A 72,089-nucleotide genomic window follows, 5' to 3' on the forward strand; every position below is an offset into this window, starting at 1 on the left:
ATTTTTTTTTTGAAAAAAAATAAAAATAAAAACAAAAAGTTAAAAGATAAAACTAATTGCTTTAAAATTGGAATATGCAAACAACCAAGTACGAAAAGCAAAGTCCTCGGCAACGGCGCCAAAAACTTGTTAACTCATTGACAAATGTACCAATTTGTCTTAAGTAGTAAAGTACTCAGAAGTCTGAGTGTCGAATCCACAAGAACTTTGTTTGTATTTAGATTGATGTAAACCCAATTTTCAAGCAAGAGATAAGAAATTTAAAATAAAAGATAAAGAAAGATAGGAGATAAGATAAAGATTTAAAAGAAAAGATAAAAGATCACTCAACCCTGATCCCTCATTATGAATAGCATAATTTATCTATTCTTTCTCCCAAATCCCTTTGCAAAGATTGATTAATAAATTGCATTAAGTATGAAGATGTATGCAGAGGCACAACAAGGTCACTATATCCCTAGCAATAAATTGTTGAGATTCCCTTTCCCAGTTCTTTAGAAATTACCATTTCCCAATGTATAACCCCTAAAACTAATGCATGGACGATTAGGCCATACAATAACAATAAAGCACAGGAAAGAAATAATAAAAATTGGCATTACATTAAATAGATAATAAGAAAGAGTTACATCACTAGAGTTGGTCTGCGAGGCTCCCAATAATGGTGGTTTAGTCCCTCATTATCATAAGAGGCTTTACACTTTAGGGATTGATGTGGATAAAAGAAGAGGGATCGATAGAAGAGGAAAATGGGATAATGGACATAGAAAGAGGATTTCCCCTATTAGAGATACTCAGGCTTAGTATGTATTCATTAGAAAGCTCTGAGTCTCCGGGGTGTTGTTGTTCCGGTGTGTAGGTTGTGTTTTTCCCTTCTACTTCCTACTCCATTTATAAGCCTAAGGTATCTTAATTTTCATGCGACTTCGCGCTTAGCGCGGGCTTTCACACTAAGCGTGCCTTTGGGCTTCTCTGTGGGCCTTCTTTGTGCTAAGCGTGAGCTGGCCGCTAAGCGAGGAGATGCGCTGGGCTTGACTTGTGTGCTACGCAAGATGCTCCAATCTTCAACTTTTTTTTCAAGTTTTTGCATCAATTTTCCTCCAAAGCATTTGAAATCTTTTTCTTTTAACTTCTGCTAATAAAAAACTGCAAAGATATTAATTTCTTTATTATTTCATTAAAAACAACGGTAAAGTAAATAAATTGTAATTATTCTTAGCCAAAATTGACCATCAAATTAACTCAAATTTCGCAATTATCATGGGTCAATGCAAGTTGTTACATATTTGTTATGTTTGTTTTGATATCTGTAAGTTGGTTTCTAATGGTCAGATTTTGTTGTTGCATAAGAGGGTCTATGCCTATATTTATATTTTTCCTCCTCTCTAGAAAATACACAAGCAGAATGAACAATTTGTTTTCTTTCTCTCTAAATTTTGTTTTTTCCTTTCTTATAAAAAAATATCTTTTTGAGATCAAGAGCATGGTGTTCAAAAGGTTCAGGGATCCTTTCGCTGCACACGATTGGAACCAACGGGTTGCTGTATCTTGGGAGAGGAGCACAATCAGGTTTTCCTACTAGTACAGTGGGGGCGTTTTCTCTCTAAGGATAGCTTTGCGTGCTTCAACCCAGGCTAACAAAATTTCTCCCTTGAATTATTTTCTTTTATGCTTATTGTATGATATAGTGCATTGTTGATTCATGTTCTAAAGTTATTTTGCTACTGTTTTTTTGTTATTTAGTTTAAGACTTTGCATTTTCTTCTCATTTATTTTATTTTAATTTCCTAACATTAATTTGTATCAATACCATGATTAGTAAAAAAATTCCAAATGCATCTTTTAAATCCGATTGAAATGAATATACGAGTGGTTCGATTTTCATCGCACAATTTTGAATTGCTGACTTTGTGAATGCATATAAATGTCAATCTCACAAACAATTTGAATCCATTTTGGTCCAAATAATGACACATGAGTTGTAGCACCATATTAATTATTCCCCAGCTGCACACTTCAAACCAACCACATCCTCATGTTTCCTTTTTGGCTCAATAGTTCTTGTGACCATTTTGTTTCTTTTTTTTTTTCCTAGAACTTGTCATCAACCAATGCATAACTCGTTCTTTGTTAATGACCTTTTAAATCGGCCTCAAATTTATAATTGGCAACAACCTGATATGATTATGAAGTTAATTTCTATAGCTTTTTCATTAGATACATGGTTTATATTTATTAATGCTTTAAGGCAGTTAGCAAAATCATTGAACTAAGGAAATACCAAACCTTGGAAAAATTCATGACACAAAATTTCAACTCTGCATATCAAGCTCTGACGCTCATCCTTTGCTCTTGACCTTAGGGGGATCTTTTCTCCTCATTCATAACTGTAGAAGCAAAGACTTTGCCTTTGATGTTTTGATGATGCCATATGATCGTGATGTTTTGATACTTTATGAAAATGTGCTTCTCAATTTTAATTGAAGACAAAAATCCAAGAATACAAGATACAACATCAAGAAGATCTCTAGTTATTTAGGAAGGGAATTTCAAATTGAAATAGCAAAAGGTTTGGCCAAGAAATTTAAGCTAAAATGTCTTTTTCAAGAGATTTACTCTCTGGTAATCGATTACCAGAGGATGTAATCGATTACCAGTGGCCAAAATGATTTATAACAGCCATTACAAGTTTGAATTTAAATTTTACACTGTGTAATTGATTACACATGGATGGTAATCGATTACCAGAAGTTACTAAACGTTTTAATTTAAATTTTAAAGCCTGTAATCGATTACACAAGTCTTGTAATCGATTACCAGAGGAGATTTTCAGAAAATAATTTCCAAGAGTCACATCTATTCATATGGTTTATGTATGGCCATCAAAGGTCTATTTATATGTGACTTGGAAACACGAATTAAAAGAGAGTTTTCATTGCCCAAAAAGTTTTATCCTCTCAAAAGATTAAGAGAGTTTTTCTGAACTGAAATGTCTTATCCTCTCAAAAAGATTCCTTGGTCAAACACTTGCATATTCAATAAGGAATTTTGATTGATCTTCATTGTACAATCTATCTCTTTCAAGAGAGATTTCTTCTTCTCTTCTTACTTCTGAAATGGGATTAAGAGACCGAGGGTCTCTTGTTGTAAAGGATTCCTGAACACAAGGGAAGGGTTGTCCCTGTGTGGTTCAGACTTTGTAAAAAGAGTTTTACAAAGAGAGTGGAAAATCTCAAGTGAGTTGCTTGAGGACTGGACATAGGCACGGGAAGTGGCTGAACCAGTATAAATTAAGTTTGCATTTCTCTCTTCCCTTAAACTTCTTTTATTTATTGCTATTAATCTTTTGCTTTAAAGAAGTTTATTTTGAATTGTCTTTTGAGTAATTCATGTTAAGGGTGCATTGTTTATCCAAAAAGAGAGAGTGAAATTTTAATTGGGGAATAGTCTTTGTAACTTAATTCAACCCCCCCCCCCCCTTCTTAAGATAACAGAGCCCACTTGTCCAACAATAACCTGTAAGATTATTTAATTTAATAATGTCTCATATAATAATGAAATAAATTTAATGAAAAGATGTCTAATATGATAGTTATTAGACTTGAAATTATATTAAAGTTATTGTGAGTTATTTTTAAATTATTAAAATAAGTCCCTATCTTCTCACTTCATTAAGGTTAATTTTGGTATTAAAGAAAAATGAATTTGAAAAAGGATGTTATGGAGGGTTTCTATCCATCAGAGAGACCAACTAAAGGAAATCAAAGAAAGGAGAAACACTAGTAATAATTTTTTAACAACATTATGGATGCAGGTAAGTGTTTTAAACTTTCTGATAAAAATTATAGAGTATAATAAACACTACTACGAAAAAAAACTTTTTACATTGATTATTTTGTGTATTTTACGTCGGTTATTAACCGTCGTCGTAGCCAACATCGTAGAAAGTCACTTTCTATGACGGTTTCATGTATAACTGTCTTAGAAAAAATATATCATTCTAAGACGGTTCTTAACTAGAAATTGTCTTAGAAGAGTACCTTTTTAAGATGGGTCTTAGTTAAAAACCATCTTAGAAGGCTGTACTTTCTAAGACGACTTTTCAGATAACCGTCTTAGAATTCTTTTTTTAAAAGAAAAATTAAAATATATTGAGGATTCTAAGACGGTTTTTTTAACCGTCTTAAAATGTGCTTTAAAAAAATCATATACATTAATGTTCGAGATGAATTATGAAATTGACCAACTAGTGCCACCAAAGGTATGCGCATTGGAAATAACGTACTCAAGATATATTTTGTTGTCGGTGGTCTTGTACAGCCAGTACATCCATGTGGCTACCATCAACAACTCATCCATATATATTACATTATTTTGATGTAAATGAATAAGATATCAAGTAATTTTGAATTAGTCTAAAATTTTGGATCAATCTAATGATGAGTTTAGGATAAAATTATGTATAAAAAGCTATTGAATAGTGTAGGAGATAGAAAATAATGGATCACTGCCAAAGAACCAGACATCAACACCACTCTAATGCAAGATACTAGGGGTGGGTAAACGGGTCCAAGTCCATGGACTGGCTCGTGGGGCCCGTGGTCCGCACGAGTTATGGACCAATTTTTTTAAACGGTTCATGGTTATGTCATATTTTTGGGTCCGTGCCACTTAACCCACGAACTATGCAGGTTTGGCCCGCGGGGTCTGTGGGTTGCCCGCAGCTGCATTAGGTGTGACCCTGACCCAATTATATTAGGTTTGATTTTCTCTTTTTTACTTTAAACTTTTATGTTAAAATAACAGATAAAGAAATATATTAGATAAGATAAAAATTTAAAGATAAAAATAAAAGATTTAAATTAAAAAATGATAAAGATAAAAAAGGATAAGATAAGAAAAATAAAAGATCAAGATAAAAAAAGATAAGTGATAACATGCTAAAAATCTTCCTTTTTGATATTTTCTCGATCTTCTTTTCTTTTAATCTATCCTTCTCATATCTGCAATCCATAAATAATAAAAATATCAATTTTTATCATTTAAGTTAAAAATAATTGTTAAATAAATATTTTTAAAGATATTTCAATATATTTTTATTATAAAAAATAGCTCACATCATATTTAGCATTTATCATTGTAGCAGGCTAAGAACACATTTTCTTCGCACGCGCACAAGTCATACGACTCTTTCTCTTACAAGAAAAACAAAACGCGATTCACACTCACACAGTCACGTGACACACCGCAGCAGCACAGCTTCAGCCCACCACCGCGCCACCATGCAAAGTACATCTCTTCTCTCTCTAGAATTTGTTTTTATCCTATTTTTGTTGGGGCTGATTCATTGTTGTTGTACTCTTAAATGTGGAGATGGAGAAGGCTTAAGCTATTTCAAATATGGAATCATTTGTTGTTAGAGATGTTTAAATTTCATATTTTAGATTTATTGCTTGGATTTTCTTTTGTTAAGACATTATTTATTTTATTGATGTAATTGACTAACTATTGAGATTTTATTTACATCTGTATTGAACTTAATTTGATTGTATTGTATTTTTTATTAAAATTGAAATTCTTTTAAAACTAGGCCCGCGGACTGACCCGTTTGACCCGCGGGATCCGTGGGGCGGGGGCGGACCAATTTATTTGGTCCGTGTAAGAAGCAAGGTGGACTGACCTGATCCGCTGCCAATGCGGACTTATGCGGACAGATCTTACGCGGACGGGCTGACCTGCTTACCCATCCCTACAAGATATTGTAGCTTCCTATAGCATAACAGAGTCCCTACTATAAAGAACCATCGGCCATCAAAACACTACAATCAAAATGTAAGAAAAACTTATGTGGCACAATAAGCCAAAGTTGCAACGGCCAAAAGAAGACTGCAGATCACAATAACTGCAGGATCATCACGTGCCTATTGATTCTTCTTCGATTCTAATATCAAATAAGAACAAGAAGAAAATTAATTAAATAATTTTTTGAAATCACCAAATTAAATTTCCTAATTTGATAAATCAAAGGCATTAATTATATAACTAAACCCTACACTATTTTACCATGAAAAGTTGGCATCATTATGTATCACTAAATTAAGTTGATTTGCAAATTGCAAGCCTAATAATAGGCATGCATCATTTACGTATAAGCATGCATTACTTTCATGATTGGGCAACTTCTAATAAAAATGTGTTCGAATTTAATATTTATGATGATAGTCATAGAGAGCTTAGCTACATTATACTTAATATATAGCTGGTGCGTGGTGGCTTTTATCTTTTCTTTTTTATGTAATATCTTTTTCTTTTTTTAATCAAATGTGGTATATTGCAATTCTTTAGGCACAATATGGTGATCACTAGTACTCGTGCTTTTCCTCTAATGACATAAAATGTTTAGGACAAAAAAGTTATCTGTTTGGACTAATTTTTTTTTTCTATTTGAAAAGACAAGAACCACTCTTTTTTTTAAAAAAAATAAAAAATAAATCACCCAAAAATTAAAAGTGAGTATTGGGAATGGTTTTCGGCCCGCATTCAGCGAAAGTGAGAAATAAATTATAGTGTTTCTATAATTGAATAATTTATTATCTATTTAGTTCCGACAATCACCATTAATGGTATAAGACAGAGTGACAATGATAAACTTTTATATATATATATATACACACATAAGCACATAAACTTATCCGAGATTGCATCAATACTACAAATTGGTCATTCAACATCATTAAATCTACATCGGTTATTGGAGACCGATGTAGTAAAACATGCAGTGACATTTTCGTTATTTAATCCAACTTTTTGCGGTTTTATAAAACCGCCTTTGTTTTGAATGTTTCAAAAGCGGTTTTATAAAAATCGTCTTTGTTTGTAACATGATTACTGCGGTTTTAGTTAGCACCCGTCTTTAAATTCATCATATTTTGATCTTTTTATTTTTTCATTTTCTAACGTTGAACGACTTTTCATTTTCACTCCTTAGGTTTCAGGAGGGTTTCTTTCGTTCCTTTCTCTCTGCTACAACTATGGCGAAACCTGGGTAAGGTCGTGGCTCCCCCTCCGATTCCGTTTCCGGCTCCTCCTCTGGTTCCTCTTCCCCCCTCCGACTCCCGTTCCTCGTGTCGCTCGCGCTCCTTTTCTCGGTCCTGTTCTCCCTCATGCTCCAAATCCTCTTCCCCCTCCTGCTCCTCTTCCTCTCCAAGCTCCCGCAACCTCAGCTGTCCCCCGTAGAGGACCCACTGTAAGGGGGTTTTGGAGCGCCGCCAGAACCACCGCGTTCTGTGGATCTCGGTTGCGACAAAGAGGAGGATGCCAGGGAAGATCGTGGCGGAGATGAGGGACATGGAGAGGCTGTGGATGGTGGGGAATGGCCCAAGAGGGATTTGACGATGGCGAAAGAGGAGAGAAAGAGAGAAGTGGAAGAGGATTGAGAGGAAGAGGTAGGAGGCGATTGAGGTGAAGAGGAAGGACCACGTGGGGATATTTTGGGGATATTAGCATGAAGTTGTCTAAGTTTCTTGGCACATATGATTTTGACAGCTTGCCTTTTGACTGGGGAGAAAATTACAAGCTTCCAAATATTTCTTAGGTATTTTTCCTGCACAATTGGCTGTTATAAGTTATATTTATTACAATATTTTTCCTAGATCAAGGCTTCTTACAAGCTGATTTGTGTTATGTCTATGGCTAGATCATGCCTTTGCTTTGTATGCTATTATACCTGATGTCTAGTCTTCATTTCACTGAGGATATGGTTCTGGCTGAATGAAGTCTAATGTATGCTCTTCCATTTTCATCATTTTTGTGGCTGCTAATACAGAAAGATCTTGTTATATATGAGATGAATGTCTGGGAATTTACAAGTGATGAATCTAGTGGTTTGGATAGCAACATTCATGGCAGCTACCTCGGTATGATTGAAAAGGTAATGTTTATGTTATAATTAAGACAAATATGATGCATCACTTTGATTCATGAGTACAAATTTCTTAAAGTTACATTTACTTGTGTTTATGAAATGGATTGAAGAAAGTTTTTCTTTGGGTCCAACAGTAGTTCAACCATTAAAATATGGACAAATGAGACAAAGATGTTATATTGACAAAGATGGGGATTTGAATATTGGAATGATGCAAATTTCTTAATGTCCTGTTGAAGTTCTGTAGCAGTTTCAAACCCTTGATGGAATAATATATTGACTTTTTACAAAAGTAATGGAAGGTATCTCCTTCCCTCACCACTAGAAGGGAACTGATTTCGATGAGTTCCAGTTAGTAAGGAAGTTTCAGTCTCTTGAATCGTACTTTGGCAGGGATATAGCTCTCAAATCTGAAGGATAGGAATAGGAAAGATTTTCCAAAGAGATTTATATTGGGTTTGTCAAATCTTTCTTTGGTATCTATAACAATACATGACATTGACACAACAAATCTTAATACACTGTGTATGCGAAATATATGCATGTTAAAAATGACTGGGATCCTAGAATGGTTTTAAACCTTCTATAGAACATGAGAAAAAGTCATTTTCTTCATATTGCGCTCAGAATTGTGATGAGACTCAGTCACAGCTAGCAAATTTCAGTCTGTTGAGTGGCACATGTTATTTTTGTGTTCAATTTGTTCTATGGTAAATGCAAAGTTCGTAAATGTAGTAGTTCTTAGATACTGTGTTACTGCCATATATTTAAAAGAAGCTTCGTATGTTCTTGTTGGTTACTTGGAAATGATATTCTTGCAGTAATCTTGTTACATACAACTAGAAGAAAGAAAGTCTTAATACTAGGAAGCTTTTCCCACAAAATTATGTTACCATTTGGTATCACAGAAAAGGAGGTTGTATGCAATTCTTTAGTGGCTACACACCGTCTTCAATTTTATGAAATATACCTGTTTATTTATTACTATGTGCTTCATACTTACTATTTGTTGTCTTTATTTAAACTTATTTTGTTGCTTGCCTATTAGATTCCACACCTTCTAGAGCTTGGTATCAATGCAGTAGAGTTGCTGCCTGTCTTTGAGTTTGATGAGTTGGATTTCCAGAGGCGTCCAAATCCCAGAGCTTGGTAATATTACTACTGATAGGGTGATCCCATTTGGTAGTTTGCCTTCTTTTTTTCTCTCATAAATGTCAGAATTTATGACAAGGTTCAGTTTTAGTAGCTTTGAACTTTGTTTTAAAATTGAAACTCATTGGTTCCTAGCCACATAATTCCATTGCACTTAAGTTGCAACATTCTAAAGATAAATAGGATATTATCTCTGTCATAAATTAGCAGGAGAATTCTAGTTGTGCAACAAATATGGAAAAAATTTACACATTCAAAATACAATAGTTAAAGGTAACCATTAAATATACATGCTTTGGGATACAGATATTCCGTTCAATTGATTCAAATTCTGTCAAGGGGTTTCCAAAGGAGCCAAAAGATGCATCTAGCATGGTGAGTGAAAGATTTTTATGTTTCTAAGTTTTCGTACACATGCTAGATTTCAATTCATCATACTTGAACCATCTTAGGTGTGATGATGGGATATTTAAACATTAATGTGTTTTTGCAGAATCTTGTATGTGGGAAGAATGTGCTGATTGACATGAGCATACATACAGCATATGTAAAGGCCATTCGTGCTGCACAACATTACATTTATATAGAGAATCAATATTTCATTGGGTCTTCATATAATTGGAGTCAACATAAAGACCTTGGTATGGAACTCCTCTTTCTGAACACATGTTGCTTTTTGCTTCAAGAATTCCTTCTTTTAGTGTGCTGAAGATTTTGTAGAACATAAATAGATTATCCCAATATCCCGGTATATCAGCTTTTGTATGGATAAAGCATCCAATGCTAAAATATCTCCTTTCAATGTTAAAATTGCATGTTTTTGCAGGTGCTAATAATTTAATTCCTATGGAAATTGCACTGAAGATTGCTGCAAAGATAAGGGCAAACGAGAGACTTGCAGTGTACATTGTCATTCCAATGTGGCGCCAGAGGGTGTTCCAACTGGTGCTGCCACTCAAAGAATTCTATTTTGGCAGGTATGCTACAACTCACAAGATAAAGGCCAACTTTCAAATTATGCCACTTGAATCCTGCTAATAAATTGCGATTTTGAATGCCCAGTTTACCTGTTGATTTGTCTACTCATCAGAATATAAGAAATTACTTAAACTTGTGTGAAGCTGGAACAACTTATGAGTGGGTTCTAGTTATCTGAATTCTGGCCCCAGAATATACACTAAAAGTATCGTGTCTTCCTCACTTCTCTGACCATTTTAGTCAAAGATGTAATATTGCTTCCAAAAAGAACACAAGCATAATTTTCTTTTTTATAGTTTCATACTTCTTACCATGAATTTTATCTTAACAAAATTCAGCATAAAACAATGCAAATGATGTATGAGACAATTTACAAGGCTTTGGTTGAAGTTGGTCTCGAAGCAGCATTCTCTCCACAAGACTATTTGATCTTTTTCTGTCTTGGCAATAGGGAGGCCATAGATATGTATGAGAATATCACTGTCTGGAACTCCTCCGCCAGCAAATAGTCCACAGGTATGGATTCTATTCTCTCCATCCCCTCTTCCCTTTTCAGTTTCATTTTTCTGCTTCCATAGTGCCATGAAACAGTGAGTTCTTACAAAGTTATAGATATCTGGAACCAATGAATAAAAAAAGAGTTGTGATGTGAACCTTACGGGGCGGATCGTTTGATACAGGCTACGAAGATTTGGATGACGCCACTTCTGGTGAAGGAAGATAAGTCAGGGTAAACGCCACTTCCGGTGAAGGAAGATAAGTCTGGGTAGACGCCACTTCCGGTGAAGGAAGATAAGTCTGGGTAGACGCCACAAGGATTACCTTGATAAGTCTGATATTGGTTCAACAAGGAACCCAGAGAGAAACTCTCACCCAATTTTATGAAAATGCCAAAAGTTTTTTTATTCAAAACAAAAACCCATACTTATAGTGTAGCTGAACAAAAAGATAAAAATAGACATGGGCCTTCTAAATAGTTTGGGCCAAAATTACAATAAATAAAAATTATAACTAAAAAATATATTTAACTTGGGCCTTCAGCAACAATTAATAGTCTTGATAGTGTCTCTGCCTCTGGGCCTTCATCCTTCTCCACTTGGGCCTTCATCCTTCTCCACTCGGGGGCTTTGTCCTTCTCCACTTGGGCCTTCGTCCTTCTCCACTTGGGCCTTTAGACTGTATTTGGCCTGTTTCATGATTCTCATCATTCCCTCCTTCTTGGAAAACATTTGTCCTCAAATGTCCAGGATCATCACCGGGTTCAAGTATCTCTATCCAAATGTCTTAATTTTCTTCTTAACATGTGAAATGTGTGTTTTACAAGTAAAACAAATATTCTAGCAGTCATTATAAGCATCTTAATCGTCTGTTTTGTGGCATGCAATCTCCCTTTAGTGAATGCAATTGTAAACTTGTGTGCTAGTGCTCTTTATCCAGGCCAGAACCAATCGACGTTTCATGGTTTATGTTCGTTCAAAAGGCATGATAGTTGATGATGAATATGTTATATTGGGGTCTGCAAACATCAACCAGCGCTCTATGGAAGGAACAAGGGACATCGAGATTGCAATGGGTGCCTACCAACCTCATCATACCTGGCAAGAAGGCAGTATTATCCTAGTGGGCAGGTAATCATTTTTTTAAGTTAGTAGTACTTAGTGACTTCTCACATTTACTTTAAGCCTTTATGACAACCGTTGATTCAAAAAATGAATAGTTGAAGTTGTGATAAATTACATGTATAACAAATTAAAATTCCACACTCTAGTTTCTAAAATGCACGTTTCACTTTAGAGGAGTTAAATACAAGCAACCAGCCAACGAGGCCTTTATGATCATCAGGCCACAAAACCACCAACTTGGCTTTATTTTGGTTTCTCTAGTTCTCTAATTCCCTCGAATACCAATATGCATTTGTCAATGTAACTTTACTTTAATAATATGTTTTTGGTATAGTGAAAGAATATGGGTTGTGAATAACTACAATAGTGTTCTGGACTGTTATTTGTACATTTTTGTAATACTAATACATTTCCTGACCTATACCATGCAGATCCATGGATATAGGATGTCACTTTGGGCTGAACATACGGTGCTATTGAAGAGTGCTTCTTACAACCAGAGAGCCTTGAATGCATTAGAAGGGTTAGAACAATGGGTGAGCTGAACTGGAATCAATTTGCATCAAATGATGTAACAGAGATGACAAGGCATCAGCTCAAATGATGCCCAAGTACCCGGTAGAAGTCGATCGAAAGGGTAAGGTAAGATCCCTTCATTTACCTTTTTCTTGAATGTAAATTACAAACAATTTTGAAAGGCAATATATATAGTTGAAGAAACACTAAGTCCTGTGTACATTAATAAAAGCTTTTTCATTCTTTTTTCCTTTCTTGTATACATACAAAACCAGATGCTACTCTGTCAAAAGAAAAAAAAATACAATTGCTACACATTATCACTCACTCCTGGTCTATCAGGCTAAATTACTACCGGGAACACCATGTTATGCAAAGTTGTAATTTAGAGAGCTACTAAGTTTGGTATGAAATCAAATCATGATCTGGATTGTGTTCCATTTTCTGATTTCAGCAATTATATGTGGATCTGTTATTTTATTTATCTCTTAACAGTTACTTTTTTTTCTCTCTCAACGGATGTTTTTACATTATTTAATTCATTTACCTTTTTCTTGATCAATTGCATAATTTCACAAAACTATAATATGAATTCCACTTAGTTTCTAATAACTAGACATCGATGTTTCTGTTTGAAAGGGATAAAGTGAGAGACTTGATTAGAGACTTGACTTTATTTAAACTTATTTTGTTGCTTGCCTATTAGATTCCACACCTTCTAGAGCTTGGTATCAATGCAGTAGAGTTGCTGTCTGTCTTTGAGTTTGATGAGTTGGATTTCCAGAGGCGTCCAAATCCCAGAGATCACATGGTAAACTAGAAAAGTATTATGATGCACTTCAAATTCAGATCAATGAGATAATCTTGAAATGGAAAAGATGTTGCAATTTGGAGTGATAGTTTTTATATTTCAGTTTTATTTTAGACAGTTTTTAATTTTCGCAGGTAACTTTATATCTCGATTAATTAATTTTCCCGGGTAATTATCCTTGTATTTATCTGTGATCATTTTCATCCTTAGCCTCACACTTAGTGTTAGTGCAGTTTTATTAGGTAAGTATCATCTTTTGGAGTACCGCTTTGTGGACATTCTCTTTGATATTTTTTATTTTTCCCAGGTTATTACTTACTAGTAGTACCCATGGTAAATGTTGGGGTTGGCTAGTGTTTACCAACATGTCATATTTTATTAAATATAAATACTAAAATAGCTTGTAAAAAATATGATATTAATTACTAGTTATCAAAATATATTGTTGCTCACAAAAAAAAGGTTAGCTAGTGAAAAATTGATTGGATTTGTAAAAATATATTGTTACTCACAAAAAAAAGGTTAGCTAGTGAAAATATATTTGTAAAAATTGATTGGATTTGTAAAAAAAGATTATCAAAATATATTGTTACTCACACTTAGTGTTAGTGCAGTTTTATTAGGTAAGTATTTTCATTTGGATGGCTTATTTTTTATTTTATTTTTTTCCAACTTACAGGGGGAGTAGGTATTGCACACATGATTCAAAAGATTGAAAATAAAGAGTACATGGGATTTGGAGACCTTTGCACGTACAGAAAATAAACGTTAGAGAAATTTATATACATTGATGCTAGCTTGATATATATATATATATATATCAGATTTCATCTTTTCTTGTATTGTAGTTGTTTGTGGTTCCTTTTTTTTGGAAATTTATATAAGGATGTGATTTTCTGATTTTTGGAAATTTTGATATGCTGACATCGATGGTCTTCCTTCTTTCAGGCTTCCATTCATTAAAGCATACAAGTTTGTGGCTTTCAAACAATTATTTGGGGAGTTATGTGTCTAAGGTGAGAATATTTGGATGCATCAATCATTCATAATCTTTATTCTCATGTTTCTAATGCTTGTAGAACAAAGCTAAGGATAACGATTCTGATCATAATGTGGATTGTTGGGAATGTGAAACTTATTACTACCAAAGAAGCGTGGGACCAATATTTGGAAGAAGCAATGGCAAAATGAAAGGCCTAAAATATATTTTATTTCTTGAAATCTCTATTCTGATTTGGCATGGAAAAAATGCATCGTAAACCATTTTTTTTCATTATAAGATTTTTTTCTTGAAATCTCTATTCTGATTTGAAGTACTATAAAAGGTCTCATTAGCACAACAGCTTCCCTAGCTCACCAAAGAACCAAACCAAAGCATGCCATCATCCATGGCTTTCCTTTCACATCCTTATTTCTTTGCAGCTTTATCTGCACCTTTGACTCTTTTGGTGGTCCAAATTCTGTTCAGAAAACTGAACAAAAGGCATAATAGAAAGAAGTACCACCCTGTTGCTGACACCATCTTCAATCAGATGCTAAACTTCAACAGGCTGCACCATTATATGACTGATCTTGCTGCCAAGCACAAGGCTTACAGGCTGCTCAACCCTTTCAGATATGAGGTTTACACCACTGAGCCAACTAATGTTGAGTATATACTCAAAACCAATTTTGAGAATTATGGAAAGGTAGGTACTTTAATCATAGCTAGATGAATTGTTATTGGTAAGTTGACTGTATTTTTTTAAGGATGAATAGATTATTATGCACATGAATAATTCTAAATTTTCCTACCAAATCTTTGTACTGATCTTCTTATTTATGGGTATCTTTAAATAAATTTCTCAATAAATAATTGTAGGTGCAGAAAAAAGGCGTAAAATATAATTAAACTTTTATCTTAAGTTAAAATTAGTTTATCTATAAAATACTTTACATAAGTTCTGTTATTGCATTCCTATTTTGTCCATGTGTGTTTCTGAGGATGATATGGATGCAAAAGTTTAAGGGTCTGTTTCATTTGTTAGAGTAGTTTAAATGAAAGTCGAGAGTTGCCACCTGCCACCTACCTCCTTAATGGGTTAGGTTCAAGGAATTGAAGAGCTTCTAGAATTTCTGATGTTGTAAAATCTGTTGTGCTGATTGGTTACTATTTTCCTGATGCCATATTTGAAAAATTAGAGCAACCAATTAGAATTATTGAAGGTTTTTATGATTTATCTTGTACTGTTCTACTTCGGCAGTAACCATGGTATCAAAAAAGTACTTATCGAGAAAAAAACTAAGGTAAAAAATATAGCAGAAACTTGCCTTAGAGCAAGGTCAGTGTTAGTTGTTTAATAAGTTGCCTATGCTAAAGATACTCTTAGGTGGTATGGGCATGTGTGGAGATGGCATGTAGAAGCCTTAGTAAGGAGAGTAGGTAGAGGCAGAGGCAGATTGAGAAAACTATAGGCTAAAGCATTAAGAGAAAACTCAGAAGAATATTCCAAAAGTGGTAAGGTAGAACTAATAAAAAAAAACATTGAAACAAAATTAAATTAAACAAAAACTTAAAATAAAAATATAATTATGGACAAGTCAAATCTTAACATATATTTGTTAGAAATTTAATTATTTTTTTCAATTATATTGTAACATATATTATAAATTTTGTAGTTTAATTATATACAGCGTAAGTAACATCATATCTATTTCATGGTGATGAGAATTCTTTACAAATCACATTTGAACTAATTCTTATTTGATCTAATTTTGCACTTTTTTTTGTTAGATCTAATTCTTGTTAGTCCATTTAATAGTCCTGCAAAATGTGTTATTTTTCATCTAAACATGTGACCTTTTTTTTAACACTGCAGGTGCTGGATTTGGATCTAAGAGAAAATATATGTTTCGGAAAGTGACCATCCAGCTCAAGCTTGTGGAGGGTGACTCTGCTGGAACTGGACCATTTCTATGTAAGTGAAAATTTTATCTTTTATTTTAAAGAACAAATTTGCTCATGATGCTCTTTTGATGTTTTAGTATGATGCTTGTGATAATTACTATTTACTAGCTATAGTGCTTAGTTAACAATGAACATAATTTACGGTGTACATATTCAGCTCAATGCATTGAGCTTTTCTCAAGTGCAGACAACCCGATTTGCATCAATGAATTGAATATTACCAGTTTAGGCATCATGGAGATTCCTATTTGCTTAGGTGGCTCCATTTCATCCACTGGCTCCACTTTATATGTGCTCATGTTTTCCTGATTTGATTTGTCCCCTCTGCCACATTGCCACTCCAATTTCTTATTATTCAATTCTCCTCCTTTAGCATTTTTAAGTTAAATCAGTTTTTCTTTCTTGACTTGATGTTTTAATTTTTTATTCAAAATTTTAAATTATGATTTTTAAAATTATTTAAAATTGATTTAATTTTATCCTTTTTTGTCTAAATTAAATTAATCATATTAAAAAATATATTTATAATCATTTAAAATAAGACGATGTTAAATTTTCATCAAATATGATTTCTCCATGATGATGATTTAATTTAGATAATAAAATTAAATTGAATTAATTAAATAGATGGTGCGTAATAAATGATGATTGCTCCTTAATTAGTCTCTACTGTGTGAGCTTTTTGCCTTCCCCGCTCCCAAATATCTCTCTTTCACATAAGCAATCATTGAGGCACACATAAAAGTACAACATAGGTGGCCATATGTGTGAATAAATTGCCAAATTCCAAATAGAGATTTCTCTCCCTAGACAATCTTTTGTTTGCCACCTTTTCTTCTGATATTCTAATTCTATTTATTTGTACAAATTAAAATCCTTCGTGTGTAAAATCTCCACCTTCTCAATTCTTGATGGAAATTTGGCATCACATGTTGTATGACATAATTTTGTATCCTAGTCCTAAGTTAATTAATTGCAATGAATACATATTTTGTTTACATATTATACTTTTCTTTGCAATATTTATGCATACTGTATAAGTTGTTTCAATTTTCCAATTTTACATGCTGTTGCAGCATGGAGTTCCTTTATAGAACAGGTGGTGATGGTCCTCTTGTTGCTTTTGGTGCATCTGATGGTGTCATTAGAGTTCTATCAATGATGACATGGAAGGTGGGGACCTAAAAAATTAATATTAATCTAGTTTAAATTATTAGCATATCATGTGATACTTTAGTTACTTGCAGCTTGTGCGAAGGTACACTGGAGGTCATAAGGGGTCTATCTCTTGCTTGATGTCATTCATGGCTGCTTCTGGTGAGGTAAGTCTTGATTCCCCATTGAAGAACTTATTCTACTTTATTGTATTTTACTTGCATTAATTTTTAGAAACTTAGTTAGGATTCTCTGGCACCCCCAATCAAGATAATTTATTGAGAAATTACAATTGCTAGTTGATATGTGACATGTATGTGCAGGTTTTTCGCATGACTGATTATCTCTATATATTGCTTTTATAATTGGAAGTTGCTTTTGTACTTTGGTATGGCAGTTCATTTGTGTGGGGTATGTTTGGATTTCAGGCTCTTCTGGTTTCGGGTGCTAGTGATGGATTGCTCATAATTTGGAGTGCTGACCACGGACAGGATTCACGTGAACTTGTACCCAAGCTGAGTTTAAAAGTACCACTCTTTTCCTCATTCTAACTCCTATTTGTCAATTGCTTATTATGGCTGCAAAACAGGGATAAGCCATTGTTAGTTGTGGCTTAATTATAGTTCCTATTTCCTTTTTGTTGTTCAAGCAATTGCATTTTACATTGGAAGGTGAGAATACAATTGAAAGGAAGGATATGAGATGAATAACATATTATTATAATAGAAAGGAACATCTAAAATTTGGGTACAAGGCGAAATGCAAACTTACATTGGCAAATAATGTATCTTCCCCCCCACCCCCCTTTTCTCTTTTTCTACCTTATTATTCTTTTCTGTATGACTCATGAATGATTCCGTGCATGGACATTTCATTGGTTAATGATAGCACTTAATGCATCTATCTAGGCACATGATGGAGGGGTTGTGGCAGTTGAGTTGTCAAAGGTGATGGGAGGTGCTCCTCAGCTAATCACAATTGGTGCTGATAAGACATTAGCCATATGGGACACCGTCTCCTTTAAGGTGTGGTAGTGGGGCTAATGCCTGGCTATTTTAAATTTTTGTGAAAATTCTCCTGGTAACTAGAAAGACTTAGCATGAAAAAGCTTTTGATTCTCAGGAGCTGCGGCGTATAAAGCCAGTTCCTAAATTGGCTTGCCACAGTGTGGCTTCTTGGTGCCATCCTCGAGCTCCAAACCTTGATATTCTCCAAACCTTTTTTTTTCTTCTAATTTCTGAATTGGCGTAGTATTTTTTGTTCCATGTATGACTTCTTGTTGAAGCTATCCAACTTGGAATGATATGAATATATTTCAAAGCATTCAAATAGTTTATATCAATATTTTTGAATGGAGGCAAGGATAGATCAAAATTGAGTGTAACAAAATCTGTGGAAAGCTTTACTTCAATCATGTTATCAGTTTATGTATGTTGTATAATATGCTTATATACCTCAGGCAAATAAGTCCTCTTTAACAAAGAAGAAACTGAATTTCAAGCCCAGCCCTCATTACTCCCTGTCCAATTTCCCATTCTTTTTGTTTACTCTACCTGGTAATGAGTTTGGTCAAACTTAATTTTGCCTCTGATTTTTTGGGCAGGTGTATTGTATGGTTGCACATACTTTGCAGCCTCATCTTGTAGCTGTTGGAACCAACATTGGTGTTATTATCTGTGAGTTTGATGCTAGATCTCTTCCACCTGTTGCTCCTCTACCAACCCCATCAGACAGTAAAGAGCATTCTGCCATATTTGTAATTGAAAGGGAATTAAAGCTATTAAATTTTCGGTTAAACAATTCTGCAAATCCATCTCTTGGAAATAACAGCTCCTTGTCAGAAACAGGAAGACCCAAGGGAGATTTTTTTGAACCATTACCTATCAAGCAGGGGAAGAAGCACATAAGTACTCCTGTTCCACATGATTCGCATTCAGTTCTTTCTGTCAGCAGTTCAGGAAAGTAAGTTGCCTCTGACTTTTGCTACAACTTGGTTGATTTTTTTTTCTTGTAAAGAAATTTTGTAATTTAAAAGTAACTAATATTTTGTTCTTCAATATAATTTTGTGGCTTTGGGTTTTTCTATAGAATATAAGATGAATAAAATTCTAACTTTTGGCATTCCATATATATCAGTGATACTCAAAATAAATACGATCTTTTCTGTGTTTGTGGTTTTTATTCCCAGATCTTTTTTTGGTTATGCTTCCTCTTCTTCTATCATTTAGTTTCTTAAATTGGAGTGCGTTTTCTGTTGCTTTCTTACTGCATCGTATGTTTACAGGTATCTAGCAATTGTTTGGCCAGATATTCCTTATTTCTCTGTCTACAAGGTTAGTGATTGGTCAATTGTTGACTCTGGAAGTGCAAGACTTCTCGCTTGGGATACTTGTCGTGACAGATTTGCTATATTGGAATTAGCATTACCGCCTAGAATTCCTATAGTTCCCAAGGGTAGTTCATCAAAAAGAGCGAAAGAAGCTGTTGCGGCACAAGTAGCAGCCGCAGCTACTGCTGCTGCTTCCACAACTTCCTATACATTTTTTGGCTTTGTCACTAGTGGACTCTTTTAGTATTTAATTATGATAAATTTTGTTTAGCTGGGTTATTTACTTGTGAGCATTCTTTAACACTGTTTAATTGCCTAAAAGGATTATAAAACTGTATTATGTATACACATAGTTAATAGTAATAGAGTTTCCAGTTTTTTGACATGACTTTCTTAAGAGCAGGACCCAGCCAGCTACTAACTATGGGAGTAAATGAGGGGAAACAAAAGAAGGATGATCTTATCTGGACCATTTATCTGTTTGTTAATCATGAAACAGGAAAATGTATTGTCATGCTTTATTCCTATCTTCTGCAATATTAATTATTCAAACCTTGTTTTCGTCTATCAACTGGTTGATGGGTCGATAGTGCATTATAACTTGGGCTTTTCACACCATCTATTGCAGATTAATGCTTCTACAGTAGGTACTTTCCTTGACCCTGCAAAATCTTTATAGAAGTTGTTAAATAACATTTCAATAAAACTGTTTCTTGATGTTCTTGATTTTTCACATTAGTCTTACACGCAGTTTGTGATTTTTCTATTACTGGCTCAAATATGTGTATTTTTACATTTAGTAAACCACAATCATGCACTTTAACATCACACCAATATTTGAAGGGGAAATTATAAATTTCGCAAAAATAATAATAAAAAATCATTATTCTACATCGGTTGAGTGATAAACGATGTAGAAACCCTTCAAATTCTACATCGTTGACTTATAACCGATGTAGAAACCTTGTCATTCCTACTCATTCTACATCGGTTCAGTAATGAACGATGTAGAAATCCTTCAAATTCTACATCGGTTGACTTATAACTGATGTAGAAACCTTGCCATTATTACCCATTCTACATCGGTTGATTGATAACTGATGTAGAAACCCTACCATTCAACATCGGTTTCAACCTTAGAACCGATGTAGAAAGCTCACATTCTACATCAGTTGAGCTACACAACCGATGTAGAAAGGTCGTCCTTCAAAGACGGTCCTCCAACCGATGTCGGTATTCAACGATACTGTGTTACCACCACGCGTCGTAACCGATGTAGAAAGACCATTAGAATCGATGTAGAAGGCCTTTTTTTTAGTAGTACATACCTGTCTCAGTTCCAAAAATGTATAATCTAGCCACAAACTCATTGTGCAATTACTAATGCATTAAATCATTGATGTGCATTAAAGCAAGTGTAATTTATTTTGCATATCACCAACCTGACAAGTTCTAAGCCACCTTTTTGAGAAGTCAATCCCTGACTAACACCATTAGCTCCTCTGGAATTTATCCCAGCCACTGTCTGCAACCAAACTTAATTACTTGATAAGGAAAACTTGGAAAGGAAAACCAGCAAGCAGAGAGAAAGCAATATACCTGTGGAATGTTAGTTTCATTGTATACCTGAACAAAAACAAGCTTAGTAAATGCTTCTTTCGAATTAGTGATGCTCATAAAATTAAGAACTTCATATCATTGTATACCTGAACAAAAGAAAGGTTGATCCATCTCAAGCTTCCATCTAACCCTTGTAGTAGTCATAGAAGTCAAGAAGATTGTTAGTTATGAATGCAGAAAAGAGAAATGAGAAATTGATAGAAACAAACAAAGGAAGAAATGGAATGTTAGTTTCATTAATGTAAAAGGATAGCTTGTTTTCAATAGAAGATATTTCATTAAAGTTCTATTATTTTAACAATAAATAATTAATTTATTAAAATGAACTCAATCATAAATTGTTAATTAAGTATGATATAAATTTGTCAAGTTTTTCACAAATTGACCAATTTTATATTAATTACTTCAAAAATGATATTTATGACAATTTATAATTAAATATTATTAGTTAAAATATTCTACTTAGTGTATCGAAATTAAAATTTTAAATAATTGATATATATTGCGTATAATTATTTCTACTTCTCACTTTTTTTTATCTTTTTATATAGCACACCTCTCAAAATTGTTATCTAAAATTAAAAGGGAGGAAAGAAGTTAGACCATTTAATTACAAAAGACATTTTTTATAGACCGATAAGTTTGATGACTTTTAGGGAATAATTGATTTTAATGATTTTTTCTCATCCGGTAACTATACGTGAATAATCTAGTTGAATTTTTAATTAAATCTTGACTAATTTTCTAGCAACGCAATTTTTTTTACTAGACTTGATATATAACTAGAACATACATGTCGATTTGGTCCATTTGGTATGGATCTTAGCACTGCATATGTTTCCAACTATACAGTTAGACGTACATAAACTCAAAGATAACACAACACTGCATATGTTTCCAAACATGACCATATAATTGATGAAAATGAAAATCAACATTTGCCATACATCAAACTGCTAAAAATGCCAATTATCTACAGTAAAAAATTCAGTAAGAATCAACAGTGCTGCCAACTTTTTATCTTAACAAAAACAAACAAGAAATGGATTTAATAATTACGATGATTTTGAAAATCTTAATTACAAAGATCTGGGGTATAATATATAAAACTTGCTAAAAGGGTTATTACACAAGGTGCCAAAATGAATCAAATGATTCAAACCTAATAAACTAGTCCGAGTAGAAATATGGGCTGACGGAGTCAGGAAAAATAAAGACTTAGTAATTTTCATTTGGCCCAGTCTGGCACGAATTAGACTATGACCCAAATGAGGACAGGCAAACCCAAATGCCTAAGCCCCAAATTCAAGTGTCAAGTAAGAAAAAATACCTGGTAATTTGGGAAGTCACTGTCTATTGCTGCTTCAAACTGAGCAAGAAATGTATGAAGTCCATTACTACTAGTCAGAATTGGAAGTTTAAAAATTATGTGCACATAACAACAGAAAAGGTAATTTAAGGCTGGACTTAATTCGGCCAAGAAAATGTTCCAAGTCTGGAAGCCTGCGAAGATGTTGAGCAATATGTGGCATAATCTCTGGGTTAGCCATTAGATCATCCACTACATCAAGCCTTTGATAGTTAATACTTAATACTAAGCTGAATGTATGATAAAATCATTGATCTATCATGTACCTTGGTTTAAATGTATAATTAGATAATTTATTGTTGTTATTATACAACACACCATGGACTTGGTAACAATTAAGTAGTTAATATCCCTAGAAACTAGAAAGTAGTTATGCCTAAGAAACTTAAAACAGATGCTATGGATTGAAATCCTAAACATCTGATCATGGAATAGAGTGAGACTTAATATATGTTAGTATTTTCATTTCATAGCTAGAACATAGGTAGACTAAAAATGGGGTAGCATTGTTCCAAGATTATTATAATAATAATATAAAGAAAAGCTCTGGAAAAAAACACAAACTATATGATTCATTGTGTAAAAATATTTTAGACCATTCTTTTAAATTACCATAAAGCTTATATATAACTAGAAGTCTAAATCTGACTGCATATGCAGTTTGTGTTGTGGTTCTAAGAACATATCATGGAAAGGAAGAGATGGTAGGAAAGATTATAGGCTAGAAACTGAAAAGAAATACTCTAGTTGAAAAAAATACCTTTCAATTTAATGAAGGAGCGAGAAGAGCTAGATGGGGTAATGGCAACATCTGAATTGGTTGAACTTTGTGACTTTTCCTGCTCGGGGATGCTAGAATTAACCTTAAGGCTGAATACTGAGCAGTAGAAGAAAATGCCAAACTATAGATCTCAGCAGCATTCGCACCACTTCTCACCTAAATGTGACACCCAATAAACTTATACCAGAAAACCAAAATTGTTTGAAATAGCCACACAGTAAAAACTAAAGCATCAAATAAGAGAAAATAAACTAATATACGCATTTACTACCTAACCCTACTCATAGCTTTAGCAATTCATGCAATAATTTTGAAATTATAGACATCATTTAAATTCCCAAACCAAACAAACACCAACGTTAAATTACATACTTCCTGAAGAAGCGTGGCATGATTGGTGTGAAAAATCCAATCGAAATGAAGAAGAATACCAGGGAAGAGAGAGAGAGACTCAATACTCATTGTTTTCTCTCTTCTTTTTTTGAAAATGGTGGATTTTAGAGATCTGAGAAGAAAGGGCTGCCCAGGAGAAGGGTCCTTTGCAGTGAAGAAAGAGAGTGTGTAAGGTTTGGATTGGTTCGAGCTGCTCATAGTTGGAGCCCAAGAAGAAGGGGCTGGTCGGGGATTGGATGCGGAGCCTCTCCTTCTCACCCTTCGTTGGATTGGGGCTTAGGGTTTCCTCCCTATGACAGAGAGTCACATGTCTTTTAAATAAGTCAGTGTTTTCAAAGACGATTCTTTATGAAATGATGTAGTAATGTGTTTTTAAATACGGTTTTTTCAAACTCGTCTTTGAAAAATTACACTTAATTACAAAAATGCCATTGCCCGTTTTTTTAAGATGGTTTTTATATGACCGTCCTAGATCAGCTGCCATTGTAAACTTTTATTTTAGTAGTGAAATGTGAAAATAATGTTATTCAAGATTCTATAGTGTAAGTTCCAGTATGATAAATCCTAAAAAATTACACGAGAATAAAATTATGCTAACATAACCTTGTGGGTAGCTATACTTAATCTAACAGATAGTTACCACACCTAGTAAAATAGTTGGTTACCATAGATAATGGGGGATTAAGATAATCTTCAATGGCTTTTATAAACACACATGCATATAGGAGTAACTAGGTATGTTTATCTCTCTATCTACAATTTCTTGATTCCAAGATTAACTTATGTATAAGAGTGTCTTTGTAGGTATCTCACCTACCTCATCTAATAGACTCTAGAAACTCTGATATATCAAGAAATTGCAAGACCAAACGAGAACACTAACCATGAGGGGGTAGTTCCTAGTTTGTAAGAAGCAAACAAAGCATATAGACTATATAACAACGCTATTGGATGCATGGAGTTATAGTACCATAATATCCACAACTAATAACTATGTTTTTTTTTTTCAAAATTATCGAGTGAAGAGAATTTTTAGAATATCCTCTAGTTAACTAGCACTTAATATCAAAAGAAAGGTTGATTTTATTTAGTAAACATTAAATTTAACTACTACATTCAATTGATCATGGCGGCGGGGACGCTATTGGTGGCGATGGCGGCAGTGGCCACGGTGGAGAGTGATAGAGCATTTTTAGTTTCTTATTTTCCTATTATTCTTAGCTTATTTGACCTTTCTTTGACTCTTATTTTCTCACCTTAACCCAGTTTTGGTCTTAGGCAAATAGTTGAGTTTAATTGATAATTGTTGCTTATTTTTGGACTGGGTGCTTACTTGACTTATCCGCCTTGTGGAGGACTTATAGGAAGCTACAAAACTTCAAATGGAGCATATGAGTAGTCCTTGGAAAGAAAAGGGAAATAGCTACAATTTTGTCATAGATGAGCTTGGACCAATTTTTCCATTTTGAGCTTAGATGTCATAGCCTCTGCACTTGGATTTTTGGCCTTTGCATTGTGTAATTAGCTTAATTAGAGAGATTAATTGGGCCTAATTAGGGACCATCCATTACTTTTGATTAGTTAGAGTATATATTAGTTTACTTAGTGTATTTTCATAGTTAGTTAGTTAGTTAGTTAGAGTCATCTTGTACAAAACAAATTTTTAGAAACTTCTAGTGTAAGTTTTAGATCAAACTCTTCTCTCTCTTTTTCTCTCATTGGTTCTTCACATTTCTTCATCTCTTCAACTCTATTTTTCTCTTCTCTTGTTAAATTTTCCGTTCTTCCATTGGTGACAATTATGGAAGGCTAAACAATTAATCAATCCAAGGATCCATCAAGCAATGATGAATTTGAGTTTTGGTTAAGTATTTCGAATTTTGTTATGAATGTCCATCCCCTTCTCCAATTCTATTTTTGTATTCGTGATTCTGAATGTGTTTAAGATTGAAAATGAATTATGTAATTGATTAATTTCCTAATTTGAATCCTAATTACAAATTAATTGAATGATACTTCAATTTGATTTGTGATTTCAATTTAATTAGGGATTAGTTCGATTGAATTACCTTTAATTAGATTGACTGAATCTTCATAATAGGATCATCATCTTTAGAAAACTGTGATAATTCTAATTGCTTGGATTTGGTGAATTGTATTGATGCTCCTTAAATCTGCTTGGTAAACCTATTAATTTTTGTGATTCTGTTTCTGATTTTTGATTGTTTGCAAACTGCTTGATGAAATCCCTTGCTTTGAATAATAAGTGAATTGAATTTCGAACCTAATTGGATTGTGTCTCTAAGTCGACAAACATTACATTGAAATATAAATTTTTTTTCAGGTACGTAATTGACCAAAAGTGAATTTTAGGTAATAACTTGAGAATGGCCTATTTTTCAAGTATGATAAACATATTTAAGCCTTAAAGAATTTTAGAATTGTTAAACTTATGTTTATCGTAGCTTATAGATGATATTTATGTATTGAAATCATTATTTGATGTAATTTGGTATACTCGTTTCATGTACTTTTAAACTTTAAGTTTTTTTTTATTTAATAGTATATATATATATATATATATATATATATATATATATATATATATATATATATATATCCCATCAATTGTCACAAATCACAAGTCCACATGAATCCCATAAATTTATAATTTGTTAATCTTTATTTATTTAATTTCATTAATGTTTGAAAGTCTGGTGGATCACGTAGATTAGTAAAAATGCTCTCTAAATGACATGTTATGCACATTGAGTTAAGGGTCCGTTTGTTTTTACCAATATTTTTCTCATTTAACATACCAAATCGAAATAGACCCGGTTGATCCCGATCTTGTACCTGCTATATGTGATTTCTCTATATAAGACTCAATTGGTTTTTGCATGCTTCAAAACCTCCTTGCAGCTTAATTTTTTGTGGTGTATGATAATTTTGTATGCGAAGGAACTTTTGTTGTTATTTTCGGATCAAGGAATTTATATTGAACTTGTTAGGGGGAAGGAATGATCATTATACATGGGTTTTGATGTAGCTACATATGGAACTTGTAGGCCTTCGATCTTTTTCATCAATGGAGTCCTTTGCTTCCTGAAGATGAATGACAACAGAATGGAGAAAAAAGAAAGATGATCAGAGACGCTACTTCAAGGAGAAGATGAGTCAAGCAGAAGCTCACCACCATAGGAAGCCATGGATTAGACCTTGAAGGTAGGAGAAAATGAGTGGAGGGAGAGGGAGAGAAGGAGCACGAAATTTTATGCCTCAAATGAGGTCTGAACTTTGAAGTTTAATTCTCAAATGATCAAAGTTCAAAAAATGCACACACATGGCCTTTATTTATAGGCTAAGTGTCAGACAAAATTGGAGAGAAATTTGAATTTCTATTCAAATTTCACTTGAATTTGAAATTGAATTTGTGGAGCCAAATTTTGGAGCCAAAATTTCACAAATTTTGATTAGTGAATTTTTGCTATGGTTCAGTCCATTAATCCAAGATCAAGTCCAAGATTCTCCACTAAGTGTGCTTAGGTGTCATGAGGCATGTAAAGCATTAAGGACATGCACAAAGTGTGACTATATGATGTGACAATGGGGTGTAGCAAGCAAATGTTCACCTCCTCCTCTAAAATTTAATTGGATTGGGCTTCTCCCAATTCAATTAAATTTATTTCTCAACACACACACCAAATATTCACTTAATGTATGTGAAATTACAAAACTACCCTTAATACAAAAACTAGTCTAGGTTCCTTAAAATATAAGGGCTGAAAAGTCCTACATTTCTAGGGTACCCTACCTACATTATGGAGCCCTAAATGCAAGGTAAAAAAAATAATGAAATCCTAATCTAATATGTACAGAGATAAGTGGGCTCATACTAAGCCCATGGGCCCAAAATCTACCCTAAGGCCCATGAGAACCCTAGGGCCTTCTCCTACTTCTTTGGCTCAATCTTCTTGGAGTCTTCAATCCATTGCCCTTGGGGGGTAGGATTGCATCATTCCCTCCCCCTTGAAAAGGATTTGACCTCAAATCTAGAGGTTCTTGAAACTCGGAGCTTCTTCCCTCAACATTTGTAAAAAGAATAATAACATGTATATTAGTGGTGTTTGGCATGTTGGAGTAGGGTAAGGTCTGAAAACCCCTTTCATGGGCATTTTCCCATAAGGGAACATGGTTCCTCACCAACTCAATGAGTGGTGCTACAATTATAGAAAAATATGGGACAAACCTTTTGTAAAAGTTTGCTAAGTCATGGAGGCCCCAAATTTTCCTTATACTTGGTTGGGTGGGCCACTCAGGAATCACCTTTATTCTCTTAGGGTTTGTGGGAAGCCCTTTGATCGAGGCCATACCCGAATCAAATAAACATTAAAAATGCAGTATCTAGGAAGTGATCCTAGGTCGTCTCCCAACGAGCAACGGTCAACCAAACGTTCATAACAGATAGTAATAAAACAGTAACGAATTGGGGAGGGGGGTTGTTTGTTTTTGTAAATTAAACAGGGAGCAAATTTTAATTAAAAAAAATGTCAGAATTAAAACACGTTGTTTCCCCTTGATTCACAAGCAAGTCTCTTATCCTAGGTTACGAGAATTTATCCTTTATCAGTTCAACCACTTAATCGAACCCTAAATTAAATTACCAAGCGAAATTTAACATAAGGCATTCATTATGTGATTAAGCAACACATACACCAATTAATCATGAACGATCATTAAGCATGAACATAAATTAAGCGCAGAGACAATTAATCAAGCACTAAGCATGCATGGATCAATAGCAACGAATACAAAATAATTGGTGAAGAGGAGAAACTGATCATAATTTAATAGTAATAATAGAACCTCAAAGAGAGCAGTGCTTGATCCTCAAGAGAAAACAACGCTGGAGACTTAGCCTTCCATTAATCCGTAGAAAACAAAGAAAACTAGAATTATTCTTCCAAAACAAAAAAGAGACTAAAACGAATTGAGAGTAGCAGTCTAAAACTAAAACGAAAAAAGAAGAGAAGACTAAAACTAAAAACCAAAAAGGAGAGAGAGAGAGCTAAAACTAGAACCTTTGTGCTGTTATATAGTTCTCAGCCCCAAAGATTACAAATCTGTTTTAAGTCCAAGCCCATAAATAAAATAAAATCTAGATAAGATAAGATAAGATCTAGATGAAATAATATCTAGCTAAGATAAAATCTAGATATGATAAGATAAAATCTAGATGAAATAATATCTTGAAGAGATCAAATCTAGATATGATAAGATAAAAACTAGATGAAATAATATCTAGATAAGATAAGATTTGGTAGAATAAAATTGTCTGCTCTCTTCAAGTCCAAGCCAAATTCTGGATTCAAGCCCAATTGCTTATAATTCTCCTGAAATTAAATTAAAAACACAAAATTAGTCCAGTAGGCCCAATTGATAAAACTGCATAATTAAATTGTCAATTAAGGCTAATCAGTAATTAAAATGGTGACAAAAAGAGTTAAGAAATAGGAGAAAATGATGAGACATCAAATCCCCTCACACTTAGCCTTTTGCACTCCTGGGAAAAATCAAAAAGCAAAGCAAGGGACAAATCCAGAGACATTAAAGAGAAACAACAGACACAACAACAATTACATAATTCTCAATGAATCTCAAGGAATGAAAAGAATGGGTAACATCCAACACGTAAAGAGTTAAAGAATCAAGGCCGTCATCAAAATCATCCAAGCATCTTAAACATGGCAAGATAGTCAATCAACTCAAGAATGAAAAGTGATAAAGCCTCACAAGATATGCACTCCATCTCTCAAGTATCTAGGCTACTGTTTACTCTCAGAGCACCCATGAAAACAAACACCACATAGACTTGGCAAGACTCTAAAACTGACAACCACATCACAAACACATGCACATGAGGATCAAAAGGTCTTTTAAGGTTGTAATGGGGCCAAGGACAAGGTAGATGAAAGTATGGGATAGTAGCTAAAACCCAAAGGAATAGAGGAGCAATGGGGAATAAGTGGGAAATAAGAAAAAGTAGTAAACCCCAAAACCAAAATTAAAAAGTAAACCCAAAACAAAATCAACCAAGTCCTTAAACCAATCCAAATCTTCAAACCAAGACCTCATTTATTCAACTTCATTCTTTTTCTATTCTTTTTTTTATTTTTTTTAACGTGAACAGTAACAATTGAAAGCATTTGAAAAATAAAGCAACAATTAGGCAATATATATATATATATATATATATATATATATATATATATATATTCATCAAGCATGGCCAACAAAAACATATCATCCAATGAAACATACCCCCCCCCTCACACTTATTCCCAAAACAATTCCAAAGCTCCAAAATTCCTTAAGGGTAGGTTGAAATCATGGTTTTTTTAAGGCTTGTAATGAGCTTCAAAACAAAGAAAAGGGAACATAGTCTCAAAGGGGCTATCAAAGGAATTAATTTAAGGTAGGCTCATTTGGCTAGAGGCTTATAAGAACAAAATGCCTAAATCATCTCCCAAGATGCATGTGAAGCAAGGAGTATCAACAAGAGTCAAGCCAAGGCTATTGTGCAAGCAATCAATGGGGCAAAACACACCGAATAAAATAGATGATGATGGCTTAAATTCTCACCAAGGGTAAATCTATCACTTTCAATTCGAACTTTCAAAACTAACTTGACATGTAGAGAAAAACAAGGATTTCAATTCACAAAATGCCAACAATCTCCTATTTCAAAAATAATTACCCATTACCTGTACATAACCTATAATTCAAAGAAGAACATGCAATGTTGTACACAAACATAAAACCAAAATAAAAAAATTAACCTAGAAAACATAACAAACTTAAACTAGAAAACCTAATAAAATTAAACTAGAATACCCAACAAAATTAAAGAAAAATGTCCCCCCCCCCTCACACTTAAACAACACATTGTCCTCAATGTAGCACAATCATAAGATCAAGAACAATCAAAACAATCAATAAATTTGGACAAGTGCAATAAAAGTAAAGATGGAGACAAAAAAAGAAAACTCCCTAAGTCATGGCAGAAGAGAAGTAAGCTGAAGTAAGGAGATCTTTTGAGCAAGGACAACCCCCAATGCGTAATTGGATGCATTGCACATTAGCTCAAATGGGGCTGTCCAATCAGGTGCCAGAATGATAAGGGTGGTAGTCACCGCACGCTTGAGGAAATCAAAAGCCTCCTTGCACCGGTCATCAAAATCAAACTCCACCTCCTTCTGCAGCAGATTGGATAGTGGAAGGGTCACTTTGCTAAAATCTTTGATAAAGTGCCTATAAAACCCTGCATGACCAAGAAAAGAACGAACTCTCACACGCAAAAGGGGTAAGGCAATTGTGAAATAACATTTATTTTTGCAGGGTCTACCTCTATGCCCTTAGTGGAAATGATATGCCCGAAAACTATACCTTGTTCTACCATGAAGTGACATTTTTCAAAATTCAGCACAAGGTTAGTTTCAATTCATATACTAAGAACTCTATCCAGACTATCCAAACATGTATCAAAAGAGGATCCATAAATAGTAAAATCATCCATAAACACCTCTATGCAACTCTCTAAGAAATCACTGAAAATGCTAAGCATACACCGCTGGAAGGTACCATGGGTGTTGCATAGGCCAAAGGGCATCCTCCTATAGGCAAAAGTGCCAAAGGGACAGGTGAAAGTGGTCTTTTCTTGATCCTCAGGAGCAATATGAATTTGTAGATAACCAGAAAAACCATCAAGAAAACAGTAATGGGACTTACCTGCCAAGCACTCAAGCATTTGATCAATGAAAGGCAAGGGAAAATGATCTTTTATGGTTACCTTGTTCAGCCTCTTATAATCAATGCAGACTCGCCAGCTGTTCTGCACTCTTGTGGGAATAAGCTCATCCCTCTCATTCTTGATCACTGTGAGGCCTGTCTTCTTAGGAACCACTTGGACTGGACTCACCCACTGGCTGTCAGAAATGGTGTAGATGATTCCAGCTTGCAAGAGGTTGGTCACTTCCTTTTTCACCACATCTAGAATGACGGGATTTAGTCTCCCCTGTGGCTGTCTCACTGGCTTAGCTCCATCCTCTAAAAGTATCCTATGCATGCATGTAGATGGGATAATACTAGGAATGTTTGCTAAAGTCCATCCAATGGATTTCTTGTGCTTCTTGAGAACTAGCAACAACTTCTCCTCTTGCTTAGCATCAAGGGAGGCAGAGATAATCACTGGAAATTTTTCCTTGTCCTCCAAGTAAGCATATTTGTGGGTTGCTGGTAAGGGCTTCAACTCTGGTGTGGGTGGTGGCTGAACAGTGGGAGGAACCATGGTAGGAGAAGAAGAAGGTTCCTCAGCTTGTACCTCATAAAGCAAGTCAGAAGTATATGTACTTCCTGCAATATGGTTAGTGCATTATGACTCTAAAAAATCAACATCAAGAGGTACAACACCCAGAAAATCAGAACCAGACTCAAATTCAAATTCATTCTCAGCATAAAAATCAGACACAGGATCAAATTCAAACTCAGATTCAGATTCAATGCATAAGGAATGACAAGTATGCAGATCAGATAAAAATGGATGTTTCCTACCATAAAGAACAAAATTAAAATCTAACATATAATTATCAATAATCTGATCAATTATCTCAGCACAAAAAACAGAATGATCCTCAGATGGATGTTTCATGGCATCAAGAATGTTAAAATGAACAACAATATCACCAAATTCCATAGACAATGTGCCAGCATAAACATCTATCTTGGTTCGGACTGTTTTCATAAATGGCCTACCTAAAATAGTTGGAACTGAACCATGGGAAAATCCCTCTTCCATATTAAGAACATAAAAATCAACAGGAAAAATAAGTTCACCAACCCGAACTAGCACATCCTCTATGAAACCTGCGGGGTAAGCAACACTTCTATTTGCCAAATGAATCACCACATCTGTAGATTGCAAAGGTCCAAGAGATAAAGAATTGAAAATGGATAGAGGCATGACACTAACTGATGCTCCTAAATCTAGCATGGCATTCTCAAATTTACAGTTCCCAATAATGCAAGGTATACAGAAAGTACCTGGGTCCTTACATTTCTCAGGAATGTGAGGAACAACTTTACCTATCAATGCTGACACATTTCTACCCATGCTAATCCTTTCATTGCCTTTGAGCTTCCTTTTGTGGGTGCACAACTCCTTTAGAAACTTGGCATATCTTGGAATCTGCTTGATGGCATCTAGCAAAGGTATGTTCACCTCTACTTTCCTGAAGGTCTCCAAGATCTCCTTTTCCGCTTCTTCCATTTTTTTTGTTTGGAATCGCTCTAGGTGGGAATGGAAGAGGGATAGGAGGCTGCTGTAAGTCATAATTACTAGAAGAAGGTCCACCTGTATGAAAATTTTTGTTAGGAAGCTTTCTCTTTTGTGCAACTATCTCATCCTCCTTTTCAGGTGTAGAATGAAGCTTGACAGGTTCAGGTGCAGGTGCTGCTACTGGTGGAGGCACTTGAATTTGGCTGCTAGACCTCAAGGTGATGGCACTCACATTTTTTGGATTCTGAACAGTTTGTGAAGGCAATTTGTCAGAATTTTGGGACTGAGCTTGGTTCATCTGAGTAGCCATCTTCCCCATCTGATTTGTCAGACTCTGAATGGAAGCTCTTGTCTCTTGTTGAAATTGCATATTCTGGATGGTCATTTGTCTCAATAAATCTTCTAAGGAAGGTTGAGGAGGAGCCTCAGTTGCTGGTTGTCTTTGTTGTGACTGCTGCTGCTGTTGCTGCATTGGAGGAGGAACATATGGCTTGCTTGGACCAGCAGCATTCTGGAAAGGAGGGACAGGCTGTTGTTGTTATGGAGGACTTGTCCATCTCAGATTTGGATGATTCCTCCAACTTGGATTGTATCTATTGCTTGAAAGGTCATAATTATTCTGCTGTTGTTGGTTTTGCTGCTGAGGAGGTCTATTATAAATGTTTGCAGCATAAGTTCTAGGTTGCTCATTGACTCCAGATTGCTGCAAAGAAGGAAAAAGATCTGAATGGTGATCTGCAGAAGAACATAGACCACAGACTCTTGCAACAGGTGTAGATTTTTTATTCATGGCAAGCTGGGTTACTAGGTTGACCAAGACATCAAGTTTTCCTTCAAGCTTTTTATTTTCAGTGGATGAAGATGAATTGTTGGGAGTTGGAAGCCATCTTCTCAATCAAATTCCTAGTCTCAGCAGGGGTCATATCACCAAGAGCTCCACCACTGGCAGCATCAATCATACTCCTCTCCATGTTGCTAAGTCCCTCATAGAAATATTGAAGAAGGAGTTGCTCAGAAATATGGTGGTGAGGGCAGATTGCACACAATTTCTTGAATCTTTCCTAGTACTCATACAATCTTTCTCCACTAAGTTGCCTGATGCCTGAAATGTCCTTTCTGATGGTAGTGGTCCTAGATGCAGGGAAGAATTTCTCCAAGAACACCCTCTTAAGGTCATCCTAGCTAAAAATAGACCTGGGAGCAAGGTAGTATAGCCAATCTTTTGCCACTCCCTCCAAAGAATGAGGAAAAGCCTTTAGGAAGATATGATCTTCTTGGACATCATGGGGCTTCATGGTGGAACTAACAATATGGAACTCCTTAAGATGCTTAAGAGGATCTTCACTTGCAAGACCATGAAACTTGGGCAGCAAATGTATTAGTCCAATATTGAGAACATATGGAACACCCTCATCAGGATATTGAATGCACAAGCTTTCATAAGTGAAATCAGGTGCAACCATCTCCCTAAGAGTCCTCTGACGAGGTGGATGTTGAGCCATGTTCTCAGTATGAAAATTAGTAGTGGAATGCTCAAAATCAGAATATTCAGAATCACCCTCAACATAATGCTCAGAATGCTAAAAATGCTTAAAATGCACAGAATGACCAGGATGCACACTATGCCTAACTAATCTATGAAAGGTTCAATCTATTTTAGGATCAAAGGGTTGTAAATCACCTGGATTGCCCCTAGTCATGCACTATATGCAGCAAATAATGTGTTTCTCAACAAGCACCTAACAAGGGGGTAAAACTACAGCTATACTCAAACGATATCAAAATGAGCTAAAATTTTGTGAGGTACACCCTAAAATCATGAAAAGATAGCACAGAAAGACAAAAATTCAAAGTCTAACTATGGAAACTGCCTAAGGAAAGTTTAGAGAAATAGAACAATAAAACTTGAAAAATAAAAAAAAACTAGTAAAAAAGCAATTTTGGCTAGTTAGAGACTCGGTTGCCATAGTTTGGAAAATTTTTTTCTACCCCAAATACATATATAATAATAGTCATTCTGATACCCGGAGCAAAAGTTATGACCGTTTGAAGTTTTTCTAAACACAAGTTCTCAAATTTTTTTTGAATCTCTCAAATCCAGCCACACCAAGTGTTCTTGGTATTTTTCACACAAAGTATGAGTCAAAAGAACCTACCACACAAAAATTCAGCCAAAAATAACAACCCTAACTATCAAAACAAAAATCGCCCATTAAATTGTCAACAACCGTCGCTAATTCAGTCGCTAATGTAATGCTGTGTGAACAGTAACACATAATCAGTCTCTAATTTCGTCGCTAAGCACTATTCACAGCAAAACATAAAACTGAAACAAAAGAAGCGTTGAACAAGGGGTACTACTAAATTGCAAAACAGAACATCAAATAAAACAGAACAATGCACTAACACTAATACAACACTAACATAACACGAACACACTAAACAAAAGAATTAAACGTAAAACAACTAAACATAAAGCACGAATCACTAGCTACTAGGAACCTTTGGACTACTGCTCCTCGGCAACGGCGCTAAATTTGATCGAGGCTATACCCGAATTAAATAAACATTAAAAATGCAGTATCTAGGAAGTGATCCTAGGTCGTCTCCCAACGAGCAATGGTCAACCAAATGTTCATAACAGATAGTAATAAAACAGTAACGAATTGGGGGGGGGGGGTTATTTGTTTTTGTAAATCAAATAGTGAGCAAATTTTAATTAAAAAAATGTCAGAATTAAAACACGTTGTTCCCCTTGATTCACAAGCAAGTCTCTTATCCTAGGTTACGAGAATTTATCCTTTATCAGTTCAACCACTTAATCTAACCCTAAATTAAATTACCAAGCGAAATTTAACATAAGGCATTCATTATGTGATTAAGCAACACATACACCAATTAATCATGAACGATCATTAAGCATGAACGTAAATTAAGCGCAGAGACAATTAATCAAGCACTAAGCATGCATGGATCAATAGCAACGAATACAGAATAATTGGTGAAGAAGAGAAACTGATCAGAATTTAATAGTAATAATAGAACCTCAAAGAGAGTTGTGCTTGATCCTCAAGAGAAAACAACGCTAGAGACTTAACCTTCCATTAATCAGCAGAAAACGAAGAAAACTAGAATTATTCTTCCAAAATTAAAAAGAGACTAAAATGAATTGACAGTAGCACTCTAAAACTAAAACAAAAAAAGAAGAGAAGACTGAAACTAAAAACCAAAAAGGAGAGAGAGAGCTAAAACTAGAACCTAGGTGCTGTTATATAGTTCTCAACCCCAAAGCTTACGAATCTGTTTTAAGTCCAAGTCCATAAATAAAATAAAATCTAGATAAGATAAGATAAGATCTAGATGAAATAATATCTAGATGAGATCAAATATATATATGATAAGATAAAATCTAGACGAAATAATATCTAGATAAGATAAGATTTGGTAGAATAAAATTGTCTGCTCTCTTCAAGTCCAAGCCCAATTCCAGATTCAAGCCCAATTGCTTATAATTCTCCTGAAATTAAATTAAAAACACAAAATTAGTCCAGTAGGGCCAATTGATAAAACTGCATAATTAAATTGTCAATTAAGGCTAATCAATAATTAAAATGGTGACAAAAAGGGTTAAAAAATAGGAGAAAATGATGACACATCACCCTTGATCACTATTTAAAAAATTAAGGAAAGTAATGCAATAAAACATAAATTTTTCTGTATTTTCATGTTGATTATTCCTACCAAAAAGTACAACAAACCTAAGGTGTCCCATATGAGCAGCTAAGTTTGTATTGAAACTAAAAATAAGAACAAACCTACCTAATGAGTCCTTATGTATGTGAATCATGAAGATGTTGGATGCATGGGTGATTTTACAAAAGAGGATTGCACTACCCAACACATTCATCATACCACCTATCATAGGGATTCGGTGCCTCATGATACCTATTTTGGGCACCAACAAAGCACAAGGAGTTAAGCTCTTATGAACCAAACCCTCATCCAACAGCTCCTTTACTTGAGGAATAACCTCAAGCTCAAGAGGTACGACAGTGCTAAGGGATGTTTCCCTTGATAGGAGAAGGTAGAAAGATTTTTTAAGAAGGAGTGCTATTTTGATATCACCTTTTGTTGCAAAATGATTTTCCTTCTCAACAATCTTCTTGGAGGAATCTTTTTCCTCTTTTTCCTTCCCCTTGGCCTTTGAAGACAAGGTCTTACTATCCTTCTTTTTTTTTCTATTTTTTCTTCCTCATCCCTCTTATCTTTCATATTTAGTTGATCTTTGGCCACCTGTGAAGGTGTTTGAGGATGCAACACAAATTTAGTGCCAAGATAGGTGAGGGTAATCTCATTAGTTAGGCCATTGTAAATGATCTTCCTATCAAATTTCCATGGCCTTCCTAAAAGAATATGCCTTGCCTCCATAGGAACTATATCACAATTAACTTCATCCTTATGTGGAAGCAATGACTTTGCAAGATTATTTTGATGATGCCAAAGAATCAAGAGTTAAGCAAATTCCAAAGATTCAAGAATCAAGTCTCAAGAATCAAGATTCAAGAACAATCAAGATCAAGATTCAACACTCAAGATTCAAGAATCAAGAGAAGACTCAATCAAGATAAGTACTAAAAAAGTTTTTAAAAACATTGAGTAGCAAAAGAATTTTTCACATAATCTTTTACCAAAGAGTTTTACTCTCTCATAATCGATTACCAGAAGGTAGTAATCGATTACCAATAGCCAGCATTGTTTTCAAAACTGATTTACCAAGCTGTAATCAATTACCATGAGCATGTAATCGATTACCAATATTTTAAAACGTTAGATTTTGTTGGATCAAGTGGCCTCAAAATAATTAAGAAGGGGGGTTGAATTAATTAATAATGAACCTTTACTAATTAAAAATCTATCCTTTTTAATGTTACTAGATTCAATTAGGCTTTTACTATAATGTTGAGAAGGTAAAGAATAGAAATAGAATCTTAACCAAAAGTAAAAGTGATAATTAAAAGTGCACAACGGAAATTAAAGAGTGTAGGGAAGAAGAAAACAAACCCAAGAATTTATACTGGTTCGACAACAACCCGTGCCTACATCCAGTCCCCAAGCGACCTGCACCCTCCACTTGAACTGATCCACAAGAGATGTACCCTCTCTTGTTCTCAGTTACAACAACCCAAGTAGATGTACCCTCTACTTGTACCACAAAGGATGTACCCTCCATTGTGTTAAGACAAAGTTCACAGGCAGTTAGTCCTTTGAAACTTTGTGAAGGGGAAACAAAAGAATTCTTAGGCGGTTAGTCCTTTGAAATCTTTTATTTAAGGGAAAGGGAAGAATCAAAAGAATTCTCACACTGTGTCTTATTGAATTCTTTGAAAAGGGAGAAGGGAGACATAAAAGAATTCAGGAGGTTAGTCCTTTGTTCTTTTGGAAAAGGGAGAAGAGAGACACAAAAAGAATTTAGGCAGTTAGTCCTTGTCGAATTCTTTTTGACAAAGGGAGAAGAGACTGAAAGATATAACACACTTTTGTTTTTTGTGAAAGAACAAGGTTTGGAAACCAGAAAACTCAGAAAGCTTTTTGGCAAAGGAAGAAGAACAAGAAGAAGTTCAAAAAGATGTTCAAAAGTTGTGTGAAAAAGTTATAAACCTTATTGAAATGCAAGTCAAGGTCTTGCTTTTTATAGACTCTTCATGTATGGTCAAGAAAACCATTGGAAGAGTTATAACCTTGAGAAAAATCCTAAAAACCATTGGAAGAGTTACATTTCCTGACTTTTTATTCAAAACGTGCCACTGGTAATCGATTACCAAAACCATGTAATCGATTACACAAAGAATTTTATGAAAAGATGTGACTCTTCACAATTGAATTTGAATTTCAACGTTCAGATACACTGGTAATCGATTACCAATATATTGTAATCGATTACACCATTTAAAAATCAATTGAAACATTGCAAATTCAGTCAAAAGCTTTTGAAATCAAACTTTGCCACTGGTAATCGATTACAGGTAATTGATAATCGATTACGAGAGAGTAAAAACTCTGGTAACTTAGAAAATTTTCAGAAAAAATCTTTTGAAAAACAAAATTGTGCTATGTTTGTTTTTTGAAAAATCTTTTCAATACTTCCCTTGTGAAGTCTTCTTGATTTCTTCTCTTGAATCTTGTATTCATCTTCTCTTGAATCTTGAAATCAAACTTCTCTTGATTCTTGAATCTTTTTGACTCAATCTTGTAATCATTCTCTTGGGCTTTTTGTCATCATCTTTGTTATCATCAAAACTACTTGAATCAACTTGATTCATCATCATGAAGCTTGCTTCTATAATCTCCCCTTTTTTGATGATGACAACCCTGAAATCAAGAGACACATACACATTCTTTTTGAAATTCTGATACTGGGGACAGATGTCGTACAGGATGTCACGACATCACGCTTCAGAACATGCAGATCGTATGTGTCCGTATGAACAGATTTAAACAAGTAAATAACACAAGAGAATTGTTAACCCAGTTCGGTGCAACCTCACCTACATCTGGGGGCTACCAAGCCAGGGAGGAAATCCACTAAAATAGTGTTAGTTCAAGGTCTAACAGCCCCTGTTTACAACCTTCTCACCTAACCACTACCCGTGCGATCTCTACCTAAGAGCCACTCTTAGATATGAGAACCTCCGCTCACTCCCTCTCAACCACACTCCCGTGTTTACAAATTAATCAAAGACACACCAGAGATCAACTCTGAACAAAAGAGATCAACTCTACACACTAGAGATCAACTCTACACACTAGAGATCAACTCTACACACAAGAGATCAACTCTACACACAAGTCCAACACTTGATGTTAGGATAACATCAAGGTGGCTCACAAAACACTCAAGTCCCAAAACTCACAAGATAACTCTTCAATCCCGGACTTGGTACAGAACTCGTGCAGCCTCCATGATTATATAGCAATTTGCGTTTCTGGGCTGCAACGGCTTGTGCTGGATGAGATCTATCTTCTTCTGAAAAAAATCTGCAGTTAAAGAACTAAAAGATAACGTTTGATCTTTTAGTTTGAATCTTTAATCTTTAATCTTTAATCTTTAATCCCTGAACGAACTCTTCTACTTTGAAATTCGAACTTTAATTATCTTTTAATTCGTTCCTAAAGATAGATCATCTTATCTCTTGCTAACTGCACAATAATCTGTTAAAGATATAACAGATTTATGTGTCCAGTATTTTCGGGCAAGATGTCAGGACATCGTATCCGACATCGTGGATCCTGCAGCTTCAATGCTTCATTTGACATTTTATCTTGACTTATGCATTGTGCAGCAGCTCCAGTATTTTCGGGCAGGATGTCAGGACATTGTATCCGACATCGTGGATCCTGCAACTTCAATTCTTCATTTGACATTTTATCTTGCCTTGTGCATTGTGCAGCCCGATCTTATTCCTTGACATAACGTTGGACATCATGTGCAGCAACTCCAGCTTTCCTTCATTGTCTAAGTGCTTATGTTTTAACAAAATCTTAGCCAATCTTTTAAAGCTCCGTAGAGCTAAGCACTAACAATCTCCCCCTTTGGCAAATTTTGTCTAAAACATACTTAGACACTTCCTGAGCAGGTACGAGCAGTTATGCAAGTGGGATCAGCAACTTTCATTATCAGAGTAATCAAGCACAGCGGAAATTCTTCAAGTTGCAAATCTACAAGTCTTCTCCAGGATGTCAAGACATCTCGCGTGACATCAGCTTTCTGCTTCTGCTCCCCCTGTCTTCATGCTTACTGCAGCATCTTCTATCAGCTACTAGTCTTTTCCAGGATGTCAAGACATCTCATGTGGCATCCGCTTTCTGCTCTTACTGCAGCATCTTCTATTAGCTTCTAGTAGCTTACATCAGTCATCATCAGCAGCAGCAGTCTCCCCCTCAAGATCATATTCATACAACTCCCCCTCAAAATCATGAATCATGCATACATCTTATCCTACTGCCATACATCGTATCAATCATGCATAATACGACTATTGCATACATAGTATCCTACTGCTCAAAATCATGCATAATAGCAAGCATAATACTATTACTCCCCCTTTTTAGACATAAATTTGGCAAAAGTAGGATGCATGAAATTAATGTGCAAATATTACAGACCAATAACTAGTAATTGTTCAAGGGACATGCCCCTTTAGCTAATAAAGGTAAAGAGCAAAAACATAAAGGTCTGATGATCATGGGGTGGCTTCAGAATCATCATCATCGGATTCTGTTTCCTCTGCTGCATCTTCCTCTTCCTCAGCAGCTTCTTCTTCTTCCTCGGCTGCTTCTTCCTCTTCTTCAGCTGCTTCACCATCATCAAGGCCACTTTCTGAGAGCCTTTTGATCAGCCGTTCCAGCTCCATCTTCTTCTCTGTGTTGGCTTTGATGGTTGCTTCCAGCACCTTGCATGTGTCCTTGAGTTCAGCAATCAAGGCATCCTTGGACACAGCACCTGAAGCAGCAGCTTTCCCTGATGTCGAGACAATGTCTGGGACATGTGTCCCCTCAAACAATTTGTAATGCAGGGATAGAGGAGATTCTCTCTTCATCACAGAGTCAGTGTAGTTTAACATATTGGGATGTTGACTCAACATAATGCCACACAATACAGTAGGGAAGGCAATGGGTAATTTGACAGCAAAAGATTCTGAATGCTTAACAGTTTGATCAAAAATATAGTTTCCAAAATTAAATTTGGACTTGGTTCCAACAGCATACAGAAATTTACCCAAACCTGTGGCAACAGTGGAAGTATGATTGGTGGGTACCCAGTTTGCAGCGCCAATCCTATGCAGAATTGCATACTTCACACTCAGCTTCCCTGCAGAAAGCTTCCCTTTCTTTGGCCAATGCTGGACTTGTTTGGCAGTGATTTCCTTGGCAATTTGATGCTCAGAAACAGTAATATCGATCATTCCTTCAGTAGGTCTGCCCAGGTACTTGTTGATCACAGCAGGGGAAAATCTAATACACTTTCCTCTGACAAACACTCTTTGATACTCATCACTTTTTCTGTTTGTTATGTCAGAGGGAATGTTGACAATGAATTCCCTGACTAGGCTTTCATAACAGTCTCCCAATTTGGTGACTGTCTTCAGTAGTCCAGCAGCCTCGATGAGGTCCATGATTTCCTTGCAATCCAAGGCATTTCTTCCCATTTCTCTTTCTAAAGCAAGCCTTCGTTGATATACAAATTTCCACCTTTCAACATTGCCAATTGAGTGGAATGAGATGTTGTCCAATGGTGCATCAGGGACATTACTAGGCACCTTCTTCCCTGATGTCTTGGCCCTCTTTGATGTCGAGACATCTAGTTCAACATCCTCATCAGAATCAGATGAGGAAATTTCTTTCCTCTTCTTGGAGGGAATTGCAACCTTGCTCCTTCTGGATGTGGTAGGAGTGATTGGAGTGCTCTTCTTCTGGGCCATAGTCTTGATTCGTCCAGACCTCTTAATGGGGGTTTTTCCTTTTCTGCTCTGTAATCGTTCTGCAATGCCAGGTGCCAACCTGTTGGCAATGGGTTCCTCATCAGATTCTACTTCTTCAAGGTCAATGAGGTCACCTGGAGCAGGTTCTGGTGCCCGTGGTGCAGGGGTCTCCTCTGCAACTTGATCATCTTCCTCTGTTGATCTCTCTTTGCTGGGGGAAGAGAGTACTTCAGCATCTGGGCCGGAAGATGTTGGAACATCTTTCTCAACATCAGGCACAGAAACATTCGGGGTGGAAGATGTTGGAACATCTTCACCAGCATCAGGAACAGAGGCGTCTTTCAAAATGCTACTCACAATGCTGCGGATTTTCTTGTCCATCTCCGTGTCTACTTCCCTAGGACTTGTTACAAGGCTAGGGTTTTCAGCAATCTTCACTCCCTGTTGTCTTCTGGGAACCAGTTTCTCAGGGACAGAAGCTTGACCAGGAATTATTTGTATGGGTTGGATGTTGAATTCTGGTTGTTCCTGGTGCGGAGATGATGGTACAGAGGGTGAACCAGAAGCTGAAATTTCTTTTGGTGAGGTAGCCATGGAAAAGCAGAGCGTTTGGAATGGTTTAGCAAATTTCTGAGAGCTGTTGGGGAATGCTGAAAACGAGATTATCACGAATATATAAGTTTGAATGAGGAATGTAGAGGGCCGTGTGAAGCAACGGTCGAATTTGCTTTGGTTCAGTAGTGAACGTGCTATTAATGTTAAGTGATTCGTTTGGGCACGTTCAGATATCAGTAGTTGCTACAATTCCTCTAGCAGACAAATGCCCAGCTTGCCCCTCAGTTTTTCAAACTGTTTTGCATCCAATGCCTTTGTGAAAATATCTGCTATTTGTTCCTCAGTGTCAACATGCTCCAGTGTGATAACTTTATCATCAACAAGCTCTCTGATATAGTGATGTCTAATGTCAATGTGCTTGGTTCTGCTGTGTTGCACAGGATTTTTAGAAATATTAATAGCACTCAAGTTGTCACAGTATAATGTCATGACATCTTGTTCGACATTGTACTCTTTGAGCATCTGCTTCATCCAAACTAGTTGTGAACAACTGCTTCCTGCTGCAATATACTCTGCTTCTGCGGTAGATAGGGACACACAGTTCTGCTTCTTGCTGAACCATGAAATAAGATTGGTTCCCAAATAGAAACATCCACCAGAAGTTCTTTTTCTGTCATCTGCACTTCCAGCCCAATCAACATCACAATACCCAACCAGCATTGAATCTGAACAATGACAGTACATAATCCCATAGTCACTGGTGCCATTTACATATTTCAGGATTCTCTTTACTTGAGTCAAGTGACTTATCTTGGGATTGGCTTGATATCTAATATTAATAGCACTCAAGTTGTCACAGTATAATGTCATGACATCTTGTTCGACATTGTACTCTTTGAGCATCTGACAGGCTTTGATCAACACTGGTCCCAGCTTCATCTTTTGACAGCTTCAAGTGAGTAGGTGCTGGTGTTCTTTTATGGCTGGCATTCTCCATCCCAAACTTCTTGACAATGTTCTTTGCATACTTGCTTTGTGAGAGGAATATGGAGTCTTCCATCTGCTTCACTTGAAGTCCCAGAAAATAAGTCAGCTCTCCAACAAGACTCATCTCAAATTCAGATTGCATCTGTTGAACAAAATGTCGAAGCATCTCATTCGACATCCCTCCAAACACAATGTCATCAACATATATCTGTGCAATCATCAAGTTTTCAGCATCTTGTTTGACAAAGAGAGTCTTGTCAATTCCTCCCTTCCTATACCCTTGCTGAGTAAGGAACTCTGTTAGCCTTTCATACCAAGCTCTTGGAGCTTGCTTCAATCCATAGAGAGCCTTCTTGAGCCTGTATACATGATCTGGATGAGTCGGGTCTACAAATCCCTTTGGCTGCTCCACATAGACTTCTTCATTCAGGTATCCATTCAGAAATGCGCTCTTCACATCCATCTGGTACAGCTTGAATTTCAGAATGCAAGCTACACCAAGTAATAATCTGATGGATTCAAGTCTAGCAACTGGGGCAAAAGTCTCTTCAAAGTCTACACCTTCAATCTGAGTGTAGCTTTGAGCAACCAGTCTGGCCTTGTTTCTGGTTATGACACCTTCTTCATTGGTTTTGTTCTTGAAGATCCACTTGGTGCCAATCACATTAGTTCCCTCGGGTCTAGGAACTAGCTCCCAAACTTCATTCCTTTTGAATTGCTCCAATTCTTCTTGCATAGCATTGATCCAGAACTCATCAGTCAGTGCCTCTTTCACATTCTTGGGCTCAATTTTGGAGACAAAACATGAGTTGGAGACAATCTCAATCTCCCTTGATCTTGTAGTGACTCCTCTGTTTGGATCTCCTATAATCAGCTCCTTGGGGTGTATCTTCTGGATTCTAATGGAGGGTTTCTTGTCAGGTTGGTTGATGTCTGGTTCATCTGTAGCAGGATCAGAGTTTTCTGCATTTTCTGCACTATTAGCTGCATCTGCTACATTGTCTCCCGATGTTCTGACATCTTCTTCGACATCCTTCTTTCTTGCTGGAGATAGATCATCAACAACCACATTGATGGATTCCATCACAGTTCTGGTTCTGGAATTGAATACTCTATATGCTCTGCTGTTTGTAGAGTATCCCAGGAATATTCCTGCATCACTCTTGGGATCCATCTTTCTCCTTTGCTCTCTATCTGCCAGAATGTAACATGGACTTCCAAAGATGTGGAAGTGCTTGACAGATGGCTTCCTCCCTTTCCAGATTTCATACAGTGTGGTTGGAGTCCCTCTTCTAAGTGTGACTCTGTTGTGGATGTAGCATGTTGTGTTCATGGCTTCAGCCCAGAGATTATAGGGAAGTTCTTTGGCATGGAGCATGACCCTAGCAGCCTCTTGCAAAGTCCTATTTTTCCTCTCAACTATGCCATTCTGTTGTGGTGTAATGGCTGCAGAGAACTCATGAGTGATGCCTTCAGATGTGCAGAATTCAGTGAACCTGCTGTTTTCAAACTCTCTGCCATGGTCACTCCTGATTCTCTTGATGACACAGTCTTTCTCTCTTTGAAGTCTTAGACTCAACTCTTTGAATACTTCAAAGGTTTCTGATTTCTCTCTGATAAAGTTGACCCAGGTAAATCTGGAGAAATCATCCACAACAACATAGGCATACCTCTTTCCTCCAAGGCTTTCAACCTGCATAGGCCCCATCAAATCCATGTGAAGTAGTTCCAGCACCCTGGAAGTGGTCTGATGTTGAAGCTTCTGGTGGGACATCTTGACTTGCTTTCCAATCTGACATTCACCACAGATTCTGCCTTCTTCTATTTTCAGATTGGGAATGCCTCTAACAGCACCTTTGTCAATGATTTTCTTCATGCCTCTTAAGTGCAGATGTCCAAATCTTTGATGCCATATTCTGACTTCATCTTCTTTGGAGGATAGACATGTGGAGGAGTAACTGGTTTCTTGAGGTGTCCATAGGTAGCAGTTGTCCTTTGATCTGCTGCCCTTCATTAGAACTTCACTCTTCTCATTTGTCACTAAGCATTCTGACTTTGTGAAGTTTACATTGAATCCTTCATCACACAACTGACTGATGCTGATCAGGTTTGCAGTCAGTCCCTTCACCAGCAGTACTTTGTTCAGACTAGGAAGTCCATCATGAACTAGCTTTCCCATTCCAATGATCTTTCCTTTAGAGCCATCTCCAAATGTCACATAGCTAGTGGAGCAGGGCTCAATGTTCACCAGGAATTCTTTAACTCCTGTCATGTGTCTGGAACAGCCACTATCTAGGTACCAATCTTCCTTAGCTGATGCTCTAAGTGAAGTATGAACAACAAGACTGACAATCTTGTGTTTTGGAACCCACATCATCTTCTTTCTGCTATTGCTACTTTGAGTTCCATGATGTGGATGGCCATGTAGATGATAGCAAAAGGGCTTTATGTGACCATACTTGCCACAGTAGTGACACCTCCACTTCTTTCTTTTGCTCCTTTTCTGCTGCGTTCCATGATGTCGAGACTGATGTTGTGACATCGTGGCTCCAGTGCTGTTTTTGGCAGGAACAAATTCTGTCATGGTTGTTCTGCCGGCAGACTTAGGATTAAATCCAAGTCCTCTCTGGTTTCCAACATTCTTTCCAAGCTGCAGCACCTCATCAAGTGTATCTGAGCCTTTATTCAGCATCTTTATTGACTTTGTCATATTTACCAGTTTAGAATTCAGAAAGCCAATTTCTCCTTTAAGTTCAGATATTTCCTCTTCATGTGCCTCCTTCTCAGCCTCCAGATTTGCAATGACCTTCTTCAGTTGTGCTTCTTGCTGAAGAATCTTCTCACTTCTGATACATAGTTCTCTATAGGATGCAGCAAGCTCATCAAAAGTGATTTCACTGTCTGTATCACTTGAATCTTCAGCAGTTTCAAATCTCCCAGTGAGTGCATTCACATCTCTGTCAGAATCACTTTCTTGTTCACTCTCTGTATCAGATCGACATACAGAAAGTCCTTTCCTCTGCTTCTTGAGATGAGTGGGACATTCAGCTATGATGTGTCCATAGCCTTCACACCCATGGCATTGAATTCCTTTGCTGTGACTGGGCTTTACATCTGACCTTTTCTGGTATTTACTGCCTTTCCTGATGTCGAAAGGGATGTTCTGGACATGTGGCTTCTGCCTCCTGTCCATCCTGTTCAGCACTTTGTTGAACTGCTTTCCAAGGAGCACAACTGCCTTAGTCAGACCTTCATCAGTATCCAGGTCATACTCATCTTCTTCTCCTTCATCATTGGACACGAAAGCCAGATTTTTGCTCTTCTTTTCAGCCCTATCCGAGAGTCCTAGCTCAAAGGTTTGAAGGGAACCAATGAGTTCATCTACTCTCATGTTGCAAATGTCTTGGGCCTCCTCTATTGCAGTGACTTTCATGTCAAATCTCTTAGGCAAGGATCTGAGGATCTTTCTCACCAGCTTTTCATCTGTCATCTTCTCTCCCAAGGCAGTGCAAGCATTGGCAATTTCAAGAATGTTCATGTGGAAGTCATGAATACATTCTTCCTCCTTCATCTTCAGATTTTCGAATTTTGTGGCCAATAGTTGCAATCTGGACATCTTCACTTTGGAGGTTCCTTCATGAGTGGTTTTCAGGATCTCCCAAGCATCCTTGGCCACTGTACATGTGTTGATCAGTCTGAAGATATTCTTGTCAACTCCATTGAATAGAGCATTCAAAGCTTTGGAGTTTCCAAGTGCCAATTCGTCTTCTTCTTTAGTCCAGTCTTCTTCTGGCTTTAATTCATCAGTGGGCTTTCCTTCTGTGTCTAGCATCTTGGGATGTTCCCAGCCTTTGATGACAGCTTTCCAGGTTCTGCTATCCAGTGATTTGAGGAAGGCCACCATTCTTGCTTTCCAGTATTCATAGTTGGTTCCATCAAGAATTGGTGGTCTGTTCACTGGTCCTCCTTCTTTCTCCATGTTCATCAGAATTTATCTCCCTAGATCTCACTCAGTGATTTCGAGTGCCTGCTCTGATACCAATTGAAATTCTGATACTGGGGACAGATGTCGTACAGGATGTCACGACATCACGCTTCAGAACATGCAGATCGTATGTGTCCGTATGAACAGATTTAAACAAGTAAATAACACAAGAGAATTGTTAACCCAGTTCGGTGCAACCTCACCTACATCTGGGGGCTACCAAGCCAGGGAGGAAATCCACTAAAATAGTGTTAGTTCAAGGTCTAACAGCCCCTGTTTACAACCTTCTCACCTAACCACTACCCGTGCGATCTCTACCTAAGAGCCACTCTTAGATATGAGAACCTCCGCTCACTCCCTCTCAACCACACTCCCGTGTTTACAAATTAATCAAAGACACACCAGAGATCAACTCTGAACAAAAGAGATCAACTCTACACACTAGAGATCAACTCTACACACAAGAGATCAACTCTACACACAAGTCCAACACTTGATGTTAGGATAACATCAAGGTGGCTCACAAAACACTCAAGTCCCAAAACTCACAAGATAACTCTTCAATCCCGGACTTGGTACAGAACTCGTGCAGCCTCCATGATTATATAGCAATTTGCGTTTCTGGGCTGCAACGGCTTGTGCTGGATGAGATCTATCTTCTTCTGAAAAAAATCTGCAGTTAAAGAACTAAAAGATAACGTTTGATCTTTTAGTTTGAATCTTTAATCTTTAATCTTTAATCTTTAATCCCTGAACGAACTCTTCTACTTTGAAATTCGAACTTTAATTATCTTTTAATTCGTTCCTAAAGATAGATCATCTTATCTCTTGCTAACTGCACAATAATCTGTTAAAGATATAACAGATTTATGTGTCCAGTATTTTCGGGCAAGATGTCAGGACATCGTATCCGACATCGTGGATCCTGCAGCTTCAATGCTTCATTTGACATTTTATCTTGACTTATGCATTGTGCAGCAGCTCCAGTATTTTCGGGCAGGATGTCAGGACATTGTATCCGACATCGTGGATCCTGCAACTTCAATTCTTCATTTGACATTTTATCTTGCCTTGTGCATTGTGCAGCCCGATCTTATTCCTTGACATAACGTTGGACATCATGTGCAGCAACTCCAGCTTTCCTTCATTGTCTAAGTGCTTATGTTTTAACAAAATCTTAGCCAATCTTTTAAAGCTCCGTAGAGCTAAGCACTAACACTTTTTCCTAGTCGATCACTCACTTAATTCTCCATATTCTCCCCCTTTGTTTTTGAGTTTAAGCTTCACTTGAAATTAAGTTATTTAATTATGTGATTTCTTGATTTAATCCCTATTTTCTCTCCCCCTTTGGCATCAACAAAAAGCCAAAGTGCATAAAACATACATGATTTTAGAAAAATCATACACATAGCATCCATTGTAAATTAATCATAAAAGATTCTAAACTAATCATGAAGCAAGACATGAATAGACCAAATTAAAATATAAACCCCATAGTCCTATAACATAATTCATAAATGTTCAGTCATACTAAGCAAATATTTAAAAGAAATACTAAGTGTTCAAATGTTATAAAAATATAAATCATTTAGATAAGTCACTAGCATCTAGCATTCCTAATTCACTTCTAATAGTGTAGAAAGAATCTTTGTTTAGTGGTTTTGTGAAGATGTCTGCATGTTGATTTTTAGTATCTACAATTCTAAAACAACGTCACCTTTTAGAACATGATCTGTAATAAAATGATGCCTAATTTCTATATGCTTGGTTCTAGAGTGAAGGACTGGATTTTTAGATATGTTTATGGCACTTATGTTATCACATTTTATGGGAATGTGATCTAATACAATTCCATAATCAGATAGTTGTTGTTTCATCCATAGAATTTGTGCACAACAACTACCAGCAGAAATATATTTTGCTTCTGCTGTGGATAATGCTACACTATTTTGCTTCTTGCTGTTGGACAAGTGGCCTCAGATATCTAAAGAAGGGGGGTTGAATTAAGATATCATAGACTATTCTCCAATTAAAAATTCCACTTTTAATTTAACCCAACAACCCAAGATTCCCTTTAAAAATGAACTCCTAAATAATAATGTAAATTAATCTTACTAAATAGAAATAATAAGCAATATACAATAATGGAGTTTAAGGGAAGAGAAAATGCAAACTCAAACTCGTTCGGCCACACCCTTGTGCCTACGTTCAGTCCCCAAGCAACCCGCTTGAGAGTTCCACTATCTTGCAAAATCCCTTTACAAGTTCTGAACCACACAAGGACAACCCTTCCTTTGTGTTCAGATTTCTTTACAACAAGAGACCCTCGGTCTCTTAATCACTTTTGAGAAATAGAAAGAAGAGAAGAAGAAATCTCTCTTGAAAGAGATAGATTATACAATTTGAGCACTCAATTAATTCCTTATTGAATTGCAAGTGTATTGGCCAAGGAATTCTTAAGAGGATAAAATGTTTTTGCTTTTTGAGAGGATATTACTTTTTGTTCTGAAAAACTCTAAGCAAATTCATGTTCCAAGTCACATATAAATAGACCTTTGATGGCCATGTAAAAACCATTTGAAAAGTTGTGACTCTTGGAAATAATTTTCTGAAAATCTCCTCTGGTAATCGATTACATGACTTGTGTAATCGATTACAGGCTTTAAAATTTGAATCAAAACGTTTAGTAACTGCTGGTAATCGATTACATAGTGTAAAATTTGAATTCAAATTTCTAATAGCAGTTATAAATCATTTTGGCCACTGGTAATCGATTACATCCTCTGGTAATCGATTACCAAAGATTAAATCTCTTAAAAAAGACATTTTTGCTTAAATTTCTTGGCCAAACCTTTTGCAGTTTTAATTTCGAATTCCCTTCCTAAAACACTAGAGATCTTCTTGATCTTGTATCTTGTATTCTTTGATTTTTGTCTTGAATTAAACTTGAGAAGCACATTTTCATAAGGCATCAAAACATCACGAATATATGGCATCATCAAAACATCAAAGGCAAAGTCTTTGTTTCTACACTTGCTATTTCAAGAAACAAGAGCAGACCCTATGAATTGACATGTGCCACTAGTGCTTTTCCTATCTATTTTTGATCTAGCAAAATCCGAATCTGAATATCCTACTAAATTGCATAAACAATTCTTAGGGTACCATAATCCTAAGTTAACTGTTCCTAATAGATATCTTATTATTCTTTTTACTGCCATTAGATGTGAAAACTTTGGATTTGATTGAAATCTTGCACACATGCATACACTAAACATAATATCTGGCCTACTTGCAGATAAGTAAAGTAGAGATCCAATCATACCTCTGTATTGCTTTGCATCAATGGGTTGACCGGATTCATCTTTGTCAAGGTAACAACTGGTGCTCATAGTAGTAACCCAGTGTTTTGAGTTTTCCATTCCAAATCTCTTAATGAATTCCTTGCAATAATTTGCTTGGTTGACAAAGATCCCATCATTTGTTTGTCTGATTTTTAGTCCAAGAAAGTGATTTAACTCTCCCATGATGGACATCTTAAACTCACTTTGCATATCAATAGAAAAATCCTTGCACAAAGATTCATTAGTAGATCCAAAAATTATATCATCAACATATATTTGTACTAATAAGATATCATTATCCTTCTTTTTTATGAATAAGGGGGTATCTACCTTTCCTAGAGTGAAATTCTTTTCTAATAGAAATTTACTTAATCTTTCATACCAAGCCCTAGGTGCTTGTTTTAATCCATAGAGTGCTTTCTTTAATCTATAGACATGGTCTAACTTTTGTGAGTCTTCAAACCCTAGAGGTTGTTCTACATATACCTCCTCTTGAATTAGACCATTTAAGAAAGCACTCTTGACATCCATTTGATATAGTTTAAAATTCATAATAGATGCATAGGCTAAAAGCATCCTAATGGCTTCTAATCTGGCTACGGGTGCAAAGGTTTCTTCATAGTCTATACCTTCTTCTTGGTTATATCCTTTTGCTACAAGTCTAGCTTTATTTCTAATTACTATACCATTTTCATCCAATTTATTTCTAAATACCCACTTAGTTCCTATGATTGGATAGTTTGAAGGTTTCTCTACTAATTCCCATACATCATTTCACTCAAATTGATATAATTCTTCTTGCATAGCTACTATCCAATGATCATCTATAATGGCTTCCTTAAAGTTTTTAGGTTCTATTAACGAAACAAAAGCCATATTATTGCATAAATCTTTGAGAGAATGTCTAGTTGTTACCCCTTTTTGAGATATGTCCGATGATGTTGTCAAGAGGATGATTTCTTGAAGTTTTCCATTCTTTGGGAAGATTATAATTTTCTTGGGCTATGTCAATTTGATCATCCTTGTTTTCGTCATCTCTCTTCCTTTTTAGATTTCTTTCTTCATTTTGTGTATCTTCCAAAGAATCTGCAATATCATCAAGAAACTCTTTTCTCGGAGAGGTAATATTAGTTTCATCAAAAGTAACATGTATTGATTCCTCAATTGTCATGGTCCTTTTGTTGTATATCCTAAAGGCTTTGCTATGTATGGAATAACCAAGGAATATGCCCTCATCTGCCTTAGCATCAAATTTTCCTAGGCTTTCTTTACCATTGTTTAGGACAAAACATTTACATCCAAAAACATGTAAATGAGCAATGTTTGGTTTTCTATTGTTAAAAAGTTCATATGGGGTTTTCTTAAGAATGGGTCTTATTAAGGCTCTATTCATAATATAACATGCAGTGTTGACTGCTTCAGCCCAAAAATATTTTGGAAGTGGTGTGTCATTAGCAATTTCTTCTAAGGTTCTATTTTTCCTTTCTACTACTCCATTTTGTTGGGGTGTCCTAGGTGCAGAAAAGTTGTGTTCTATGCCATGTTCATCACAAAACATTTCAAAATCATTGTTTTCAAATTCACCTCCATGATCACTTCTGATGGAGATAATTTTGAGATTCTTCATGTTTTGGATGACTTTGGCAAGTCTTCTAAATGCATGAAATGCATCATTTTTATGAGTAAGAAATAAAGTCCAAGTATACCTAGAATAGTCATCAACAATTGCTAATGCATAGTAACTTCCACCAAAACTCATGACCCTAGATGGTCCAAACAAATCCATGTGCAATAATAGTAATGGTTGAGTGGTAGAAACAATATTTTTAGATTTAAAAGATACTTTTGTTTGTTTACCTTTTTGGCATGCATCACATAACTTATCTTTTTCAAATTTTAATTTTGGTAAACCAATAACTAGATCTTTTGAAATTAATCTATTTAGATGATCCATGTTAATATGAGCAATTCTCTTATGCCATAACCATGGATCACAATCTTTACTTAGAAAGCATCTATCATTTTCAGATTTTTGTTTTAAATCAATCATGTAAACATTATTTTCTCTGAAACCTATATGTTCAATATCTTTGTCATGCTCATGCTTGATAACACATTTTTCATAATCAAAAGATACTTTTTATCCTCTATCACATAATTGACTAACACTTGATAAGCTATGCTTTAAACCTTCTACAAGTAAACACATTTTCAATAGGAGTAGAGGAACTCGTACCTATTTTACCGACTCCAATAATTTTGCCTTTGTTGTTGTCACCATATGTAATGTGTCCACTTTTCTTAGGGGAAATGGTTGTAAATTTGGATTCATCTCCTATCATATGCTTGGAACATCCACTGTCGATGTACCACTTATTCCTTAATGATTCTTCTTTGTTGTTTTCATGAGATCTTGTCATGAGACACAAGTTGACTTGGTCTTCATCATGATCATGGAATAACCTTTTCCTGAAAAAACTTTTGAAAAACAAAGAATTTAAAGAGGCCATGAATCTTGAACTGGTTAAACTTTCTACAAGAACCAGGCTCTGATACCACTTGTTGGATCAAGTGGCCTCGGAATAATTAAGAAGGGGGGTTGTGTTAATTATTAATGAACCTTTACTAATTAAAAATCTATCCTTCTTAATGTTACTAGATTCAATTAGGCTTTTACTAAAATGTTGAGAAGGTAAAGAACAAAAATAGAATCTTAACCAAAAGTAAAAGGGATAATTAAAAGTGCATAGCGAAGATTAAAGAGTGTAGGGAAGAAGAAAACAAACATAAGAATGTATACTGGTTCGACAACAACCCGTGCCTACATCCAGTCCCCAAGCGACCTGTGGTCCTTGAGATTTCTTTTCAACCTTGTAAAATCCTTTACAAGCAAAGATCCACAAGGGATGTACCCTCCCTTGTTCTCTTTGAACAACCAAGTGGATGTACCCTCCACTTGAACTGATCCACAAGAGATGTACCCTCTCTTGTTCTCAGTTACAATAACCCAAGTAGATGTACCCTCTACTTGTACCACAAAGGATGTACCCTCCAATGTATTAAGACAAAGTTCTCAGGCGGTTAGTCCTTTGAAACTTTGTGAAGGGGAAACAAAAGAATTCTCATGCGGTTAGTCCTTTGAAATATTTTGTTTAAGGGAAAGGGAAGAATCAAAAGAATTCTCAGACTGTGTCTTATTGAATTCTTTGAAAAGGGAGAAGGGAGACACAAAAGAATTCAGGCAGTTAGTCCTTTGTTCTTTTGGAAAAGGGAGAAGAGAGACAAAAAAAGAATTTAGGCGGTTAGTCCTTGTCGAATTCTTTTTGGCAAAGGGAGAAGAGAATGAAAGATATAACACACTTTTGTTTTCTGTGAAAGAACAAGGTTTGGAAACCAGAAAACTCAGAAAGCTTTTTGGCAAAGGAAGAAGAACAAGAAGAAGTTCAACAAGATGTTCAAAAGTTGTGTGAAAAAGTTATAAACCTTATTGAAATGCAAGTCAAGGTCTTGCTTTTTATAGACTCTTCATGTCTGGTCAAGAAAACCATTGGAAGAGTTATAACTTTGAGAAAAATCCTAAAAACCATTGGAAGAGTTACATTTCCTGACTTTTTATTCAAAACGTGCCACTGGTAATCGATTACCAAAACCATGTAATCGATTACACAAAGAATTTTATGAAAAGATGTGACTCTTCACAATTGAATTTGAATTTCAACGTTCAGATACACTGGTAATCGATTACCAATATATTGTAATCGATTACACCATTTAAAAATCAATTAGAACATTGCAAATTCAGTCAAAAGCTTTTGAAATCAAACTTTGCCACTGGTAATCGATTACAGGTAATTGATAATCGATTACGAGAGAGTAAAAACTCTGGCAACTTAGAAAATTTTGAGAAAAACTCTTTTGAAAAAGAAAATTGTGCTATGTTTGTTTTTTGAAAAATCTTTTCAATACTTCCCTTGTGAAGTCTTCTTGATTTCTTCTCTTGAATCTTGAATTCATCTTCTCTTGAATCTTGTTGACTCAATCTTGAAATCATTCTCTTGGGCTTTTTGTCATCATCTTTGTTATCATTAAAACTACTTGAATCAACTTGATTCATCATCATGAAGCTTGCTTCTACAGATTTCAAATTTCAAGAGTCACAACTAGTGATAAAACATTTTCAAATCATTTTAAACTTGTTTAATCAATTACACAATACTTCTAATCAATTACCAGAGTTTCTAAAAGTTTTGATTTTCAAAATTTAAACATGAAGAGTCACATTTGTTGATGTGTAATCAGTTACACCTTGATGGTAATCGATTACCATTGACTGATTTTGAAAAATAAATTTCCAAAAGTCACAATTCTTAATGTGACTTGTTTCTGAATATTTTTTCAAAAGTCACAACTTTTTAAGTGACTAGTTTTCAAAAAGAGTCACAATTTTAAAAAGGTGACTAATTTTAAAGAAATTTCCAAGAGTCACAAACTTTAACTTGAGTCATCAAGTGATTATAAATATGTGACTATGGCATGAATTTAATAACAAGTTTTTTTACAGAAATTTCTGATTCATTTTCTCAACTTCTTTCTAAGAGTTTTTGTTCAATACTTTCTCTTCCAAGAAAAGTTCATTGTTCAAAAAGCTTGTGCTATTCTTCTTCTCCATTCACTTCTCCCTTTGCCAAAAGAATAGAAGGACTAATCACTTGAATTCTTTTGTGTCTCCCTTCTCTCTTTCCAAGAAAATTCAAAGGACTAACCGCCTGAGAATTCTTTTGATTCTTCCCTTCCCCTTAAACAAAAGATTTCAAAGGACTAACTGCCTGAGATATCTTTTGTTTCCCCTTACAAAGATTCAAAGGACTAACCGCCTGAGAATTCTTTGTCTTAACACATTGGAGGGTACATCCTTTATGGTACAAGTAGAGGGTACATCTACTTGGGTTGTTCTACTGAGAACAAGAGAGGGTACATCTCTTGTGGATCAGTTCAAGTGGAGCGTACATCCACTTGGTTGTTCAAAGAGGACAAGGGAGGGTACATCCCTTGTGGATCTTATCTTGTAAAGGTTTTTACAAGATTATTGGAAATCTCAAGAATCGGTGGTTGCTTGGGGACTGGATGTAGGCACAGGTTTCGGCCGAACCAGTATAAATCTTGTGTTTGTCTTCTTCTTCCCTACACTCTTTAATTTCTGCTGTGTACTTTTAATTACCGCTTTTACTTTTGGTTAAGTTTCTGTTTCTATTCTTTACTTTCTTAACTTTGAAGTAAAAGCGTAGTTGAATCTAGTAGTAACATTAAGAAGGATAATTTTTTAACTAGTCAAGACACATTAATAATTAATTCAACCCCCGCTTCTTAATTATTCCGAGGCCACTTGATCAAACAAGTGGTATCAGAGCAGGTTTCTTGAAAAAAGTTTCACAACTTCAAGATAAATGGCCTCTTTAACTTCTCTGTTTGTCAAAAGAAATTTCAGGTATAGGTCAATTCTGAAATCATTTCAAGATCATGATGAAGATCAAACCAACTTATGTCTCATGACAAAATCTCATGAGAATAACAAGGAAGAATCTGTAAGGAAGAAGTGGTACATCGACAGTGGATGTTCCAAGCATATGACGGGAGATGTATCTAAGTTTACAACCATTTCCCCTAAGAAAAGTGAGCATGTTACATACGGCGACAACAACAAAGGCAAAATCATTGGAGTAGGAAAAATAGGTACGAGTTCCTCTACTCCTATTGAAAATGTGCTACTTGTAGAAGGATTAAAGCATAGCCTATTAAGTGTTAGTCAATTATGTGATAAAGGATATAAAGTATCTTTTGATTCTGAAAAATGTGTTATCAAGCATGAACATGACAAAGATATTGAGCATATAGGTTTCATAGAAAATAATGTTTACATGATTGATTTGAAACAAAAGTCTAAAAATGATAGATGCTTTCTAAGTAAAGATAGTGATCCTTGGTTATGGCATAAGAGAATTGCTCACATTAACATGGATCATCTAAATAGATTAATCTCAAAAGACCTAGTTGTTGGTTTACCAAAATTAAAATTTGAAAAAGATAAATTATATGATGCATGCCAAAAAGGTAAACAAACAAAAGTATCTTTTAAATCTAAAAGCATTGTCTCTACCACTCAACCATTACAATTATTGCATATGGATCTGTTTGGACCCTCTAGGGTCATGAGTTTTGGTGGTAGTTACTATGCCTTAGTAATTGTTGATGATTATTCTAGATATACTTGGACTTTATTTCTTACTCACAAAAATGATGCATTTCATGCATTTAGAAAACTTGCCAAAGTCATCCAAAACAAGAAAAATCTCAAAATTATCTCCATTAGAAGTGATCATGGAGGTGAATTTGAAAACAATCATTTTGAAATGTTTTGTGTTGAACATGGCATAGAACACAACATTTCTGCACCTAGGACACCCCAACAAAACGGTGTAGTAGAAAGGAAAAATAGATCTTTAGAAGAAATCGCTAGAACCCTTTTAAATGACACTCTACTTCCAAAATATTTTTATACAGAAGCTGTCAACACCACATGTTATATTATGAATAGAGCCTTAATAAGACCCATTCTTAAGAAAACTCCATATGAACTTTTTAACAATAGAAAACCAAACATTGCTCACTTACATGTTTTTGGATGAAAATTTTTTGTCCTAAACAATGGTAAAGAAAGCCTAGGTAAATTTGATGCTAAGGCGGATGAGGGCATCTTCCTTGGTTATTCCCTACATAGCAAAGCCTTTAGGATATACAACAAAAGAACCATGACAATTGAGGAATCAATACATGTTACTTTTGATGAAACTAATATCACCTCTCCGAGAAAGGAATTTCTTGATGATATTGCAGATTCTTTGGAAGATATGCACAATCAAGAAAGGAATCTAAAAAGGAAAAGAAATGAAGAAAAAAAGGATGTTCAAGATGACATAGCCCAAGAAAATGATGATCTTCCCAAAGAATGGAAAACCTCAAGAAATCATCCTCTCGACAATATCATCGGAGATATCTCAAAGGGGTAACAACTAGACACTCTCTTAAAGATTTATGCAATAACATGGCATTTGTTTCTATGATAGAACCTAAAAACTTTAAAGAAGCCATAATAGATGATCAATGGATAGTTGCTATGCAAGAAGAGTTAAATCAATTTGTGAGAAATAATGTTTGGGAACTAGTTGAGAAACCACATAACTACCCCATTATAGGAACTAAGTGGGTATTTAGATATAAAATAGATGAAAATGGTATACTAATTATAAATAAAGCTAGACTAGTTGCAAAAGGGTACAATCAAGAAGAAGGGATAGACTATGAAGAAACCTTTGCACCCGTAGCTAGATTAGAAGCCATTAGGATGCTTTTAGCTTATGCATCTATTATGAACTTTAAAATATATCAAATGGATGTCAAGAGTGCCTTCTTAAATGGTCTAATTCAAGAGGGAGTATATGTAGAACAACCTCCCGGGTTTGAAGACTCACAAAAATTAGATCATGTCTATAGGTTAAAGAAAGCACTTTATGGGTTAAAACAAGCACCTAGGGCTTGGTATGAAAGATTAAGTAAATTCCTATTAGAAAAGAATTTCATTCGAGGAAAGGTAGATACCACCTTATTCATAAAGAAGAAGGATAATGATATCTTATTAGTACAAATATATGTTGATGATATAATTTTTGGATCTACTAATGAATCTTTGTGCAAGGATTTTTCTATTGATATGCAAAGTGAGTTTGAGATGTCCATGATGGGTGAGTTAAATTACTTTCTTGGATTACAAATCAAACAAACAAATGATGGGATCTTAGTCAACCAAGCAAAATATTTTAAAGAACTCATTAAGAAATTCAGAATGGAGAACTCAAAACACTTGGCTACTCCTACAGCACTGGTTGCTACCTTGATAAAGATGAGTCCGGTCAACCCGTTGATGAAAAGCAATATAGAGGTATGATTGGATCTCTACTTTACTTATCTGCAAGTAGGCCAGATATTATGTTTAGTGTGTGCATGTGTGCAAGATTTCAATCAAATCCAAAGTTTTCACATTTAACTGCAGTAAAAAGGATCATAAGATATCTCTTAGGAACAGTTAACTTAGGATTATGGTACCCAAAAAATTCTTTATGCAATTTAGTAGGATACTCAGATTCAGATTTTGCTGGATCCAAAACAGATAGGAAGAGCACTAGTGACACATGTCAATTTATAGGATCTGCTCTTGTCTCTTGGCACAACAAGAAGCAAAATAGTGTAGAATTATCCACAACCGAAGTAGAATACATCTCTGCTGGTAGTTGTTGTGCACAAATTCTGTGAATGAAACAACAACTATCTGATTATGGGATTGTATTAGACCATATCCCCATAAAATGTGACAACACAAGCGCCATAAATATATCTAAGAATCCAGTTCTCCACTCTAGAACCAAACACATAGAAATTAAGCATCATTTCCTTAGAGATCATGTCCTAAAAGGTGACTGTGTTCTAGAATTTGTAGATACCAAAAATCAACTCGCATATATCTTCACAAAACCACTACCCAAAGATTCCTTCTACACCATTAGAAGAGAATTAGGACTTCTAGATGCCAGTGACTTAGACAAATGATTTGTTTTATGTTATGATGACTTATGACTTGTTTAATACACATTCTTTTATTATGTTTTGTGAATAATTTATGACATTATGTTATTTATTTATTTTCTGAACATTGGTTATGTTTTAAGTATTTAGTACTTAGTTAATTATGACTGAACTTGATTTTTATATGTTTATGTTTTATGCTTAGACTTGGTTATTTTGATTATATATGACTAAGTGTTGCATTTCAATTTGGTTTTATTCAAATTATGCTTTATGTATGTTTTAGAATCATTTATGTTTGCCTTACAAATTATGCTTTGTGTATGTTTTAAATTATTTAATTTTTACGCACTTTGGCCTTTTTGATGTTGCCAAACGGGGAGAGAAAAATGGGTATTTTTAGAAATCAAGATATTATATTTTCAAAGTTTTAAAATTAATCATAAATTCAAAAGGAAAGGGGGAGAAAGAGATGAGTGAATGGTAGAACAAAACTTGTATGTATCCTCTTGATTTCAAGATTGTCATCATCAAAAAGGGGAAGATTGTGGAAGCAATGACTTCCAAGATTATTTTGATGATGTCAAAGAATCAAGAGTTAAGCAAATTCCAAAGATTCAAGAATCAAGTTTCAAGAATCAGGATTCAAGATTCAAGAATCAAGTTTCAAGAATCAAGATTCAAGAACAATAAAGATCAATATTCAAGAATCAAGAGAAGACTCAATCAAGATAAGTACTAAAAAAGTTTTTAAAAACATTGAGTAGCACAAGAATTTTTCACAAAATCTTTTACCAAAGAGTTTTACTCTCTCGTAATCGATTACCAGTAGCCAGCATTGTTTTCAAAACTGATTTACAAAGCTGTAATCGATTACCATGAGCATGTAATCGATTACCAATGTTTTAAAACGTTAGATTTCAAAATTCCAGACTCACAACTAGTGATAAAACATTTTCAAATCATTTTAAACTTGTGTAATCGATTACACAATACTTTGTAATCGATTTCCCGAGTTTTTAAATGTTTTGATTTTCAAAATTTAAATATGAAGAGTCACATCTGTTGATGTGTAATTAATTACACCTTGATGGTAATCAATTACCAGTGACTGATTTCGAAAAATAAATTTCCAAAAGTCAAAATTCTTAAAGTGACTTGTTTCCGAAGAGTTTTTCAAAAGTCACAACTTTTTAAATGACTAGTTTTCAAAAAGAGTCACAATTTTTAAAGAAATTGCCAAGAGTCACAAACTTTAACTTGAGTCATCAAGTGATTATAAATATGTGATTGTGGCATGAATTTAATAACAAGTTTTTTTTACAGAAATTTTTGATTCATTTTCTCAACTTCTTTCTAAGAGTTTTTGTTCAATACTTTCTCTTCGAAGAAAAGTTCATTGTTCAAAAACTTGCGCTATTCTTCTTCTTCATTCACTTTTCCCTTTGCCAAAATAATAGAAGGACTAATCGCCTGAATTCTTTTGTTTCTCCCTTCTCTCTTTCCAAGAGAATTCAAAGTACTAACCGCCTGAGAATTCTTTTGATTCTTCCCTTCCCCTTAAACAAAAGATTTCAAAGGACTAATTGCCTGAGATATCTTTTGTATCCCCATTCACAAAGTATCAAAGGTTTAACAGCCTAAGATCTTTGTCTTAACACATTTGAGGGTACATCCTTTGTGGTACAAGTAGAGGGTACATCTACTTGGGTTGTTATACTGAAAACAAGAGAGGGTACATCTCTTGTGGATCAGTTCAAGTGGAGCGTACATCCACTTGGTTGTTCAAAGAGAACAAGGGAGGGTACATCCCTTGTGGATCTTTGCTTGTAAAGGTTTTTACAAGGTTATTGGAAATCTCAAGAATCGGTGGTTGCTTGGGGACTGGATGTAGGCACGGGTTGTGGCCGAACCAGTATAAATCTTGTGTTTGTCTTCTTCTTCCCTACACTCTTTAATTTCTGCTGTGTACTTTTAATTACCGCTTTTACTTTTGGTTAAGTTTCTGTTTCTATTCTTTACTTTCTTAACTTTGTAGTAAAAGCCTAGTTGAATCGAGTAACATTAAGAAGGATAACAATTGAATTAAATTAAGATACAAAGACTATTCCCCAATTAAATTTCACTCTCTCTTTTTGGATTAACAATGCACCCTTAACATGAATTACTCAAAAGGCAATTCAAAATAAACTTCTTTAAAGCAAAAGATAAATAGCAATAAATAAAAGAAGTTTAAGGGTAGAAAGAAATGCAAACTTGATTTATGCTGGTTTGGCCACTTCCCGTGCCTACGTCCAGTCCTCAAGCAACCCACTTGAGATTTTCCACTCTCTTTGTAAAACTCCTTTTACAAAGTCTGAAACACACAGAGACAACCCTTGCCTTGTGTTCAGGAATCCTTTACAACAAGAGACCCTCGGTCTCTTAATCCCTTTATAGAAGTAAAAAGAAGAGAAGAAGAAATCTCTCTTGAAAGAGAAAAATATTACAATTGAAGATCAACCAAGATTCCTTATTGAATATAAAAGTGTTTGACCAAAGAATCCTTTTTGAGAGGATAACACATTTCAATTCAGAAAACCTCTCTTAATCTTTTGAGAGAATAAGACTTTTTAGGCAATAAAAACTCTCAAGAATTTTCGTATCCCAAGTCACATATATATAGGCCTTTGATGGCCATTCAAAAACATTTGAAAATATGTTACTGTTGGGAGTTATATTCGAAAATCCTTACTGGTAATCGATTACAATAATGGTGTAATCAATTATGTAGTTACTTCTGAAGAGTTATGACTCTTCTTATTTGAAATTTGAATATTTAAACACTGGTAATCGATTATCAACTTACTGTAATCGATTACACAACTTTGAAATTTAAATTCAAATTTCTTATGGCTATTTTAAAATGTTCCAAACATCTGGTAATCGATTACAAGCCATGTGTAATTGATTACATGCTTTCTAAAATATTTAAAACCCTTTAAAACCTTTTCAGAAAGCATATTGGCCATTGGTAATTGATTACATCCTCTGGTAATCGATTACCAGAGAGTAAATCTCAATTTAAAATGATTTAGATAAAATTCTTTGGCCAAACATTTTGCTTTTTCAATTTGGAAACTTCTTCCTAAGATTCTAGAGATCAAATTGATCATATATCTTGATTTTCTTGGATTCTTGGATTCTTGTCTTGAATAAAACTTGAGAAGCACTTGATCCTTTGGCATCATCAAAACATCAAAATATCTTGCTTCTACAATCTCCCCCTTTTTTATGATGACAATATCCTGAAATCAAGATAAACTATATACAAGTTGATAGCGCGTACGCACAACCCTTACTCCCCTATCTTTTGGAATTTACACCTAAGTTAATGATTTCTATCCCATGTTCTCTCCCCCTTTAGCAACATCAAAAAGCCAACAACGTATAAGAAAAAGAACTAAGGAAAATAATCAATAGTAAACAAAGTTAGTCATAAATTGAAGCAGACCACTCAAAGTCTTAACCAATCAATTTAAAGTCTAGAAATAGTAATAAAAGTGCAAGTTAACCATAACTAAAACAATAAAAGCCAAATACATGGCTGAAATAAAGAACTACTAGAAAGAACTATGGGGCAGCCGGTGGATCGAAGCAACGACGAATGAAACCCATGTCGTCTTCAAGCTGAGTAATCTGTGTATCCATGCCTTTAAAATGAGCATCCATGGCATCCAAACGGTCACCTACGAACGCTCAAAGGCCACATAGTTCAGAAAGGACTTCATGCATAAGAGTAGAGGAAGCATCTCTCTATGGCAGAGGAGACGGAGTACGCTCATCAGGAATCGGTGGTGGTAAATCTTGTTTCCTAATCCACTGTCCATGAATATCCTTATGATACCCAAAAGAAGTTACCACTCTAGCACCAATGGCAAAAGATCACTTGACTTGAACAAAAGGTTCATCATCGAGAGGAATTTGAAAGTGACGAAGAAAAAGAATGACTAACTGAGGATACGGAAGAGGTGCATTGGTCCATAATGCCTTATGCATACGGTACTTAACCAAGTGGGCCCAATCGATCTGACGATCGGTAAGAAAATCCCACATCAAAATCAAGTCCTCCTCAGAGGCTTGAGCAAGATTAGACGAACGGGGTAACAAAATTCTAACAATGATGTAGTGCATGATGCAGCAATCAAAGGTTAATGACCCGACAAGCAATCTTCCAGTCATATCAGCCTGGTCATTACAGACCATATGACGAACATCATGACTCGAATGAACTTCCAGTCATCAACAACAGTGCCCTCAAAAGGAACACCTTGACTGGGTAATTTAGTCAATGAGAAAAACAGAGATTGATCAATGACAAGAGGAATACCATGCACCTCAGAGTAAAATGTACTATCATGAATTCTTAAGTTATTGTAAAAGACTCTAACTAGTTCAGGATAATGAGGCAACTTTAAAGACATAAAATCAACTAAGCCAGAGTTTTGAAATACTTGATAGCAGTCAAATGTCTCATCATCAAAGAAATTTATGTCTAGGTACTTAGGGTCTAATATGATTCTAGTAGAAAATTGAGAAGAGTACCGTAGATGTTGATCATCTAAAGAAAATAGAGTAGATGATCATGGAGATGACAAGGAAGGAGGAACTGGTGTTGTGGGTGCTTCAGATGGCCCATGCCGTCGATGGAAAACAATGACGGTGGTGGTGGAAGAGCCCTTTCGCTTTTTCATCAATTCAGCCATTTGAGGAAGTTTTTGCAGATTTCAATCAATGGAATCAAAAGAGGATTGAAAATGATGAAGTTTGGGCTTTGTGGGACGTGATTTGCTTAAGAAATGAAAAGGTTATGAAGATTTGAAGTTTGGGAAAAAAAGGGCGCCACAATCATGAGTTTCGTGACTGCAACGTTTGAAACACATGTTATTTATAGTGGAGGATGAATGGTAATCAATTACAGGGCTTCGTAATCGATTACAGGACCATACTGCCTACTAGTAATCGATTACAGGGATCTATAATCGATTACAAGCTACCTGTTCTTGTGTAATCGATTACACGTAATGGTAATCGATTATCAGAACACCAAACAAGGCTTTTCTCCTAAAAATTACCTATTTCTATTATCTAAGAACATCATCTAACTCTATCAAACAATTATACTAACAAGCATACAATATTAATCAAGCAAAATCAAAACACAATAACACATCAATCAAAAACACAATCAAATACTTACAATTAAACACAATCAAACATCAATCTCAAACACAATCAAAAACTCATTCAAAAAAAATCATCAAAGACAATTAACATTTAAGCAGAACACAAGCATCGAAATTCAATCAAGAGTTAACAATCATAGGCAAAAAATAATCAAAAGTAATTAATCAAAGACAAGTGACCTTTGTTTGTTGTCTCCATAGATCACATATTTATTATCTTTGGGAGAAATATGAATAAACTCTAATGCATCTCCCGCCATGTGTTTGGAGAAATTGCTATCAATGTATCAACTTTGCTCTTCTCCACTTTCATAGTCTTTCAACATTTAACCCAGATTTATGATTTTATTTTTCTGAATCACTTGAAGAATTTATGTCATTATCTTCCCAAGTGATTTATGCTTTCTTTTCTTTGAGATTCCTCTTGTCGGATTTTTCCATTCTTCTTTTAAAGACAAGACAATCGAAACTCATGTGCCCAGGTTGATTGCTTTCATAACATTTGGGCCTAAGGAGGAATCTTCTTCTTTCTTCTTTGTATTGATATTTGATTCCCTTTTATTTCTTTTGTTTCTCAGAAATTTATTGAACCTTTTCACAAAGAATCTAAAATCATCATCATCTTCTTCTATTTCAGTCAAGTCCTCTTTGTCACTTTCTTCTTGAATAAAAGATGATGAGGCTCTGAGTGCTATTCCTTTTCTCTTTATATCATTCTGTTCATGTTGATGGAGTCTCATAAGTTTCATTTCATATTCTTGAAGTTTTCCAAAGAGAGTGGCAAGAGACATATTAGTGAGATCTCTTGATTCTGCAATTGCTGTTACTTTTGGTTGTCATTGCCTGCTTAAACATTTCAACACTTTGTTAATAAGATCTTCATTAGGAAATATTTTTCCAAATGATGCAAGATGATTAACTATACGAGTAAATCTCTTCTGCATATCTTCTATGGTCTCATATTGAAACATTCTGAACACTTCATATTCATGTGTGAGAGTGTTTATTCTAGATCTCTTGACATCAGTTGTGCCTTCATAGGTTACTTGCAATGTATCCCACATTTCTTTTGCATTTTTACAATTTGAGACTCTAAAATATTCATCCATGCCTAATGCAAAAGTGATTATATTTTTGGCCTTTAAATTGTATTGAACCTTTCTTCTTTCATCGTGATTCCATTCTTCTCTTGGTTTTTCTATAGTTGCATTTCCCATTACCTTTGTAGGAATAAAGGGACCAACTTCAATGGCTTCCTATATATTTAAATCTATGGCTTCAATAAGGATCTGCATTCGGGTTTTCCAATAGTGATAACCCTTGCCATTGAACATAAGAGGCCTATTAATAGAATTTCCCTCAGAAAATGGAAAGTTGGATGAGGCCATATCTATTCTTGAAGTTTTTAAACTTTATACAAGAATCCTGCTCTGATACCACTTGTTGGACAAATGGCCTCAGTTATCTTAAGAAGGGGGGGTTGAATTAAGATACAAAGACTATTCCCAATTAAATTTCACTCTCTCTTTTTGGATTAACAATGCACCCTTAACATGAATTACTCAAAAGACAATTCAAAATAAACTTCTTTAAAGCAAAAGATAAATAGAAATAAATAAAAGAAGTTTAAGGTAAGAAATAAATGCAAATTTGATTTATACTGGTTCGGCCACTTCCGTGCCTACGTCCAATCCTCAAGCAACCCACTTGAGATTTTCCACTCTCTTTGTAAAACTCCTTTTACAAAGTTTGAACCACATAGGGACAACCATTCCCTTGTGTTCAGGAATCCTTTACAACAAGAGATCCTCGGTCTCTTAATCCCTTTTCAGAAGTAAGAAGAAGAGAAGAAGAAATCTCTCTTGAAAGAGAGATATTACAATTGAAGATCAACCAAGATTCCTTATTGAATATAAAAGTGTTTGACCAAAGAATCCTTTTTGAGAGGATAAGACATTTCAGTTCAGAAAAACTCTCTTAATCTTTTGAGAGGATAAGACTTTTTGGGCAATAAAAACTCTCAAGAATTTTCGTATCCCAAGTCACTTATATATAGGCCTTTGATGGCCATTCAAAAACATTTGAAAATATGTGACTGTTGGGAGTTATATTCGAAAATCCTTACTGGTAATCGATTACACAGTTACTTCTGAAGAGTTATGACTCTTCTTATTTGAAATATGAATATTTAAACACTGGTAATCGATTATCAACTTACTGTAATCGATTACACAACTTTGAAATTTAAATTCAAATTTCTTATGGCTATTTTAAAATGTTCCAAACCTCTGGTAATCTATTACAAGCCATGTGTAATCGATCACATGCTTTCTAAAATATTTAAAACCTTTTAAAACCTTTTCAGAAAGCATATTGGCCACTGGTAATCGATTACATCCTCTGGTAATCGATTACCAGAGATTAAATCTCAATTTAAAATGATTTAGATAAAATTCTTTGGCCAAACCTTTTGCTTTTTCAATTTGGAAACTTCTTCCTAAGATTCTAGAGATCAACTTGATTTTCTTGGATTCTTGGATTCTTATCTTGAATAAAACTTGAGAAGCACTTGATCCTTTGGCATCATCAAAACATCAAAATATCTTGCTTCTACAATGGTGGAGAGTTTGAAAAGGCAAACACCATCTTACATTTGATATCACCCATTAAGGTATATGCATCAAGCTAATGACGTTAAAAGAGCGCTTCCTGGGAGGCAACCCAGTTCTGATTTCTTTCATTTTGTTTTTCATGCATTACATAAGTTGGAATTTCCTTTATGATCATTTAAAAAGGGGTATATCAGCTTATACTAAGTTATAGATATTGGGGTTTGATCTAAATGTTTTGAGAAAGTGGACTAAAAATAACTTAAAAACATTTTCTTGAAAACAGTCCACTCGATAAGCGCATATCACGCACTGAGCGCATCTCCTCCATACGCTAAGTGAGGCTAGCCTGCGCTAAGCGCTCAAACCCCTGCATCTCAAGCTGATTGGGCTCGCTAAGCTGGCCATGAGTGAGCTTAGCCCAATTCAATTCGATCTGAATTGGGCTAAGCGAGAGTACACTCGCTAAGCACATTGTGTTTGTTGGCTAAGCGCGGTGTGCCTGCACTAAGCCCTATTCCTTGCGGTCAAATTACTGGTTTAATTGAGTTAAGCGCGACCCATTCGCGCTAAGCCCAATTCCTCGCAGCCTGAATAATGTTAAGCTAGCAACCACTCACTAAGCACACACCCCCTATGTATGTAGGATGCAATATATTCCCTAAGCTGGCCTTGAGCCCGGCTTAGTGAGAGTTGTAGGATTCCTTATCTGCACAACTCGCTTAGTGTGCTTCTTTGCGCTAAGCGCAGTTCAAAAAAATGTTTGAATTTGAAATTGGTGCCAACATGTCGGCCCGCCAAGAGAGAAGACGAGAAGCCAAACGTCTCTCTCTCGCTTAGCGGGTTGACTCGCTAAGCGAGTTGGTCAAAAAATGGATAAGTAAAGTGTAACAACAGTTACACTTACACTTACCCCAAATATTTCAAAAGTTTTCCTGCAACCTCTTCCTTCTGAAATTCATGCATTGCATCTTCGAGCTTCAATCTTGCATTTTGCATCCAATCTTCACTGAGCATCTTCGATCTAAGTAAGTTCCCAACTTCATTTATGCTTCTTCTCTTGTTAATACCTTAGGATTGAAGACATTAGGTTAGCAATTTAATTTTTAAGGGTAGATTGCAAGTAGAATAAATAAAAGTTAGGATTTTGTTAGGAGTTGTAAGTGGTAGATAATTTTGATTATGTTGCATGTCTGATAGGGGCCTATTAGAGGCCTAAAAGAGAAAGTCGAAAGACTTCTTCGTCTGCATTTTTTTTTGGAAACGCGATGAACTCGCTAAGCGCGTATGATGTGCTAAGCGAGTTCATCAATTAAGCCTTGAATATATGCATTTCCAAACAAACTCGCTTAGCCAGCATGCCTGCGCTAAGCAAGTTCATCCATGTTGTTGAATGTTCATCTTCTTTATGAACATCACGGCTAAGCGGCATCTGTGTGGCTAAGCCCCTGAACACATCATTAATGACAAACCTGTGGCTTAGCGAGTGCTGTCTCGCTAAGCCCAGATACCTTAGACAGATTTTTTTTTGTTGACTGCCACACGTTAAGCCTAGCTTGTCTGAGCTAAGCGCTATTCGTTGTGGCAGTGATTGGGCTAAGCGAGTCTCATTGCTAAGCCCACATAACTTAGTCAAATTTTTGAAGTGTTGCTCACGCTAAGCGGCTCAACCGTGGGCTAAGCACTATTCGTATGCATAAGTGATGTAGCTCTATGTGGAGCTTGTAGGCCTTGGATCTTCTTCATCAATGGATTCATTTGCTTCTTGAGGTCTGATTGCAGTGGAATGGAGAAGGAGAAGATGAATGGAGACGCCACTTCAAGTAGAAGATGAATCTAGAAGAAGCTCACCACCATAGGAAGCCATGAATAAAAGCTTGAAGGTAGAAGAAGATGAATGAAGGGAGAATAAGAGAAGAGCATGAAATTTAGTGCCTCTAAAGAAGTCTAAACTTTGAAGTTTAATTCTCAAATGATCAAATTTGAAAAAATGCACACACATGGCCTCTATTTATAGCCTAAGTGTCACACAAAATTGGAGGGAAATTTGAATTTCTATTCAAATTTTACTTGAATTTGAAATTGAATTTGTGGAGCCAAAATTTCACTAATTATGATTAGTGAATTTTAGCTATGGTTCAGCCCACTAATCCAAGATCAAGTCAAAGGTTCTCCACTAAGTGTGCTTAGGTGTCATGAGGCATGTAAAGCATGAAGGACATGCACAAAGTGTGACTATATGATGTGGCAATGGGGTGCAGCAAGCAAATGCTCACCTCCCCCTCTAAAATTTAATTGGATTGGTCTTCTCCCAATTCAATTAAATTTATTTTCCAACACACACATCAAATATTCACTTAATGCATGTGAAATTACGAAACTACCCCTAATACAAAAACTAGTCTAGGTGCCCTAAAATACAAGGGTTGAAAAATCCTACATTTCTAGGGTACCCTACCTACATTATGGAGCCCTAAATACAAGGCCCAAAAATAACGAAACCTTAATCTAATATGTACAAAGATAAGTGGGCTCATACTTAGCCCATGGGCCCGAAATCTACCCTAAGGCTCATGAGAACCCTAAGGCCTTCTCTTGCATCTCTGGCCCAATCTTCTTAGAGTCTTCTATCCAATGTCCTTAGGGGGGTAGGATTGCATCAATAAGGCTAATCCAACACTGCTCGCTAAGCCATTGTTTGAAATAAAAGTGCTCTAGGCTAAGCGAGTGCCTATCTCGCTAGGCCAATTATGCAGAGAGATTTTTTTTGTCATAACTGGCTATACCTCATTGTCACATCATATAGTAACACTTTGTGCATGTCCTTCATGTTTTACATTCCTCATCACACCTAAGCACACTTAGTGGAGAATCTTGGACTTGATCTTGGATTAGTGAGCTGAACCATAGCTAAAATTCACTAATCATAATTAGTGAAATTTTGGCCCACAAATTCAATTTCAAATTCAAGTGAAATTTGAATAGAAATTCAAATTTCCCTCCAATTTTGTGTGAAACTTAGGCTATAAATAATGGCCATGTGTGTGACTTTGTTGAACTTTGATCATTTGAGAATTACACTTCAAAGTTCAAACCTCATTTGAGGCATAAAATTTCATGCTCGTTCTCTCCCTCTCCCCTCACTCATCTTCTCCTACCTTCAAGCTCTTATCCATAGCTTCTTATGGTGGTGAGCTTGTTCTTGTCTCATCTTCTCCTTGAAGTGACGTCTCCAATCATCTTTCTTCCTTCTCCATTCACTGTCATTGATCTTCAAGAAGCAAAAGACTCCATTGATGAAGAAGATCCAAGGCCTATAAGCTCCACATGGAACTACGTCATTGGGGAATATGAATCTCAAGCATGAATTTGTATATATGTATGTGGAAGTCGATTTCTTATGATGTTGATGACATTGAGATGATATGATGTTGATGATGATATTGATATGATATAATGTTGGTGTTGACAATGATATTGGGATGAGATGATGTTGATGTTGATGATGACATTGAGATGAGATGATGTCATTATGATGGATGTATGTTGTGTATGTACATGGGGGGTTCAATGACCATGTTGGATATTCCTGAGAGGGAAGGGGATTGGTTTATGATTTTTAAGCATCCCAGGAGATGGAGGGGGATTGCTTAGAATTTTTAACTATCCACGGTCAATGTATTGATGGTGCCCATGTTCCATACTTCTTAATTGCATGGAAATAGTATAAACTTTGTCAGTAAGAACCTGTAGTTTTTCATGAGGAAAAATACTGGTACTTGGGGGCATGTCACTCGATTTGGAACTTCCTTGAAACATAGGCTGATCACCGTGGGGGGAAGTTTCCTATGTACGATAGGGTGACCTCGACACTTGCTGCCTAGATTTCCTAAGTGAGAGTGTCATGTGGACATGCTTAGTGTAACGACCCACCTCGTCGCTACGGTATCCACACTCTAATATTCGATAATTTCAATTTTTATAAAAAAGAACTCCCTAAATTTTTGCTTATGAAAATAGAAGTGATTTTGTCACAACATAAATTCATCCAACAACACATCATTACTTAAGTGAATATGCATAATTACATAGAAACAATAATTCGGTACATGTCATACACATAACGAAAATTAAATATGTTCATATATATAATTAAAATTCCAGTTTTACATCTTTAACTCAACAAAATAAAACTTAAAAATCAACTACGGAGGAGTTGATTACAAAACACAACTCTCTCCCAAAATAACGCCAACGTCATCACGTCGGCTCGATGGCTCCTCACCAGAATCTTACTCCCTACACCCTGCCACTGTCATTCTGCTCCCACGAACAAGGTT

The 72,089-nt window shown here is 35.5% G+C and overlaps 1 protein-coding gene across 3 annotated transcripts; it reads left to right on the forward strand.

Annotated features, from left to right (window-relative positions):
* Positions 1–11,838: 11,838 nt before the first annotated feature.
* LOC100811133 (uncharacterized) lies at positions 11,839–19,980 on the forward strand. 3 transcript variants are annotated; one of them, XM_041013589.1, is made up of 13 exons: positions 11,839–11,976; positions 12,108–12,313; positions 12,899–13,003; positions 13,683–13,770; positions 13,952–14,019; positions 14,426–14,691; positions 15,862–15,960; positions 17,027–17,123; positions 17,198–17,272; positions 17,534–17,632; positions 18,014–18,130; positions 18,709–19,067; positions 19,390–19,978. In XM_041013589.1, exons 8-13 carry the CDS (start codon positions 17,028–17,030, stop codon positions 19,676–19,678), a joined length of 1,035 nt encoding a protein of 344 aa, XP_040869523.1. In that variant the 5' UTR covers positions 11,839–11,976; positions 12,108–12,313; positions 12,899–13,003; positions 13,683–13,770; positions 13,952–14,019; positions 14,426–14,691; positions 15,862–15,960; position 17,027; the 3' UTR covers positions 19,679–19,978. The 3 variants fall into 3 exon arrangements, with proteins under 3 accessions (XP_040869523.1, XP_014627783.1, XP_006606731.1); XM_014772297.3 differs by lacking the exon at positions 11,839–11,976 and having other exon boundaries at positions 12,276–12,318; XM_006606668.4 differs by lacking the exons at positions 11,839–11,976; positions 12,108–12,313; positions 12,899–13,003; ... (2 more) ...; positions 14,426–14,691; positions 15,862–15,960 and having other exon boundaries at positions 16,555–17,123; positions 19,390–19,980.
* Positions 19,981–72,089: the final 52,109 nt, after the last annotated feature.

The sequence above is a fragment of the Glycine max genome, chromosome 20 (assembly GCF_000004515.6).
Source record: "Glycine max cultivar Williams 82 chromosome 20, Glycine_max_v4.0, whole genome shotgun sequence".
Lineage (NCBI taxonomy): Eukaryota > Viridiplantae > Streptophyta > Magnoliopsida > Fabales > Fabaceae > Glycine > Glycine max.

Excerpts from the sequence above, each read along its gene's own strand:
- LOC100811133 (XM_006606668.4), top strand. The coding sequence starts at position 16,929 with ATGAATACATATTTTGTTTACATATTATACTTTTCTTTGCAATATTTA. Across the intron at positions 17,124-17,197 it reads TATCAATGATGACATGGAAG|CTTGTGCGAAGGTACACTGG; the intron begins GTGGGGACCTAA and ends AGTTACTTGCAG. Across the intron at positions 17,633-18,013 it reads TACCCAAGCTGAGTTTAAAA|GCACATGATGGAGGGGTTGT; the intron begins GTACCACTCTTT and ends GCATCTATCTAG.